We start from the raw sequence: 72,089 nt of genomic DNA, 5'->3' as shown, positions 1-72,089 counted from the left end.
ATATGTTTGACTCGATTTGAAGGGAAATATTTAAAACTGGATAGACTACTCCAGCTGAGTTCTAAACAGTAGTAAGTAAGTAATAAGGATGATTTATGTCCTCTCAAAGCTTTACATCTGTTCACCCATCCTGGTATGGGTGGTAGCCTTTGGCATATTCACCTTCTGTTCCAACTTAGACTCTAGGTCTTTTCTGCACTATAACCTAGTAAAATATCCCCTTCCAGTTGATTATTCTGTCCTAAATTGAAGATCTTGCTTTTATCCTTATTAAAGTGCCCTTCCTGGTTGGTTGTTTGCTTTTTTGTTGGAGCTTTTTGTTTGTTTTGTTTTAAAAACCCAAAACACCACAGTGCAAACTTTTCTGATTAGTTAAGACCAGATTAGAATTCAGAATTTTCTTCCATCATGTTTTCATTTTGTTGCAGCTTGCTGCCATCTGTAATATTAAGGAAACAGTTACTTAGGAGGGTCCTCTCTGAACTTTCAATGGCCTACATAACTTCTTGATTATATTTTCTGCATGACCTTGCAGCCAAGATGAAAAGTAGTGTCAGTTTAATATTAAATTGGACCTTTGCCATAAACTAAATCCTTATCACATAGGGAGGTACATTTTCTAACTCTTAATTAGGACAAGCCTGTGTACTTTCAAGGCTAGCAGGAAGCAATATTCCAAGCTTGTCTTTTGCTGTTTGATCTTTAGCAGCAGCATGTTTATTCCTTAGCTGTCCAAAGCACAGAGCACCCTGAAATAGATGTGGGGAAGCCTGTCCTTAGTAAATAGGATTTGAAAATATATTTGGGCCACACAGTAATGCCCATCTTGGCTCCTTTCTCCTTCCCTTGCATCCCCTTAGTTTAGCTTATCTGAGCCTTCAGTCCTTCACAGGGCAAGAAGATCACAGCAAGAAGCTCTACTCTGCTTTTGACACCTTGTACTACAGAGCATTTTCCTCATTCACCAGATAGAATTTTAAAAAATTTATAAGCTAAATACAAAATCCCTTGTGTAATATGCCACAGCTGTCTCTTACTTTGGACTTGACTTTTTTTCTTTGCATGTCACTGTAGTGTTTGAGCATTTTCCTGGTGTGTAAATTAGATCTGTATGACAGTATGTTAACGGAAATTCATCACTCTTTACAGTTCTTCCTCAGGAGGTTTTCTTTCCCTGCTAATGGAGGCTGCCTTGAGCTGCACAGAAACTCAGCACAGCAGAGAATCTTTTCTCCTTTTCTCAGCCTGCCTGTCTTTAGCTTCATGGTAGCACAAACTAGAAAGCATTTGGTGTCACACACTTACTCTCTCTAAACTCCCAGCTTTCGCATGATGTGACAAGAACTGGGAGGAAAAGGGGGTCTCCTAAAAGTGTTGTGTTTTCTTGCATCTTCAGAAGAAGACTGAAACTGAGTAACTGCTAAAATTCTACAGGAAAAGAGAACAGGAAAGGAAAAGTTTACTTTCTCAACTGCTTTATCTATCTTGAAGTGTTGCAGTGAGATTAAGGAACTCCTTAGTGTAGTGACAATCACATCTAAGGTGGACATCCATATGTTCCTTATTAAAGCCCACAGTTATATAGGAACATATCTGTTAGGGGTGGAACAATTCTACCTCAATGACCAGGTTTTCTTTCCATTAAGCTTAAGAAAAACCTTGATTCACCATATATTTTCAGCCTTTGTGCATGGTTCTTGAATCTCATTGTAACGTGCTTTAAATTGCAGTAGGCTTTTATTCTTTGCAATTATTTTGAATAGATTTCTGAAATTTTTTTAAAATAAGGACTAACTTTGTGTAGTGACAGGTTTTGGAGACACTGAAGAATTTAATTTTTTATTCTGCTGGTACATTGAATGAATATGCAACTTGTAATAACTTTGAGATGGACAAGACATTTCTACTAACTATAATTTGTGGTAGTTTGATGCTACAGCTCACAAGTGCTGTTACGTTCTTGCTTTAAAGTTTGCTCCCTTCATCTGTTTTCTTTTATATTGGTAATATTGTAGAGGTGTTTTTATTCTGTTGTTTGTACTATGCTTGTGGACTGGAATACTTAATCTTAGATGCTGCAATTTAGGAATGAAGTGATCAATTGAAAGTAGTCCAGAGATTATTAAAAACACCAATCTTTTTTTTTTCTTTCTTTCTTTCTTGTGGAATTAAAAGCAATACTTAGAAAACCCCAGAATTTTCGTATTTTTGAAACAAAAGGGGAGAAAGCAGACTTTGAATACCTGAAGTTGTGACAGGGAGCACTGACAGTAACTTTGTAGTAAAGAAAGGCTCAGCTGAGTGCAAGGAAAATCTTCATGAGAAGGTGACACACTGAAGCAGGAGCCCTGGTGAGGTTAAGGAACATCCTCACTGGAAGTTTTTAAGACCACTTTGGAGGCTGTCTAGATGTGGGTTGGCCTCACAGTGGAAGGCTTGGGCGAAATGTTTGGTTGGGGTAGTTTCTAGCAGTTCCTATGAATATTTTAATAACTTGTCATACAGTCAGGAGCTTGCAAATTATTTTTTTTTGTTTGTAAGTCATTGAGCTGAGACACAGTAGCTTTCCCAATTGTGTTCCATCAGTCGAAAATTCAAAGAAAATAATTTAATTGTTTTGGTTTAGACTGAAACAATAATGATGATTAATTATGATAACTACCTTGGTATTCATGATGATGTCCCAGTATATGCATGGTTAGGTATCACAACCCTGATATTCTAGCTTTATAATGAGTTAGCGAACATAACCTCTGTTTTTTTCATGTTCTAGGAGTTGTCTTTGTTATGGTTATAGTTTATGAGTAGTGTGTTGCTTTTGCTGACTGGCTCCAGCATTTGCCATTTTGAGAGAAATCAAAATTGATTATACTGCTAGATACAGTTGATAAGATGCAGAAACGTGAATAGTAAATTTAAGAATATATTGAAGCTAAGTGTTTTTCTTCTTACTAACACTGCATTCATTTAACGTATTTCTGAAGCGCAAGAAATCTTAGTTCTTCTCTTTTCTCCCATCTTCATAAATATTATATTTGGGAGTTAGAATTACTGCTGTAGGGAAGACATTTATTACAATAAGTTCTTGAAGTTTTTTTTAATGAATATAATGTAGCTGAACTGTGTATTTGGAAGAACATGCATTTATAGCACAGATGACTTAAACTTGTTTTTCTTCTGGAAAGTAATCTAGTTTTTCTGCATCATATAACTAGTGATTACTCTGTTACAAGGAAAGTATTTTAAGCTAAATTAAATCAAGAGTATGCTAATCTAGATACTTTTGGTATCTTATGTAGAAAACAAGAGGCAAACTTAGGCAATTATTTATTAATATAGGCTAAATAATACTCTCTTTCTTATTTTAGGGACCTGTGGAATTTAAGAATCTCTCTCCTAAGAAAATTTGCTGCTTCTACAGCTTTCCATCTTAGTGTGCACTCAATTTCACTTGAAATACCTATCTGAAGAAATTAAGAGTAGGCGAGGTGTAATTGCCCTTTAAAAATGTTAAAAGTTCAGCATTGTGTAACAGCTGTCAAGATACCCAAGAAAAAGCCGTATATTTGTGACATGTGCTATAAACAGTTCGAAACTCCGTCAAAATTAGCTAGGCATTATCTCATACATACTGGTCAAAAGCCATTTGAATGTCATGTATGCAATAAAACATTTAGGCAGCTAGTCCACCTGGAGAGGCATCAGTTAACCCATAATCTGCCTTTTAAGTGTATTGTTTGTTACAGAAACTTCAGAAATGTAATCACTTTCTTAAAGCATCAGCAGCTTCATAATGAAAATTATGAGAGTGATACAAAGGAAGCAGAAACCTATGTGAATTCTGAGGAAGGCAGGGCTGCTTGTGGCACATTTCATTGTTCTGTGTGCTGGAAACCTTTTACAACTGAAGAGAGATGGATGCTGCATCAGTGTCTCAAGTCAGATCACCTACATGGTGCCAGAAGGAGAAAGAAGAAAACTCACACTTGTGGATCATGTAACAAGACATTTCCATCAAGATCCAAGCTAGAAAGACACTTCCTTATTCACACTGGCCAGAAACCTTTTAAGTGTTCTTCATGTGGCAAATCTTTCAGACAGTCAACACACTTGAAAATTCATCAGCTCACACACACAGAAGAAAGGCCTTTTCAGTGCTGTTTTTGTCAAAAGGGATTTAAAATACAGAGCAAACTCATGAAGCATAAACAGCTCCATGCCAGAAATAAGACTTTCCACAATATTGTATGCAAAGCAAAGGCTCTTAAATATCCCAGACCACACAACCTGTTGGAAGGAAAGAGGGATAGTTTTGAGAATGCTGACACACACAAGTCACAGGAGAATGACCCACATGATGTGCACTCAATTTATATTGTACCCTTTCAGTGCCCAGCATGTGAGCAGTGTTTTGAAACAGAGCATGTTCTAAAGTTGCACAAATGTTGTTATTCAAGAGACAGCAGAAGTTCAAATAATGGTACAACAGCATGCAGACACACAGTCAACAGGAAAAATAAGACCCTGATGAAACTGAAGCATACTGGAGGAAAGGCAACAGATTTTTCTCTGGGTGACAGAAAAAAAATAAAATCAGGTCACGTTAGAAGTCCTGACCTGGTTGCACCTAGAGATCAGCGTTGTGATCAGCATGTGTCCACTAAACCGTCCAAGGATTGCCAGAGCAGGCATGACATGCACAAGTCAGTTTGTAATCAGATGAAAAGAACGTTTGCTGTGCCATTATCTTGGCAAGAGTACCCACAACCTCCTGACTTGGGCAGTAATTTAAAAGGTGTGCTTCCTGGTGAAAGCATGTTAAACGTCGATGATTCACTGGATAATAAAGATGATGCTTTTTATGGTTCATCAAATGATAGTTTCTTTGATAAACCAGAAGTACTTCACTGTGCTTTTACAGTTTCTGCTAAAAATATACATAACAGACACAAAGTGTGTAAATGTGACAGATGTGAAAAAATTTTTCCATCTTCATCCAAACTTCAAAGACATTATCTTATACACACAGGACAAAAGCCCTTTGGCTGTAATGTTTGTGGGAAGACATTTAGACAGTCAGCTCACTTAAAAAGACATCAGCTCACCCATACTGAAAAGAGACCCTGTAAAAGCCCCGTTTGCCAGGTAGAATTTGAAAACCTGAACAAACTTTTCAATCATCAGGGAGATAACACTGCATTTAAGTCTTCTCAGCCTGTGGGTTATTCAGGTTACTCTCAAACACCTTCACAGGCATCTGGCTTTCAAGAATTTGAGCTGATTCAGTCAAACCAAGCAGCTGAAATCAAAGTTGAAATCGAGTCAGGGGACTTTGCTCTTGACACCAGCAGTAGAAACCCACAGCCATATTTGTGCAGTAAATTGTTGGAAACGGAGCAAAGCTGTTACAGCTATTGGCATGATTTTTCTGAAGGTACTGAAAAAAGTGAAGTTGTTAACAAATTGTATCAATGCAGTATCTGCTTTAAAACTTTCAAATCTCCTTCTAAGCTTGAAAGACATCACCTAATGCATGCTGGACAGAAGCCATTTGAATGTTTAGTTTGTGGAAGAAAATTCAGACAGGCCCCACATTTGAAAAGACACCACCTTACTCACTTTAAAGAGAGCTTAAAGTTTAGTTCCACTGAGGAACAAGCAGAGAATGTATTAGTTTTATCAAAACTGGATAATGTCCTATGAAACCATATTTTTAAATTTTTTGGTTGCGTAATTATAAAAGACTTCCCTTAGGCCAAACAATTAACCGAAGGGGATCATATTTCCTGTTACAGAGATGACGTGGTGAAGTTAATTTACTGTCTTCAGAACTGTCTACTTGATACAATTTTTGAGATACTACTGTTGAGCTGTTTTTTAAAAATGCAGCAAGCCCACAAATACACTCTTTGCATTCGCTTTGGCTAAATTAGTTTATAAATATGCATTTGTATTGTATCAATAGTGTTGCAGCAATCTGCAGAGTTCCACAAATAAGATAGTTTAAAAGTTTTACCTTTTCCCATATAGTATTTTGTGTTCAGTGATAACTATCAGAAAAGTAAAGACAAAAAGGTAATTTTGAGAATAAGGAAAAAGTCCTTTTAGTTTCTTCTGGCTCCCCATATGTTGCAAGCAAAGGACACTTGCTGTATTTATCCTGTACTTTAAAAAAAAAAAAAGGTTATTTTTAGATAAAAGACACAAAAAAAGAAGAGAGCAGAAAAAGGGGAGAAAGTTTAATGAGAAGAATGTTGATGTGACATTATAGAACGTTCTATTTTCTATAGGATAGGGAAAAATAACTTCTTTGTAATGTGCTTGGAGAGCTATACATGAGGAATTAGATCATTTCCCTTTTTATATAAAATACATGGAGACAATGCTAGAATATTGGATTTATAATCAATTAATCCATGTTACCACTTCATTAACTCCACTTCCTTGTAAATCCCTTGCCTTCTCTAGCATTTTTGGCCAATTCATACTTCACTGAGCTATTTTTGTGTAAGAAAAGAAGACAAGAAATTAGCATTAACATTACAAATGGGCTTACTATCTGTTCAGTCTCCTTTCCTTCTAGCATACATAGTGAACCAGTAAAAGAAATGTTCTCTAAGATGTGATAATAACTCAGATGAGCAGTTTTGTCAGGAAGTCGTGTTCTCATTACATTAAAGAGACTGAAAATTACTTTTAGCTGAAATTAAGTAATTCTGATTTTGTATTAATAGAATCTGTAGTTACACTTCCTGGTAAGTAGACAGTTTTGCCCATTGTGCCAATGGAGCTGGCCAGAAGTGTAAGTGCAGTGCAGCTTCATACATTACGAACAAGAATGAAGTTTGTTTCTTCTTTTTTTCCTCTGAAGAAACTACCTTTTAGGATACTTCCTTTGTTATGCAACTTTTGAATAGTTGAAACCAGAAGTTCTTAATCTTATTTCTAAATTAACATATCTGTAAGATACATGACATTGTTTTCAGTATTTAAATAGATCCATATTTATTTAAGTAAAATGAGGGTTGATTTTTTTTATTTTTGAAGTGGCATGAACTTTGTAGTACTTGGTGAATTCATATTCATGAATTCATGAAGTGAAGGGCAAAATTATTTTCATACATGTTATTCTTTTCCATTTTCAGCAAGAATAAAACCAGCAAAAATACTTGGAAACAAGTCTGTAGTTACTATGCTTTTTGTATGACAGACAAATTCAGTACATTAATAATGACTTTAGTTATATATTGAGATTTTTTTCTCCCTATGTGGATTGTTTCATATTGAAAGACAAAATGCTGTATAAAATGTTTTGAAAGCATATTGTAGAGCTCTTTTAAAATACCTGTAATAAACTATTTTATTTATATTGTACTTTCATTGTGTGTTTTATGTGAAAACCAGAGTTTTGAAACTATATAACATCCATTATGTAGAAAAGACTGTGAATCAAAATAACTAACTTTAAATGTTAGAACAATAGGTTTGGTTTCAGATTTTGTTATAAAATATAAATATGTTTAAAGATAATAACATCTTTCTTCAGGAGTTAGTAATTTAAAAATGCAATGAGAAGTTTTGTTTAGAGAACAAAATTTTCATGTTTTGAAAATACCAATTTTAGTAAAATGAAGGGAATATAATACAAAAAGATATTTTTGAGGGATGAATAGACATTTGCAGGAAGTGTTACTGTCTGATTAATTTGGAAAGTAATGAAGTCTTTGGGCTTGGATTTCAGAGCCACAATGTCTATCTGGCTCTCCATCCCATCATAAAAAGTTTTGTGTCAGTATAAATTCATGATTTTAGGGGAATTATTACATAAGCTAGCTAGAAAGGGGTTAAATGGTTTCTAAGAGTCAGGAGAGAAAAAAACCTGAGGTTGAAATCCTGTGTCTTGCAGTTAACTGTAAAATTCTTCAAGTATCTTTGAGAATTTGAGTTAGAACAGTTTTTTCTGTATTCACAATAACATTTTTTGTTGTTCATTAGTATGTCAGTCATTTTCCATAATGCTTCAAGGCAAGTTCAAGCCATCAATCTTTTAAGTATCTTTGGTGGCAGAAACATTGCCTGTGGTTTTGTTAGAATGAACTGATGGCTAATACTTACAATCTGATAGTACTGAAGTAGTGGGGTTTTTTGAGACTGTGCAGAACCAAAGCATATTCTGCAGAGGAAAGCAGTGGGTCCTCTTGTGTTAACAATGAGCTCCTGCTGAGGAGAACTTCTCCAATAGCATGGGTTTAGCACTGAGGTTGTTCTATGTGGAATAGAAGAAGGGTCAAATATTTTAAAACAAGCAGAAAAAGGTAAAAGGGATTTTTTTGAGGACAAATTATGCAACTGCAGTACTAACTGATCACATCATCCATTTTCTGTCTAGAAGATGTGGCTATGGATACCTTTAAAATATTTGTGCTGCACTATCATTGCAGCGTGTCACAAATGAGTGTTTTAGGTGGCTCAAAGAATCACTGGCAAAGGTATTGTCAAAAGCAGGTTTAATGTAAAAGTGAAAGCACAACAAAGTCTGTTGGCAACGTTCACTCTACTACTTATTAGATGGTTAAAGCACACAGACAAAAATCAAACTAAAATCTAAAATACATCAATCTATAACTAAAATCAACCTAAAATGATCTCTGTGGAGGCTGGTGATGGAAAAGGGGTAAGGGTGGGAAAGGGTAAGGATAAAAGAAATGAGGGGGACCCTCCCACTGAGTCACAAGGTTCAGAGGAGAGACCCTTGCCAAGCTTAGCCCCAGATTTGACCAACAGTTTAGGCCTAAAGTAACAGCACTTAGCAGCACTTAATTTAAACAATTTACCAAAGATTCTATAGAATTTATATAGCACTACAGTAACTCACAAATTTAACATACTTAAGAATCGAAGAGTAGCATTCATAGTATATTTGCTGTAGTATATTCACACTCGCACGCACACAGAGACCTAAAGGAGTATGTTCAAGGTACATACTGGTGAAAAACTTCCTTCAAGTTCAGTGAAGTTCTCATGCCAGATGCCATTGCATCTTCTCAATGGGCAAAGAGCTGAGCCTTGAGGAGTGGGGGTATCAGCCCAGGCTCTGGCAGCAAGCAGTGTGCAGCGCAGTCCTCAGAGTATAGCAAGCCTGAGAGCTCAGCAGCTGAGAGCCGTCCCACTCCAAGGGCGAGTGCTGGTTGAAGCCCACTGTGGTTCAGGAGAGCTCCAAGGGTCTTACTTAGGACTGCTGTTTATAGGGTTGCTAGAGAGTTGACTTCAGTCATAGTTATTTTCCATCCTGGATGCAATTCAGCTCAGTAACTTTCTTTGAAAGTTTGGTAACAAAAAATTGTTCCACTTGCATTGCTATGCAGGCAAGAAAAATAAGGTTCCAAGGCTGTTCATTAAAAAAACAGGAGCTTGTTAGACAACGTAAGTTCCTGGGAAGAGACAGTGTTTCTGATAAGCTCAAGAGGAGCTCAGCCCCTGTGCTGCTCGCCAAGGCCGAGGCCCGAGGAGCATTTCTGAGATCATAGTGTGGCCTGAGGTGTGTGTGGGTGGCAGCTGTACCCCTACACAAGGTTTGCAGAAAGTCAAAACATACATATATAAATATTCCTTTATATGGCCACAGAAAAAATCAGAAGGGAAAAAAAGCAATAATAAACCACAGAAAAACTGTTTAATCACTGTAACTACTTTTCACTGTATGCTGGGTTTCTCACTCAGCTGTGGTCTGCTCTCACACACCCAGAGCCAACAAGAAAAATTAGTGAGGCAAATGGGAGAGAGAAAAAAGAAACTTAATTGGAGTTAATGACACCTTAGGCTTCAAACTGAGATGCTGGATCTAATGTTTAGTTTTCCTGGCTGCTTCCTAGTATAAATGTAAAACTCCAAAAGTCATAATCTCTCAATAGTAGCTCATTTGAGCAACACTTACCTAAGTACAGTTGGATGACTCTTAAATCAATAAAGACTATGGATTCGGTCCATCTTGTAATGATGTTGAAAATTCCCAGACCTCCTAAATAACTAAAGTGGTAATGGTTCATATTCCTAACACAAGGTTTTGTGGATCTTTAAAGTGTAAGTTTTAACTTAATAGCCTGGTTTTATGGTCTGATGGCTGTGGATGAGATGTGTCTGAGAGGCAGTTATCATAAGGAAAATTGAAATTACAGAAGTGACTTTTCTGTGCTCTCCCATAATGTTCTTTCTCCAGGTTAAGAAAATAAGTTGTATTTTTTCATATAATGACTAGTTCTGTCAAGAAGCTTTTAAACTGCATTTTTTTTAGCATCTGTTAAAAAAGTGAATCTTCAAAGTCCATGCAAGTGAAGGAGAAATCAGTCTTATGACAACAAAATCACTCATAAATTAATTGATATCTCCTTGTTCAGAAACTATTGTTTTAACATGAAAGTGTCATTATGTCTATGCTGAGTTATCGTGGGTCTCTGAATGCTGTTTTACTTCTGTTCTCTGCCATTCCAGTTCCTGACTGCTCCCATGATATCCTAATGTGTGGCTTGACTGTTACACACTTGACATGATTGGATATGTGGCTGAAATTTTTCCTCTTCACTGGAGTCCTTCCAGTGTCCCTGGTGCCAATCGGTATGGATCTGTGAAACCCCATCTGTGACTTCTAGTCCAAGAGTCATGGAGCTGGTTGTTGCTCATGTGCTGTCATGGCATGTGAAGTAGTGCCTGAGGATGTGAGTGCAGGAAGATGTGAGAAGCTGACTGGAGATGATGTAGACAGACCATGGCCTGTCATTCTCCACTCGAAGTCATTTGGGTGTGTAGGGTACTAAGAACACATGGATATGGTGACTGTCCAGCTTTGCCTGTGGCATTGGAATGTACCTTGCTGACATAGTGAAGAAGGGGAAACAGAATTATGTGGCCACTGCTATGTAAAATAGTAAAAGACTGTTCCTAAACTAAAGAAGCCAGCAATGCATGGTGTCTCCCCTTTGTACTGCTAATGCACTGCACTCAAATCCTATAGGCATGAAGAAGAACACTATCTGGATGCAAAGTGGCATTATTTTATCTGTGCATTTTTTTGAGTTTTAATCCCTAGTATGTGTTTACAGAAGTAGCTTGCTGAACTACAGAAAATCAGATGATTTCCTCAATTTCTATTATTTTGTTCTAAGATGATCCTGAAAACACAGTAGAGAGATTCCTGTTAGTGACAATACAGTCCTACTAAATGAAGTAGAAATCTGCTAAACTATCTAGACACCTCAAGTGTAGCAGCCAATTTGAGGATAATTTTTAAGATTAAAAAATGTTAAGATTTTTTCATGACACTGAGAGCAACCTTGGATTAGTATCTTGGAAACCTTGTTTGCTGTAGTGTACTAGATCTTGTATTTTATACTTTGGGTCTAAAAAATAGCAGGTACTTGGGTGGTGAGAATAGCTCCAGAGGAGTTCCCTCTGATACTGAATAATGTGTCTGATGCTAATGCAATTAGCAGAAGAAAAATGTCTGTTTGCTAATAAGCTAAAGTGATTTGCTGAGTAATATTGTCATTTATATTACAGTAGAAGGGTTTTGTCAGTAAAAGGAATTATTAAAAGTCAAAACATTATTTTTTGGTATTACACTGATGTGAAGTTGCTGGTTTTAGTAGGTGTTCTGTTTTATTGCCATTTTATACTCCTTTAAAACCCTGACATGCTAATGGAAATGTCTAGCAAAAACCTAGAAAATCTAGAGAAAAGCAAGGATGAAAGCTTTAGGAGACTGGAGCTAGCTCTCAGCATCTTAGAATTCCTTGAGTTTATTGCTGCATATCAGATACGTTACAGTTTCGTCTGCATTCTGTATTTTTTTTCTTTATTGTGAGGAAAGAGATGTGATCAAAAATGTACTTTTACAATGATGCTGCAATAGACCCAAATTTCTATAGCACTTCTCATGCCAACACTTGCAGAAAGGAAATTATTTGCCTTAAAATATCATTTCAGTGATGAAATTCCTCCATGAAACAGATTTATTTCATATTCATTTTTTCCACATAGAAACTTCATCACATAAAAGCCTCTCGTGGGATTTTTAGCAAATATTGCTAGAGCCTTTCTGACCACTGGTCTCAACTTCTTATCACTGTTCTGCCTCAGCTGGCAGAAACCTAGCTAAAAGTCTCTGAAGAGAATTAGAATAGTCCAGAGTCTGGTCTAACTTGAGCTGTTACCCAAATGTGAGCCCAGCAACAGAAAGCTAAGAATGACACAAAGTCTCCTATTTCACCATCTCCTTCACTAGAGGCACTGCTTGCTATTCTGGGATATAAAAGCAGCTGGGTTGCTGAATTAACCATATTTTCCTCTAGTCATGAGCTCAGAATATCCATTGAAGTTACTGTAACTTTTGCACAAAAATCAAGGGCAGTACATTGGCCAGAATGTGTGCTAAATAAATATTTACACACAAATCAGAATGCTACTGATGGCTTCTTTACACTTTAAAATTCTAAATATTTTAAGAAGCATCTGTTACTAAACCAAGGCATCATTTTTGAAAGTACCCATATTTACTGAGTGGAAGTACACATATTTAATGAGATGAACACAGTGACAAAAGTCTTGGACTAGAAGAATGCACATAAACAAAATAGTAAAACCAACGTGACATGATTGAATTAAAGCTGTAATGAACAGACTGAACATTTAGTTTATATGAATATTAACTGCTATGAAGGATGAGTTATAACCACAGCAATATCCCCCTGTCATTGTGCCTAAGTTTTTTACATGTTAAAGGATTGCTCTAATCTTTTTTGAGAAGCTTTTCCAAATTTTATTTACCTGAAAACGGGTTTAAATCAATATATTTCTTCTATAATTTCAAGAGGTAAGAGACACGGAGATTTCAGATCTTCTTTGCTTAATGTACATATTATTCTATTTATATGGCATTCATCCCCTCATCCCTTTCAAAAACTTATTTCATGTAACTTTGCAAGAAATATTTCAAAATATTGCATATTCATAGTCACTTTCTTCCTTTGGTTAGAAGAAAACCTGTGTGTGCAAGTTGGTATATATACATGATGACACTTGTAATTCTCATACGTGGAGATTTCGGTTTCAAAGCTTTTCAGAGGGATGCCTCTTGAAAAATCGCATGTGTATGTGCAGAAGTCAATAAACTAAGACAAAAGCTGATTTTAAAGTGATGTGTTCTCCAAAGCTTTACAGGCTTGCTTCACAGAAAGCGTACCCAACATATGGCTTAGTGTCACTCAGGCTGAGATTCATCTGCCTTACATTAAGGTGTGCAGCGTGCAGGTAGGTGTTTCCCCGAAGCTAAGGGTGCACATGTAGTATAATGTAATGATATTAGGCCAGGTAAAACATTGCCATACAGCAGTGAGATGCACCCCAGATATTTTGACCTCTATCCTGAGAAGTATAGTTCTATTAAAAACACCTGAACCACCTCAATATGTGAAGTTGCGCACAAAGAAAGCACATTTCAGCCATCAAAACTTAGCTGGCTTTGACTTTCTGCATACAGAACATGGCTGTCAGAACAATCATGGCTCGCTTTGGAAAAGGGAATGTAGATTTCCCTTGGCCTCTAAGTTATGTAATGCAAGGGCCAAGAAACACTAAGGGTATCCAGTACATGCACAAAGGAGAAAAAACTACTGTTGAAAGGGGAAGTACAGACACAGTCAATGATTTGGGAAGGAAGAAGTATCTCTTATCTCTCAGGTCCCAGTGTCTCTATCAAGAAGCAATTGAGGCCAAAGACTCAACAGCATTGGTCATGCACTGGAACTTTATGTCTAGCTTGACATTGTACAGATGGAGCAGCAGTAAAACAACCCCTGGATGGGAGAGCATGGAGCAGTACAATGCTGTCTGTCAGTGAGCTGCTTTTCTGTTTTATGAGAGTAGTGTTAGCATGCCCTCAGCTATGAGGGAACAGAGTCTCCACCCTGGAAAGCAGGTTTTGATATCTTCAATTCCATCTTATGTCAGGGGAACGTTTGTTCTGCTCCCCTGGCCACCAGGACAGGTGACAGTAGAGCCACCCTAACACCCCAGATCAAAGAGCCAGGAATAGTCACTGCAGCGACCAGGCTGAGGCACATGGGAAAACATCTGTCCCAGCACAATGCTTGCTTGGAGGAGAAAAGTCAGTTGTCCAACAGACAAGATGCCTATTCATAAGTTTGGAAGAATTTGATGACTAGCATGGGTAAGATAGTGCCATTTTGCACCCTGAGTTCAGTGCTGGTATTTTTTACCTGCTTTGGAACAAAACTTTCCCACCAGAGTTTACAAAGGTGCAAGATGATATCCATACAGAGTCTGCATCTCAGTGCAGGGGTTATTTATGTCTAAAAAGCTGAAGGCTAAATCTCTGTGTGAAAGAGAAGCAGTCAAAAATGAGCAGTCAAAATTTTTTTATTAGAAGGATGGCACTGCTGAACCTAGTTTTCACTGGTCATGTCTCACTGATGACCCTAAAATAGTGACAAACAAAATCAATCAATGTTGGAAATCTTTATCTATGAATTGTCTGGAGTTTTCATTTCTAGGAATTAGTATTTTCCGTGACTCTACACAGAAATAATCTAAAAGGTAGAAAATAGACAACATAGAATCAACCCCTGCTGATTATCACTAGGTACTTCCTGTTCTAGTGGAACTGGGCTCAGGAGAGTATAATTGAAATAAAAGCAATGGCCAGCTTACTGATGACCTTGGCTTACACAGTTTACAAAGAAAAGGAGAAAAGCATATTTTTCCTGGTTACAACAATACAGAAGGGAAAGCATCCAAAACAAGAGGAACTAATTAAGCAAGAAAGCAGCATAGAATATAAATTGACCAGGACTGTATGCAGCCTAGAAATGAATAATAGTCTTGAAAACTGCATCTACTCAAATATGTGGCTTTTAAATAATACATGTCTTCATGAATGAATTAACAGGTTTTTGAAAGGAGTATTTGATTTTCTTGACATGTTAAACCAATGAGTATAGAAAGATGGAGAACTTCAGAGAAGGCTGCCGGGATGATGGGGTACAGGGTTTTATTTCTCCTCAATTACAAAGGAGTTTGGAGTGGAAAGTGTCAGATGTGCCTCCACCCTGGGGGAAACTGAGCATATAGGCATTCAAGAGACCAGTCTTAATAGACAGTTGTGAGCTGGGGTGAGATTCACAGATGGCGACAAAGGTACAACACTGGGTGTCATTATGCTTGGTCTCACCACAATTCTTTAAAGGTTCCCCTTCTCTTGAGGATGAAAGTAATGTATTTTTCCAAAACACTAATTTATACTTTTGCTACTCATTTGTAGTCCTACTGTCCCAGCACTCTCTAAATAAACAATACCCTGTACAGAGAAAAAATTAAGATATTATTTATAGGAAGGGGATCTTTATCACTTTATTTGACATTTTCACTGAGGGATGTGATCATATTGCCTAACATTAGGCATCTAATATTAGTTTCTGGTATCAGAAACTCCTTCAGAGAATGAGAGCACTTAGATTAGTTCTGATTTGCCCTTTGGAAGGACCTCTGTTGCCACATTGACCGTAGTGAGATTTAAGACAACTGACCTCCTCACTGGGACACACAAATGCCAAAAGTTAGCTAATGGGGAGTCTTCCTTGAGGTTTCATAGCTTTGATAACATATGGAAATTTGTGGGTTTTGACACAGGCCTGTTGATGCATCATAAGCAGGTGGTTTAGGTTAGCCTTGCAAGGCTGTTCTAGAAAACTTCCAAATTTTTTTACAAAAAATTTGCATTTGCCTCTCCTAATCGTCCCATTGTAACACAAATCAAACTTCTGGCTTCCATCTGAAAGCCAGTTTCAGCAGCTTTCCTATTTTCCGCCTATATTTATAGGTAATGAACTTACATTCCTTTGTCCTTTTTTTATCACTATTTTATGGCTTCAATTTCAATCCTTTTTATTTACAAAATTTGCTACTGGTACTTTTGTAACTTTTTCATTTTACTAGTTTTCATCTTTCTGGATCTTCTAAAGTAAAGGCATGCAGTAGGCATATTTATTTGAATGCAGCCATTGTCTGATCCTATTCAAGGTACTGTCATTACTTTTCCCATTCCCATTGTACATTCTAATTCAACTTCAAAAAGAATATTTAGTTTAACCTCTGCTTGAAGAAATGAAATGGAGATCACCTTGATATCAAAACAAAGGAGGTCATCTTCAAACAGACTTCAATGGGACCTGCCTGGAAGTTTAAAGTACTCAAGTGGCAGGTGCTGGATAATGAGCCCAGAAACAAAGCACAGTAACTTCCCCAGGGAGTCTGTTAATTTCCTCCTTAATTAATCTGTTTAGCAAATAGAAAGTTAATTGCAAACCATTCTAAAGCATTACCAAACTGTTGACTTCCTTGAGCATACAATTTTTCCATTGTACCTTTGCCTTTCCTCCACACATTTCAAGAGATTCACAGAGTATTCTGAGTTGGAAGCAACCCATAAGGATCATCTAGTCTAACTCTTAAGTAAATGGCCTTAATTACGGGCCTGTGGATCGGACAGAGCACTCACCCACGCTCGGGTCTCGGTGGCAACTGTTTGATGTTACAGAGAGCGTGTTTTTTTCCACGTTAGATGGACAGAAAGCTCTACCCTAAGTGATACATAAAACAGAAGGAGTCCTCCTAAGCGGATTTACTGGGCGTTGGAAGGCTGAATGTGGCAGCAACCCCGGAGCTGACAGCCTCCGTCACTTCTTCCCTCAGCCTTTCAACACTGACTCCTGAAGTCCCGCCGGCGGCAGCGGCGCTGCGGGGAGGGAGCGAGGCAGCGGCGCTGCGGGACGGCGCTGCAGCGGCACGGAGGGAGCAGCAGATGGCGCGGCCGCCGCCCCGCGGCCGCTCCGGCCCTCCCGGCCCCGGAAGCGCTCCCGGCTCCGCTGCTCCCCGGCCCGGAGATCCCTCCCTCGGCCTGTGCTGGGCTGGGAGCGCCGGGGGACAGCGGCCTGTGCCGGGCGGCTCCAGCGGCGGCACCATGGCGGTGGCCACGGCGGCGTCCTCGGCCCCGCCGAAGAAGATCGTGGCACCCACCGTGTCGCAGATCAACGCGGAGTACGTGACACAGGTAGGGCTGGCGGGGCCCCCGGGCCGCCTCTCCCGCGGCCGCAGCCGGGGCTCGAAGGGCTATTCCGGCCGCCTCAGGGTTTAAATAGCCTTTGTAGGCCGTGGGTGATGGGGAAGGGGTCTTGTTTGATCGTAATTGAAGAGAGATGTACGCCTCTGTCATGTACGAGAGGGTGTCCCCCCCCCCCCCCCCCCCCCGCGCTTTTACAAAGCGAGATCAACAAAGCAGCGCTACAAAACGCATCAGTGCAATACACTGTGCACTGCTAGGAGGCATGTTTTAACATGTGAAAAGCTACCGAGAGTTCCATGTTGCTGAAAGTTTTAAGTGATTTTCTACAAGTCGTCTTTTTTTTTCGTTTTGGTTTTTTTTTTTTTTTTCCCCTTGGAAATCTGCTTTCCTTCCCTTTCTAGAGCATAAAGAAGCTTGAATAAAGTTGCAGAGGAAGCGCTTGTCATCATTGCTCAGGAGTTTTGGTGAAGAGATGGCTACAGCAAACTGCTATACTTTCATATATAGCCTGTAGTTACTTGTCAGATTTCTCAAAGAAGCATAATCACTTGCCTTTGGAATTTACAGTTCCTGAAAGATGGTTTATTTTTGATGGATTTGTTAGATGTAACTTAAGAATAGAAAATGTTTGTTATATGCAATCTATGCATCTGAAATTTTTCCAGATAATCACATTTCTCTTGAAAGAGGTTTAGGCATAAAAGCCTTAAATGGTTGATAAGCATAGCTGTTAGAAAACATAATTTTGTTACTTGTAGTTAGCATAAGGTGAAATTAAGCAAGATACTAGTAAAATAAAGTTTGGGGATAGAATGTGCTGTAGAGATATTGTATCATTAACATGAAAATGTATGTATTTAACCTTTCTTTTTTCTTTTTTTTTTTTCCTTGTGCAGTTAGCAAATAAATACTGGGCTCCACATGTGAAGAAAACATTGTCTTTTGATGTAAAGGTAATTGGTTCTACTGAAATTTTGTTGGGATGTAAAAGAATGAGAATCAACTGTTCCCTGATGTTCCAATTTCCAGTGTTGCTTATTTTATATGAGAGTATAGGAGACTGCTTGGAAGGTCAACAGTTGCTTGAGACACTGTAATTTATTATGTATGTGTAGTTTATAAATGTAGGCACTGTCAGGAAGGTGTGCTATAGCATGCAGTTATTTTGTGTGCTGTTTGTCCAGTTTATTTTGGCCAAGAATTTACAAGGGCAAAAGACTTTTGAGCATCTCCTTTGAGGTTAAAAGATGCTTGACAGGGTTCTACTTTTAGAAATCAAACAAGGATGAAAGTTGCAGGTATTACTGAACTGTGTTCTTTCTAAAGGCTTCTTTGGTGACTTCCATCAGACAACTTTATTGCCATTCTGGTGGATATGTGCATTTTGAATGTTTAAAATTCGGCATGGTGTGTTTGGTTTTGTGTACTGCAGGGTACTTAAGTGTTGAGTTTCTTCTCCTTGTGGATGTTTGCCTGAATCTCCCTGTTTAGCCTCCCTTTACTCAGTCTTTTTGTAGTATTTGTAATGGAATTTGTCTGTGATTGTTAGAACTAGGATGTACATAAACAGCTGAACTACATCTTTATGTCATGTGATGTCATAGAGTTCCTATTGCAACTGATAGTGAAGATTCTTTCCATTTTTTTGGAAAAACTTGTTAAAATTATTTAAATAGCAGTAAGCAGAGAGTAACTAACTCAGATAAGATGTCTTAATGCATTTTGAATCACTTTAGCGGGTATATGAAATTCTCCTAAAATTTTTTTGCTTAGGTCATTGAAGATGTATATACAAAAGAAATTGTCAGGTCAAAGTAAGTACACCAGTTCCTTTCTCTTATTTACCACCATTCCAACATTATCCATATTGGAGTTGTTTCTAATGTTTGATAGAATGCTTTAAAACTCATCTATATGTTGAAAGCAGATGAAAATTACTCAAGTGCATTTAAGTAATTTAATCATTATGGTATTTCAAAGTCTGAATGTGGTAACAAGAGAATTCCTAAACCCATAAACCTTAAACGTGATGGTTGGACTTGGTATTTTTCAGTCCCTTTACCTGGTAGTCTGTTGTCTTTTATGTTGGTTTTGTCGTGGTGGTTATAGAAGGCTGATCCTTTCTTTTGTCACTAAGGAATGCAAAGGAAAAAAAAAAACTGTTGAGGAGTGCACTGCCTCTAGCTTCCTTCTCTGTTCTGGTTGCTGTTACCAGGTTCATGAAGGGAAAGCCTAGTTTCAATGAATTGAATTGTACTGTTAGATGGGGGAGGTGAATCCAAGATGCACTGCATTCTGCACCTTTGTGCACAGAAAAGAGTTGTAACTGTAGCTGGAGCTTTTTGGGGAAGATCAAGGGCTGCAGAGAATTCTCTGTATGAAGGCAATTAAGAATTTGTCATACAGAATCAAAGCAAACTTCTTTTTTCAGTCAGTCAGAAAAAATACCATTATGAACAGATTAAGTAGTAGTTTTCCAGGAGACACACTCAGCTTCTAGCAGTTTGTATCTTCAAGGCTGTTGGAAGTGGTGTCTTCATATTTAAAAGACCTACATGAATTCCTTTAAAATGTGAATTTAATTGCTTAATGAACATCTATGAGCCTTAGCTTCCACAGTGTTAGAGCAGTTGCTTCTACATTCAATTGCTATTGCATGGAAATGTCAGGACAGAAACAATTCCTGAGTGTTTCTACAAGTTTCCTTATGTAATGAAATAGGGGAAAATATAGCTATTTTCCATGCAGCTGTGTGTGGGAGGCTTTCTTTCCTGTGTTAATTGATTACTTTTTCCTTTTTAGGTTTGCGATTAGAAAGATAATGCTTCTTGAATTCAGGTAAGCTGATGGGAGAGGAATTTGGAGTTACTTGTTCATAGGAACCTGTAAAGATGAGAAGCAAATGCAGGGCAGTAAGACAGTTTGAAGGTAGTGTACTCATTCATACTTCATGAGGCCTTGAATTGTGTACTGAGGAAAATTAAGTGAGGAGAGCTTCATTTAAAGAGGAAATAATTCCATAAATGTAAGTTACGTCTCAGAGTGTCTTGTTTTATGATTCTCAATTTCTAGTCTAAGTGGAGCACTGAGAAAGAGAGTATGAATGAAAGAAGCGATGAACTTGGGTCTGTAATTTGGAATGTGCCATTAAGCCTTAAATCAGAACTCACTGAAATCAGAGAAGTTTTTGGATTAAGTCTCTTACTATGAGTCTAAAAATGAATTGTGCTGCAGCAGCGTCGTTAACATTTTCTTGTCTTGAAAAGAAATGGAAATCTGTTTAAACAGTTTAAAACTACAGACTTTCCTGGGAGAACTTTTAGAGTATGTCTGAAATGATGTAAATAAGTATTTGCAATATGCACGTATTTAAAAACACAGTATTTTATGTTCTGTTTGGCCATTTTATCTCTCAAACCTGAAGAACAAATACAATGAGATGTTTTTTGCTTGAGGTAGATTCTTTGTTTCAAAAAGGCTCAAGTCCATAAGTTAGTACCAGTAACTACAAAAGGACAAACTTCCCTTGGTTTTCTGCTTCTCAATTAGAAAAGGTGCGGAAGAGAAAACGTAAATTATGGTTTAGGGTTTGACGCTAACAGTGGCATGCAATGGACTTCTGGAATTTGTATGTCAGCAGTAGCACAGAGTTAGAGGTTCCTGTCCTTTCTGTGAAGATTCTTAATGTCATCAGCCTCTCATGTAACTGTAGTACTTTCTGGTCTATAGCCACATCTGCTGCCATTTGTCCTGTAACTAATTTTCTCTCCTTTCTTTGCTGTTCCCTACCCTTTCCCCACTTTGTCTGTTAAGCTCTTCTGTGTTTACCTTTGTGAGATTTTCCTGTCCTTCATTCTTGCTCATGAATGTTTATCTCACTTGGGGAATAATAGTATTTTTATTAAAACATATTAAAGTCTACTAGAATTCTAGGTGAAATGTTCTGTGGAGTTCTGTGGGTTTTTGGGGGATGTTTCCTCTTCCATTGCCAAATCCAAGCACCACCATCTCTGGCACTTGCCTTTTCTGAAACTATTGAATTACCTTACTGTACACACACAAGAGTTAGCTGGAAAAAATAAATAGGTAAAACTGAGCTGTCTCATGAGGGTCTAAATGAGTGTTAGAGCAGGCATTGAGAGGAAGGAATGGATGAGCAGCTTGTTTAGGAGGAAACAAAACTTTCTGGTGGCAGTTGATAAAATAGCACAGGGTGCGAGACTGGATTTAGGGATTGCCTGCTCAGATGTCGCTGTCTTGCACAGGAAATTAAAGGAGAGAGACAGTCCAAATAGCCTCTCATCTCTTAAGATCTAGTATCAAGAGTTTCATCTGTGAGTAATGGACAATACTAAAGAAGAAGAAATGCTCATTGCAAGGAAGCTGCAATGTTCCAGTGTCCAGCAATCTTTTTCACCTTGAAAATATTTAACCACGCCCTTAATATTCAAAGCTTTATTTTAGTTGCACAGTATGCACTGTTTTTATTGCCTTTATATGATTAGAAGCATGAAAGATGATGTCTAGATGATTCCTAAATTTTCACAAGAAAGATTATTTAGTAATACAGATACAGTTTTACAGTAGTTTTCCTTTGCATCTTATGCTTGGAAATGCTGAATATGACATTCTTTAGACAACTGAAATTTTTTCTTTTTTATTCTTTTGGAAAATCAACATGAATTTGTGTTACGAAATGATACGGACCTGTGGCTGCTTCTTGCACTTGAAAACCTGCTGGTGAATTTGTCTTCCTGATAAAAAACTCATTTGCCTCTTGTAGCAGTTACTGAGTCTAACAAGTTTTGCTTCAGTGACCTAGAGGAGAGGTAACTTGAGGAACTACTCACAAACTATGAAGATGGCTTTCAGGAGAAGGAGGGGAAAAAAAAACCTTGTGGATAACTGCTCTTTTAAATGAGTGACAGATTATGTGGGTGGCTGCAACTAATGAAATACTCTTTATCTCTTCACAGTCAGTACCTTGAAAATTACCTATGGATGAATTATTCTCCAGAGGTGTCCAGTAAGGCATATTTAATGTCAATCTGCTGTATGGTGAATGAGAAGTTCAGAGAGAATGTCCCTGCGTGGGAGGTAACTGATTCAATTGCAGCTAGAATTGACTTTGATCTGCAAGTTGCAGCTTTTACAGTGTGCTCACTTACAGTGACAGGAGGTAGAAGAGCTTGTAGTGTTAGAAGGAAATGGTGCCTCCACTGGAATATCTCATATGGTGTTTTAAACTTCGTGTTCTTTTTTGGAGAAAGGAATGGACAGGTGAAAAATTTCTTGATTCCTTCTGGTGTGGAAGTCCTTGGTTGTGCTCTGAGATGCTGAACATTATCACCAGCATTTGCTTTTTTTGGCATTGGACAGAAGTTGGGTATTTACAGAGAAATCCTTGCTCTAATATTGAAAGAAAAAAAGGATTTATGTATCTGTACATATAAAAGGGCACCACTGGAAGTCTAACGTATTACCCAATAATATCTTGCTTAAAGCATGGGAACACAGTTTTCTACCTTTTTTGCTTTATACTAAAATAATGTCTTCCTCTTCTTTTGTGTATATTGTTTGGTTGATTTTTTTGTTTGGGGCTATTTTTTTTGTAGGAATAGGTTTAGAAATTACTTGATGTTTCTACAAACAATCCAGGTTTCACAGGCTGCCTCAACACCATGGCCCTAGTTGTACATTGTATGCAGGCATTATTTCAGAAGCACACTTACTTCAATACGTGTGCCATTACTTGAGTGCTGGCAAAGCACAAAGGATTAATAACTTGCTCGTATGTGCTTTTCTTCTGTCATCTGTACTAGATACAAAATGACAGGTGCACGTTATGTTCCATGCAGCTTAGTTAAATTTGGTTTTGGTACATGACTGCCCTTGTAAAGGAACTGTTTTATCTTGGTGATTATTTAGTTTATCTTTTTCCTGCTGAGGTAGCTAAATGGAAGTTCCAGGACTATAATTGATCTCTGGTGGCTTTTACCGGTTCACTTTTTGCAGATCACCTAGAGCTGCCATAGTTTTGGCCAAAACCTACCTCTTATCTTCTGCGTGGGACATTTTACAGTACTTCTGTGCAGTCACTTGTTGAACATTCTCACAAGATTTCACTCGTGCTTCTTGGTCAGTTTGTCCTGCACATCACGTGTTAGACTATGCAGAAGGTATAAGGGGAGGATCCCTTGTCAGGATGATATCATTAGTCTGTTTTGCTTGTGCTGCCTGGTCAGAATAAATGAAAATGAGAAAAAGTAATCCCTTCTTTTATAGATTTAAATGGATTTAGAGAACTTAAGCTATGTTATGTAAATGAAGATTGAAATTATTTGTATCAACCAGACTCAAAATTACCTTCCTCTTCTATTCCTAGACATTCAAAAAAAGGCCAGAACACTTTCCTTTCTTTTTCAAATGCATACTGGAGGCATCGCTGGTTGAAAATGAGAGTGAGTACTCTCTGCATGAACAGACAGTCCTGCTGCTTTTCCTTGATCACTGCTTCAATAGTTTGGTATGTTAAAAGCAGCTGTAATATTTCCAGTGTGTTTATGCTGTTCTGTGTTCATAGCAGTTTAGTTTGAGCAATTTCTTCTTACAAGGCAGATGAAGCAAAATTCCAATTTAAGGAAAAGACAGTACTGGAGGGCTTTAACTCTCTGTTTTGACTCTTGCTTTAGCTTTCTCATCACGTTTGCTGTTCTCTGACTTAAGGTCATAGATGAGACTTGAAACTGGAGGATTGGCAGTTAGACAATTTAAAGACAGGATTTAATATACATTTTTGTATTGTATTAAAATTTGTTTTATATTAAAAATGATACTTTAAAATTTATGTATTTATGTTTGAAAAGGTGCTTTACATTTAAAAGCAGATTAGTTACTACTGTGCTCTTTTTAGTCTGCCTAGGAAATAGCACAAAAATTATTTCCATTACCTATTGAGAAACATGGTGGGGCTTTTATCACTTTTGAAACCAGGTTTAAATACAATTTTTATCTGCAGTTCTCCTGAGTTAATTTTAAGAAAGCATTGGACCAATTTGTGTTCTCAATCTATAGTTAAAACAGAGTTAAAGATCCTAAATAGCAAGCAGGAAGAATAATTTACAATTACCTGTTATATGATGCAGTGCTCTCTAACCTCTCTTGCTATTGGGCTTTTTCTTACTTACATTGCACATGGGATGTATTATTGGGTCAGCACAAATAAAAAAATTATCTTTCAGACAAAACAACTTAGAAAGTGTATTACTTGATTTTGGGATTAGGAGTGATTATGGGAGCCAGTAATCATCTTGAGCTTTATGTGTATAGTTTATTGAGGTAGTGTTTTTCTGTAGTGGCCATGGTACAATGCATCTTCATTTTAAATAGTTTGATAGTGACTACAGAATCGTTCTTGTGGAGCACATTTCTAATACAACAAGGTAGGGAAGCCAGTGGAAATGTGCCTGTAAAAGCACACTTTTTAGAAGCTGTCCTTCTCTGTGAAAGGCAGATTGGAATAATCACAGTAGTGTTCTAGGGGAAGAGCACTGAAGTTTGAAGTTTCAGAATGCTGAGAATGGAGTATTTGTCCATGAAGACAAGTATACTTAAGATGTTAATTGAAATTTTTCATTAGTTCAGGAAAGAAGGAAACCTTGTGGATCCAAATCACAGGCAGAACTGGGGAGAGCACATTTGAACTGACATGGAGAAAATTATTTGTTTCAGAGAATGGGAAGAGTGTAGAAAAAGTGAGAGAAACTTGATAAATTCAGGGCTATGAGAGAGAAAGAATAGATTAAAAACAAGAAGAGAAAGCATGGTAGGAAAGCTGAGTTCAAGAATAAGAAATGACTGAAGAAGGAACATCAGTTCTCAGCAGCTTTTGTGCTAAAAATACTTGAATGGATAGGACCCCTGGTGAAGTATTAAGAACTGACAGACTCTATGAAAAGAACCTAAAACACAAAGGTGTTAGTCTGTAGTGCAGTTTCCTGTTAGGAAATTGTGAAATCTAATAGAACCATATAAATATTTTTGTCAGATGGTGATGTAAATTGATGTATTTTGTAAGACAGGCATATCAGAAAACATAAGAATGTTTTAAAAATTTTTTTCATCTGTAACTTTCTAACAGGAAGTGGATTTGATCAGAGGTCAGGTGCAGCAGCTCATTTCCTTACCAATGTGGATGGCTCTACAACCTGTAAGCATAACACTGTTAACTGGCAGAGCAGTTTTCTAGGCATTATCCAAGTCGCGTAAAGTAAATTCTTATGGAATACTGTTAAGGAACTCTTACAGCATTGCTCTAATATTTATTGCATTGAAAAATTATATTTTGGTGTGCTTTGTTAAATTCTTTCTTGTTTGTTGCAAATTTCCATATGTTTTGTGTAATTTTTCATAAAAATGAGCTTTGTTGTTTATAATTTCTTCAAGCTGTAATTTGTAGACAAGGCCAGGAGGTCACAGAGAGGCAGTGGAGTTGACATCTAGTCATGGCTGGACTCTCTAGCATTATTACATTTTTGTTTTACAGTGATACTTACTGAGAATAGCCAGACTGCTCTTTATTTCAGTTTGTTATATATTTTTTCTTTTTAATAAAAAGACTGGACTGTATTTTTATCTCATGGAAACAAGGCTTCTTGGTGACTGAATAACATTTTAACATTTCAGAATCGACTGGAACAAGAGTTGAAAAAGACACCAAAACTAAGAAAATTCTGGAATCTAATTAAGAAAAATGATGCAAAAATGGATGAAGAGTCAAGAATGCAGTATGTTACAGAAACCTTTTTTCCTTAATGCATTCATTGTGTTTCAGCTAAAATAAATTGTTTCAATTAAAAAAGTGGTTTTTAGCAATCCTGTGGCAAGTAAGGATTAATCATATATGGGCCTCCTGGAAGCTGTTTAGTTTTTCAGTAGTCTTTATGAAAAGTACTATTTAGAACTTTATATTTTATTTGATCAGTGAATTTGTGGTATCAAATCTTAGAGCTACAATATTCATGTAGCTGCTCACTTTTTTTCATGACCATTAACAAATGTATAGGTATACAGCTTATGCAAGTATTTCAAGAAATCTGTGTCTATCTCACCAAATTAAATGTTCCAATGCCTTTGTGTTGCATTGTGGTAAGGTGTAGGAGGAGACATACTTCTCTTTGACACAGTAGGAAGCATGGGTTGTTAATCAGTTTCTGTGCCTAATAATTTTAATCTGTCTGCCTGAGTGCAGAGAGAAAAGTTATAATCTAAACAATTTAGGTGTGTTTCAAAGCAACCTACTACCATTATGTAAATTTTGAAGCAGCTAACTTTGTATTAGTGAAAGCTACAATATACTTCTAGTCTGCATTTAGGGTGTATTAATTCTATTGTCATATGTCCAATTTTAGAGCATATCGAGAAAGAAGATTTCTTTCACAGCTCATTCAGAAATTCATTTCTGTTCTAAAGTCAATACCTGTCTCAGGTAACTGTGATTCTTACGTTACTTTGTTATCTGGTAATCTGTTGCTGAAGCAGCTAGTCCTCGGGATATCAGCCTGAGGCTGAGGACCTTACTCAGTTGGGGCTTGTAGTGAAATCTGTGCTTGTCTGCATGGATCTCACATCAAAATTAATATTCAAATCTGTATATACTTTGAAGATGAAACAGCAAAAAACTACTTTAAACTTCCTTCTGTTCAGTATGTACTTAGTAAAAACATTATTTCTGAGAACTGATATCTTTATTGTGTGCTTAGAGCCTTAAAGCATTAAAGCATTTCATACATACTTAGATGCCATGTTAAATAGGTGGTATAAATGCATATCATAAGGCTCTGTCTGTTCATACCGTTGATTTACAGTAAGAACAAAAGCCTAAGTGAAGTAAAATTCTGTAAAATTTGATTGTTCTTGACTCATTGTGACAAGCAAAATTGTCTGCTTGCCTGATTTAGAAAGGAAAAAAGTGCTTGTAGAGGAAGGTGTTAGCCTTTTAACAGAAAAGGGTTATTATGCTCTAAGCACAGCACAGTTTGGGTGAAATCAGTTCCCGGAGTTTTGTTTTTGCTGTTAAACTCTTAGCAAACTTCAGCTCTTACCTGAGCCGTAAGGGTAAATTTTGTGTAATGTGGCTTCCTCAGAAAGAATACCTATCCTATGTTTTCTAATTATGCTAGACCTGTTTTTGGGAATGTGTGAATTACTTGGGCCACATTTACTTCAACAGTTCTTTGGGGGCTGTAAGAATTAGATAGTTGTTAAAGGAGACTTAGTGTGTGTTTTGACATGCTTGTAAAGGCCCCTTAGTAGTCACCACTTTGACCTTTGAATATGGTCAAAGCCTTTTGCACACATCTTGTTTACAGCTTTTAAAAATATATTTTTCAGTACATGGCATTAGAAGTTCTTAATAAGCATAGTGGGCCAATGATACTTCATGGAAGTGAGCATTTTTGCCTGTTACATTCAAGGTTTTTCAACGTTGATAAAGTCACTCCTGAGATTCTGATTCTATTAATACTTCTATTTCTATTTTGAATATAAGAAAGGATTGTTTTAGAAAGAGAAGAATGTTTTGATTAGCTTTTAACAAGATTAAAATTAATACCATTATATTTGTAGCATTTAATTTTTAAAGAATTTTGCTAGTGTAAATGTATTGTGATGAGAATCAATTTTAGATTTTTAATTTTTTTTATCTAGGTCCTATTTCTATGGACAAAGTTCATTATTGTGAGAGGTTTATTGAACTCATGCTAGACCTTGAGGTAAGTTATTAAATTGATTCAGCCAGTTTCCAGGTGTACTTTTCTAGGGTTTAAGTGCATAAAGTAATTATTACAGTCTTATTCCAAATAGGAGGTGGTTATGTCACAGCTGTGCACATGGTTGTTTAATAGTGATTTTCCATCTGTAAATAGGAGGTTGTAGCATTGCATCCATATTGGGAACTGGCCAGCAATGTTGATAAGCCACATGAATTCTTAGACAAAGCTAGGATCCTAAAGTGTTCAGTGAAGGGGATTTAATTGGAATAGTGGTAATAATACTGGGAATTTCTGAAAATGTGTGATGATTTAATCTGGTAGGAATAATTCAGAATTATTCTTCCCAGTGCATAACAGATCACTTAAAGTGTCTTTTGTGTTACTGGGTTAAATCCCAGAAAGCAGCACTAGTTCTGAAATGCAAGCTATTGCCTTTTGACTAGAGTTCATTGTTTTGAAGTACCAGGTCTGGTGAGCTGCAGTTTGTTACAGAGTAATGAGGAGTGGAGCAAGGTTTTGTGAAATTTTTCAGCAGATACCAGGGAAGTGAGACAATTTTAAGCACCCCAGTATCAGTATTAAATGTAAAAGACATTCATTTACAATTTCTTTTGTGAGTAATTATTTATTTAGAGTAACTTCAGATTCAGAAGGCATTCTGAAATAAGACAGAGTTTTCTGAAAGAGTATCACAGGGAACTTTAAAATGGCTTTATGGTGAATTTCTGCAGGCTAACTCTGTTAAATTGCTTAAGTAGTCTGTGCTTGTAGTTGAAATAGAATGAATAAATTAGAGCTTGCTGTCTTATGCATGTAATATACTCTGATAAGAGAAAATAGGTTGGAAGGTGAACTAAAGTCTGTCTGACTTAGTCAGAATGTTCAGAAGCAGCACGTTTAATATTGGTTCTCTCTAGGTACTACAGAAGGGTTAGAATTCAGACAGGTTATAAGTCTGTTTAAGTGACTGGAACAAGCAAATGAGAAATTAGCTGTAAATCCAAGTATTTTTGCCTATGTAGCATGTACTGTGTTAATGGGCCCTTCTTGTGTTGAACCCTTTTTCAGAATATTACTGTTTCATATTAAAGTGCTTACACTGCCATCAGAACTGGTAATTTGGTAATTTGAAAGTAATGATTGAATGGAGAGTTCTTACGGTTTTATGAGTTTGTTTTTGTAATTATTGTGCAGAACAATCAACATTTTCTACTTTTATTTTCTCATCTTAGTTCTGAGCATCGTGCTGATGCATTTTGGCTTTCTAAATTCCGTCTGTAGAGAACAACTAATTTTTCTCTTAAATTGTTGTGGTCTATTACTGTACGCTGTTCAACAGTTGCTACATACAGCAGTTTAAGCTATTTACATTCAGAAGAAAAGATCTCTGTTTTGTTGTTATTGAAGATTTGAAAAATACTTGAGTATTTTATTTCTATTTAGAAGAAACAGTTGGCAATTGTGAGGAAGACAAGCTTAAAATTCATTAAAGTAGTGTAGAAAACAGACATTTAAAACAATGCAGAAGGAGTTTGACATATCATTTGTAGCACACAATCATTATGTAGACACTTAGTAGTAGAATAACTAGTTTATTTAATTTCCTTTTTTCCTGGCAGGGTAAATTCTCACTAATGGCAAGTTCATGCCATGTTCCCAGTTACGTAAAGGACTGTGTTCATAGCAGCTTACCTGCATAAACCCAGTGTCTTGGCATACCTAAATGCTGCTTTAATACCTCTGTTAGGGTATTAGATATGCAAATAACTGCTGCAATCTATTTTAATATGCCTTCTTGAAATGGAAAATTCTGAGAAGCCAGGATTTCTTGCCTTTTTGAAGAGTTGCTTGTATTAACGTGAGGTTATTTACCACAGGCTTTGCTTCCCACACGGCGCTGGTTTAATACAGTGTTGGATGACTCCCATCTTGTTGTTCACTGTTACCTGTCTAGTCTCGCTAAAAGAGAGAAAGAGGGTCATCTCTTCTGCCAGGTGAGATACAAAGTTTTTGAAAAGAACTTTCTTGTTCCCTTTGTTTCTGAATGCTGCAGTTGTTCTGCTTTTTATTTGTTTGTTAAAGATAGGCTTTTTCTTTGGATGCAAACTACATGTTTATTTAATATTTCACACAGTAGTTCTTTCTTACGTGTACCTGTGTGACTGCTCTTACATTTCATGGAATCATAGGATGGCTTAGGTTGGAATGGACCTTAAAGATCATCCATTTCCAAGCCCCCTGCCATGGACAGGGACACCTTCTACTAGACCAGCTTACTCAGAGTTCTGTCCAGCCTGGTCATGTACACCTCCAGGGATGGGCCATCCACAGTCTCTGTGGGCAACCAGTTCCACTGCCTCACCACCCTCACAGTAAAAAATTTCATCCTGCTATCTAATCTAAACCTGCCCTCCTTCAGTTTAAGCCCATTTCCTCTGGTCCTATCACTACATGTCCTGTGAATAGTCCTTATCCATCCTTCTTGTAGCTCCCTTTAGGTACTGTAAAGGCTGTTGTAAGGTCTCCCTGGAGCCTTCTCTTCTCCAGGCTGAACAGTCTTAACTCTCAGCCAGTTGTTACAGAAGAGGTGCTCTAGTCTTATAGTAAGCTCCTCTGGAGATTTTCCAACAAGTCCACGGGGTTTTTTTGTGTTGGAAACCCCAGGGCTGGACATGGTACTCCAGATGGGGTCTCACAAAAGCAGAGTAATATTTCTGCTTCTGTTTTTGAGAAGTTCTTAAAAGTACAAGCTAGAAAGCAGTGCGGCTTCTGGCATGCTTTACCACACACATAGCAGAAGTTGTCACCACTGCATTCTTCTCTTGTTCATTTTGACTTCACACTGTTCTGCAGTGCAGCTGTTTCTCACTCCTGTCCTTCAGGTTACTCACTCATAGCTAGTATATTGTTTTCTTACAGCAGGATCTGAAGATCTGTCCCCTTTCCTGCATGTCAGCTGCTTTTCCTGCTGCTTGCTGTCCCCCATTTCTGGCATTTGTTCATTTTCTCTGAGGGTCAGTATTGATGGAACACAAAGCCAGCAGCACATCTGAATAATTTTCTTCCTCCAAGTTAAATAATCCCATTGAAAGGTAGGATGAATTTCAGAGCTGCCATCAGAGAGGGCAGAAGGCTGCAGGACCTCTCCCTTTTGGTAGCAGCAAGCCATAAGTTGGGTTCAGTGACAGCCTCTGGCTAAGATCACCTTACTGTGATTCATTTCAGTTTCAAGTACTGGTATATCAAGAAACCATATTGCTTGTGGACTATACTGCAATTTTGCTGGCTTGCAGATGAAATACCTGACAAATTCTTTTGTGCATCAGCCATGTATAAAATGTAGATACCACTACTTAGTCCATTTCTTCTAGGACTTTGAGGAGTTTTTGTTTGTGCATTTGTCCTCTTAAATTGTGTTTTTGTTTGTGTTTGGGTGTCTCTTATTGTTAATCTACTAATTTAGATTGATGATGTCTCAGCTTTTAGATATGCTCAAATTCTACACTGGCTTTGAAATCAATGATCAGACTGGAAATGCTTTGACAGAGAATGAGATGACCACAATTCACTATGACAGAATTACTTCTCTACAGGTAAGTAGAGGATAAAGTGCTTAGGAGAGACAGAGGGATTGGTTTTGCTGTTCTAGTCTAATTTGCATCTGGAATAGGCATGAGGTTGTTTCCTAAATGAAACCCCTTATTTTCCCTGTTGAGTTACAGAAAAAGCTTTAGCTTGACTGCCTGTACCATACTGAAGACATGTAGCACCTCAGTGTGGCAGATGTGACTATGAGGAAATAATATGCTCTACCAAAACATCAGCATTTTGGACCTTGTGTTACCAAAAATAATGGTTCCTGTTAAGTCTGTTAAGAAGGGAAAGCAGGATGCTGTAGGACCCTGTGGTGATGCAGTAGGTGGCAGCATTTCCTCAAGATCACTGTGCACGTGTGCCAGCAGTGGTCCCTTGTACGAAAGAGACAAAGTAAATTCACACATGCTTGTTAGAATTGTTCCCATCAGTTTTAACAGAACAGTTCAAGGAAGCATGGTTAAGTTAAACTTGTTCCTTGCCTTTCTTAGTTGCTGCAAAGCTACATATCTGCTCCCTTATGTTTTATTTTAATGACAACAAATGCTGGTAGAAGGGTGTATAAGAAAGATACTGTGTCAGAAGTCCAGGATAACAAATAGATGGTGTTAAGAAAAATGGAGATTTAATCTGGCTTGTATTTCTATTCTGGTAGGGTTCATGGAATAGTGCATGTTATAAATCAGAAGAAGCTATGCTTTTTTCTAAATATTTAAACTGTTATTAAATTGTTTCATTAATGTGCTTACATCCAGTTTTCATGCATGGGTCTTTTGTAGAGAGCAGCATTTGCACATTTCCCAGAGTTATATGACTTTGCACTCTCAAATGTAGCTGCAGTAGATACCCGTGATGCACTGGTGAAGTTATTTGGACCTCTTAGGTAAGTTACCAAATTGAAACTGAAATTCTTGGTTCTCAGTATGATTAAATTTAACAAATTTCCAGCCCTTTTACTTCCTGACTTCTCATGTGCGTTCTCACGTGGCTTACCAGTTCCTTCTGACTTGTCACAGTGCCTTTACATATGCTAAAATAGGGAGACAGGGAGAGTTTGGGTTCACTAGAAGTGACAGATAACTTTATTTTTCTTTTATTCTTATGAATGTAAGAAAGTATTAATTTTCTGTAAAATAAGTTAGCTGCTTACAGCAGTTGTAGCAGTAATTAACTTGTAGTAGTTAACCTCTAATTTATTTATTTTTTTTTACTCTGTTCTGTAGAAGAACTACAACAGAAATCATGAAAGCATGCCACTGTACTAACTGTACTATATTGTAGATGCTGTGAGTAAAGGATAGCAGTATGGTATTTTGACAGTGTGTGCTTTGTTGTTTGGTTCTGTGTCAGGTCTTGAAACAATAAAAAATATTCATCCCTTGCCATGTTTGTTGTAGGTGTGAGGTTCAGCTTACACCTTATGCACAAACTTCACTTAAAAGACCGACCCGTAATTGTTTGTCTCTGGTCAAAAGAGACAGCTGGAATTTTCTTTAGGGAAAAAGAAGCTGCCGTGCGTGCTGTCTCTTTCTGGTTTCAGTGTGACAGGGGCTTTTCTTTGTCCTTTCGCTGTGCAGCTCCAACGTTCTCCACCAGGTGGCGTCGTACCTGTGCCTGCTGCCGCCCCTGGCCGAGGGCGAGGACACGAGCCACGACAAGGAGTTCCTGCTGGAATTGCTGGTAAAGACAGGCTTCGTGCTGCTGGTGCTTCTTCTGTTGGAAGCTCAAGGCATAGCTACATCCAGCGACTACAGTGCAGTAAAGTAGCCATTTAGGATGTTTTGCTGAACTACCTATGAACCACATCCGTGTTATAGCAGTAATTGGCATATACTAAGATGGGGTTTAAAACCATATAAATTGTTTGAAAATGCCTATTCGTAATTGTAGTTTCCTTGAGAAACTAATGTGTGGGTTTTTTGGTGTAATTGTAAAGGTCAATAAGGAGAGTCTTGGCAATGGTTTTGAGTTCTTCTGAAAAAGTTTTTGTTCTTAATTCAGGAACCTTTTTTGTCTCATTTAAAAACAAAAAAATTGCTAAAGTAGATCTAGATATTCAGTACCTACTTGGGCCTCAAACCAATTTGAAATATTGTTTGATGCATGCCGTGTTTTTTTGGATATTCAAGGTATACCAATATTACTGTAGCCTTTTAATCTGATGTCAGTATTAGAATAGCATAGCTGTTTTTTAAAATCTCTTTCATAAGCATGTTTTGTGGTTGTTGATTTCTTGAAAAGCTGTTCATGTAGTTTTCTAAGGTTAAGAGGCCTATGGATGCCATGGAAAGATACTTGTTCAGATAACATATCATAGTATTGGATAGATTTCTTTTGTGTCCCGAAGAGGAAACTAAAGACTGTTACTGAATGAGCACTGTTAGTTAGATACTGACCATATGTTTAATGGAAAGTAAAATAAGTTTTATTTGAAGTTGATTGTCTGCTGAGCCTTGACTGAAAATTTTCAGTTCTGTTGTGCCATTTTTGGTCTGCTGAATAGCCAGATGATTGTTTGATTCTAGTACTCTGACCAGTGGTTGGATTATGTGTTTGTTCATCTTCTGATGTCACTGTGTGCGTTTAGTTATATTAAAATTTTTAATTAAAAAATATTGATGGAGAAAGTGCAAGTGACCACCAGTAGTCTTATGAATTAATGTCTATGTTTCAAAAACATCTCTGTTGTTCCTTTTTGACTTAGAGAAGTTTGGAATGCTTCCTTTCTTTAGGTTTCCCGTCATGAGCGACGAATATCTCAAATTCAGCAACTCAACCAGATGCCTCTGTATCCCACGGAGAAGATTATTTGGGATGAAAATATTGTACCAACTGAATATTACTCTGGAGAAGGTATGATTAGTAGTTCAGCAAATGTTGAACAGAACAGTAAATGCTGCGATAAAAAAAGGAGTTCTGTTGTATTATGTTTATTCTGTCCAAGAAACTTACACACGGTACTTTGGCATCTTTCAGTATCTTAGAGTGAGATCAAGGGGGCTTTTTCAGTTATGAATCAGGAACTCTTGAGATTAAATTGTTGGCAAATACATAGTGGATTTAAAGAAAAATCCAAAAATCTATTTTTACACAAAGGTGTTTATTTGCTTCTGGATAGCAGATGTGCTGTACTACCAGGTGAGGCACAGGTAAGGTGAAAAAGGTTGGAAACAGCAGAAGAAAAGCTGTTGTCCATGCTTTGCGCTGAATTATGTTCAAGAAAGCCTTTCTAAATAGGAGAGGGGGGAAGGGTGGTAGTGGGAGGAAATTAACACTACTTTTCTAACTTCAGTTTCAGGGTAAAAGTACATGCAGTCACTGAAAGGTGGCTACTTTGAGAACCTAATGTGCTCATGATCAAGGAAGCAAACTGCTGGTATTGTAAACAGGAAACGTGTAATTTTAAGGTTTGCAATAAACAGCATGTGTATTTTTGTCTAGCTACTGTTAAAAACTGTTGTTTTAATATAGATCATGAGAAATTTTATTAGAAATGTGAAAAATTTAATTTGGAATGTGGAAATTTCAAATAGCAACGCTTATCTACAAAGATTAGTATAAAGTTTGTTTTGGGTTTCAGCAGTGAGTATTCCATACCCTTCTCCATGTAGTTTTGATTTAGAGGGGTTTTTTTGTGTAGGTATAAGCTGTAAGTTCAGCTGCTTAGCGTAAATCAGTCATTTTGGATAAATTCTCTGTGAAACAAGTATTAATGAAAGAGATGACCACTTTAGATAGGCAGGGTTAGAGGCAACAAAGGATCTTTTTCTGAACAAGATATGATACAAAGGTCATCTAGAGATCTGCCCAAGAAGAGGAAAAGGTATTTTTCTTTAGTGTGATGCAATTAGTTAAAAGCTGATTCAAATTCTTGTAAAGGCCTGCTGATGATGTTTAATCCTTAAAAAAAAGGCAACAAAGAAGAGACTGCACTTCCCCAAAAAAACCCCAAACCAAAATAAAGTAAAAAAACCCTAAACCAGGGAGATTGCTGTAATTTCTAGGAAATTAATATATAAACCAAGTCTTTTTTTTTAATTTTCTTTTTTGTTTCAGTGAACAGCACATAGGTTATTCTAATGCTCTGAAACATTCAGGTTCTTAAATGCAGGTCAAGGCAGCTTTACTGTCGTTCATCCTGGATTGGGAGGCTGAGTTCTGTGTGCTGTGTGGTTATGTTTGATTAGCCAAATATATTAATGGCAATATATGGGTTACAGTGGGGGAGGGAAGGGGGGGCAGGAGGAGAAAGTAGCTCATCATACCTGTTTTGTGACTTTTTAATAATGCATTAAAGAAATTCTGTTCTTGATGAAATGTAATTTTGTTAAGTAACGCTGGTTGCTAGTGGAAACATTTCCGCCTGTGTTGAATGCTTTTGCAGTTAGGATATTGATGGTGCTGTTGTGAAGTATTTCTTTTGCTGTCAGACTGTTACAAGTATTTTTTTCTATTTTGCTTCTCTTAGTTTAGTTTACACCTTTTCTTTTTAATCTCCATGTATTCTCCTGCCGTGGTTTCAAACAAGACAGTGTTGGTTTTGTGGTCTTTAAGGGGTTTTTTTGTGTTCTTAAAAGTAGCTAAATTAGCTTGGTCTAAAACTTATGTAAGAGTAATTTAACCCAAGAAGGATAGGAGTATTGTTTCTATTTTCTTTTAGAAAATGAGGGAAGAAGAACATCTCTCTGATAAATACTGTGCAGCCTTAAAGAGGTGTTGCTTCACACCCTGCCCTTTGTGCATATGTGCATATGACTAGCTTTACAGGACAAGGGTTTCTTATTTGGTGTTGGGAAATGTGTTAAAGTATTTTATCACCATCAGGCTTTCCAGAATAGAAATTACTGTGTTCTGCTGCCTTTCTTCACTGCTGGTGTATTAGTGCATGTGAAAGTCAGTGTGTAGTACCTATACCAGAGAAAGGTTTCAACAATAATATTGCAAGTTTCAAAAGCAAGATGATTTCACAGATCTTAAACATAGGTGTCAAACCGGAATAGTAGTCCAGTAATGTTATAATTTACAGGAATTTTAATTATGGAAAATTTGCATCTAAGACTATCCTAAAATAGTGGAAGAGGCTTTAGGACCTGTCTAGGAGTTCTAATACTTCTTATGTAGTAAGATCTAATCTTCCTATGTTTTTCATTCTCATTTAAAAAACAAACCAGTAACAGAAACTTTAGAGTTGTGTATTAAAATTTGATTTCTTGACTTAAACCTTTTTTCTACATTAATGGTTTTCATGGCATCTAATAAACATAAAGCATGGGAATTGGGAAATTGTTGGATGCTGCATGTTTTTTATTAGTTCATGAGCCTTTTTCATCATTATGTAATGCTAACTTAATTGTTGCATTTCCAAAGACCATTACTTTGCTCTGCATTTGATTTTAATAAACTCAGTTTTGTTGTAGTCTGAATACACTCATGGATTTAATATTTAAGAAGTTCACCATATTACTGCTAGAAGGATGAAAATCCCTTCAATCTTGTGCAGGTTCCTTTAGATAGAACCTGAAAAATACATGCTTTTTAGAGGTACATATTGATAAAAGGGGTAGTTTTTAGAATCTCCAAGGACAACAGCCGTGGCAGTTGTACAGTAAAGTGTGTACGTATGTATGAATTCCTAGAAACAGTATATTAATTCTTTTTTGTTGTTGTTTATCCCTCAAATACCTCTTCCTTTCTACCCTTAAATGCTTAGGCTGTCTGGCACTCCCCAAGCTGAATCTGCAGTTTCTGACTCTCCATGACTACCTGCTGAGGAACTTCAATCTTTTCCGCTTGGAGTCTACCTATGAGATCAGACAGGACATCGAAGATAGTGTCAGTCGGATGAAACCATGGTAATGCTTACTAACTGGTGCAAACCAGTCAGTTCACTTCTAATCAAAGTGTATTTGAGAACCAAAAACTGATACTGTGTGTATACTAAGTACATAGTACCAAATGTGTTTAAAATTGTTATGTAGATACCCTGCTTCATACTTACTCCTTCCTTCCGTAAGGTGTTGCCATCCCAAGGGGTGATATTTTAAGGGTTTGTGGATATGTATCCCTGTAGGTATGTTAAAGGCAGTATTTTGGGTGCTAACAAACAGCCTTTGTTGTGTTAAGATGGATGAGTTAGCTCTCCATGCGTACTAAGCCTTGGCTGACGTTACAAAGTATGTAAACGTCACCAGCTTTGGTTTGTGAGAGATGTTGCTGAGTACTCTTGAATTTGCCATCTGCCACATTTTAATCCTCTTTAGATTTAAAGGGTTTATTTGGTGTGATATCTTTTATACTCAGTAGTTGCTTTTTGTTATCTTTCCTTTTTCTTCTGTCTCTGTGAGGTTTTTTTTATAATGCTAGCATAAGTTGCCTTTGTTTTTTGAAATATAAGTCAGTTCATGTTATGCTTTGATTCTAAAATGCAGGATTACGTGAATCTAATTCACTAGCACATATAGTTAAGAATTCTACTTTTGTCTTAAAAATTACTGTGTGATAAATTTTTTCACAGTTTAAAAAATAATTGAATCTGTTATCAGATAATGACTAACAAAACTTTGGGGTTTATTTCTTAGGTTATCAGAATATGGAGGTGTGGTCTTTGGTGGATGGGCTAGGATGGCACAACCCATTGTCTCTTTCACAGTGGTGGAGGTGGCCAAGCCCAACATTGGTGAAAACTGGCCCATGCGAGTAAGAGCAGATGTTACAATTAATTTGAATGTCCGAGATAACATCAAAGATGAATGGGAAGGTACTTAACATTCTTTGAAATAAAGTGCTCAAAATAGGTGCTCATAAAATACATCTGGGTGTAATCTTATTTGTAAGAAAAGGGGTTTTTAATCCAAGATACAGATTTGTCAATCCTAATACACTGCTCAGAAGTCAGTTCCTCAAATTCCAGGTTTAATACGTTTATATTTTCCTAAAGTGAAGATTGAAATTACTAAAGTACTTAGATGTTCATTGGGAACAGAATGTTTATTCCTTCAGACTGATGTCATTCGGTGACCAAGTGTAAAATTCTGTCCTTTACAGGGTCTGTGGAAAGTTAACTTAGCATTTTAAATAATGTGTATGCTAAAAATGTCATATTGAAAAGTATGGGGAATGTGATATCTGTCTCATACACAAGTGGAGAGGAGAGGTTTTTATTTAATTTAAACCAGTGCACTTTAGTAGTTTTCAGTATGTTTGAATGTTACGAAGTGCTGACTGTACCAAATGCTGTTTCTTATAAGTATCCACAGGCAACACTTCTCTTGCTTGGGGATTTGAACTTTAGTTGACCGTGTTGGCAAGTGACATAGAAGCATGCACTTGTATTATCAGGAAATGTCACTCCTTTCTCTTTTGTTAGAGAAACCTGATAAATGTGCTGGAGCTGCGTAGTGTGATTACAGGTCACGTAGCACAGATGCTAAAGCTGGACTGTGTGATAAATGAGCAGATACAAGTTTGGGACTGTAGATTTCTGTTAAAGTAGAAAATCTAGAAGGATAGCAGAGAATTCACTATACTGAAGGTATCTATATAGTGGTGCACCTAGCTGTTTAAATACTAAAGCAGTCTGCGATTTTTAAAAAAAATGTTTTAAGTCAACACTGAGATGAAGAACTCATGAGTGATCGCCTGACATAACGGGATCTTGGTGAAACTGCCTTCTGTTGGATAATATCTGGTGCATAATGAGAAAGTAATTGTCTCATGAAAAATACAGCATATTTTCTGGATTTTGAAGGTGTCTTAGATCTCTGAGAATCTGGAGGTATAGTGGGGAAAAGGTTTATTGTTCAGAATTATGTTAGTGAACTGGAGAAGCAGCATTTTAAAAGTAGGATGTAGTTCAACAGGGATCATTATTAAGCAAGAACAAGTCACTGTACACATGCATTTTGGGGGAATAACTTACCAGGCAGTACCTCTGCAGAGTGGAAAGATCAGAGGTCATCATTGCTCACAAGTGAATGTGACTCCCCAACATTGTGTTAGTGCTGAGGGAAAAAGGAAAAACCTCAAGTTACATTGGAATTTATAAACTGGAATGTAACGCAGTAAACAAGTAACTTGGTTAAGTGACCTTTTACCCTATTAAACAGATAACTTGGTTTAAGGTTTTGTGCCCAGTTCTAGGCACTGCACTTAACTTGTTGTAAAAAAAAGAAAAAAAATTAGTTGGAGGTTTGTCCGGAAGAAGTCAATGAGAATGAGAGATTAATGCCAGACTTCTTTAGAGATGAGTGAAAATAACTAGGTTGTGTAACTGGAGTAGGATTAGTGGGAGAATAATAACCTTGAAATAAATATGTTTGTTCTTAAGAAAAAAGTATTCAGTTTCTACTTTTTAAATTTGGTATTATATCACAATGGCCTATGGTTTTGTATTCTCTTAAGTTCAAGGCATATTTTGAAACAAAACAAATCATACTCTATCCAAGTGGGTTTTATTTAAAAGAAATTTTAGTGCATTCTGTTGTATATATGTTATGGAATTGATAAGGAAAATGCCTTTCAGTCAAATCACTGACTGTTCCTTTTGGGGCTCAGGTCTGCGGAAGCATGATGTCTGCTTTTTGATCACGGTGCGTCCCATGCAACCCTATGGCACCAAGTTTGACCGACGACAGCCTTTTGTTGAGCAGACTGGGCTGGTGTATGTCAGAGGCTGTGAAATTCAGGGCATGCTGGATGAGAAAGGGCGTGTTATTGAAGAAGGTATGATATACCAAAACTTGTTCAAAAGATTTATCTTTTCTTTCCCTCTCTATTTTTTATTTTTAACAGCCTAACTGATAATTTTCCTCTCTTTTAAGGAATGCTCATTGAATTAGATACATACTTGGAGAATACCAAACCAGTTCCATAACCAGCCTGAGAATGGTTAACTAGTTTCCTCTGGTAAAATCTCATGTAGCTGTATTAATTAAATAAATCCAGTACGTTGTGTTAAGGAATAAAATAGATTATATTCAAAAACTATTAGAATAGTGCAATGAAGATGTTTCTCTTGCTACGCAAAAATTAGTTTCATTGTATAAACTAATTTCATTTGAGGAACAATTATGGATCACTTATTTGAATGATAATTTGCTTTTGGCACTGAGTCAAATTCTAATCCTGCCGTTTCATTACGGACAGGTCCTGAACCCAAACCAAGACTTAAAGGTGATTGCAGAACATACAGAGTATTTCTGGACCCAAACCAGTATCAGCAGGACATGACCAATACAATACAAAATGGAGCAGAAGATGTTTATGAGACATTTAATATAATAATGAGAAGAAAACCGAAAGAAAACAATTTCAAGGTAAGATACTTGCTCCTTGACTCTTAGGTAAGAGTAAGTCTGAATATGCTGTCACTACTGAGACTTTTTTATTTTAGATGCATTTAGTTAGGCTTTTTAGGTGGCAGAGTTTAGGCTTTCCCTTCAGGAACCTAGAGCTTGTCATCTGGTGATAACTTTCCCCTGCAGATAACTCTTAAACTGAAAACCAGAACACTGCTACTTTGTTTGAGTACACAATAAAACATTAGTTTATAATTTCAGTCTTCTAACAGGAAGCCTACAGATTTGGACTTTTGGGATAAGAGAGTATGTGGAGCATTTTTGTTACCTTATGTAATAGCGAACTGTAAGAAAAGGAATAAACCAGTTAAAATGTGAAAATCAGAGGAATCTATTAGCTTTTGGGAGGGTCACTGGATCAATTTCTTGTTGGGCATGGGAGTGTGTCAGATTGAGAGCAGCCCAGCTGGGAAGCTCTTGGAGGTTCTGGTGGATGACAAGCTTGATGTGAGCCAACAGTCTGCACTCACAGCCCAGAAATCAGCTGCATCCTGGTCTGCATCAAAAGCGGGGTGCCCAAGAGGTCACAGGAAATGCTTCTTCCCCTCTCACTCTGCTCTGGTAAGACCTCACGTGGAGTTCTGCATCCAGCTCTGTGCTCCCCTACACAAGAAAGACCTGTTGGAGCAAGTCCAGAAGAGGGACATAAAGATGATCAGAGGGATGGAGCACCTCTCTTATGAGGAAAGCCTGAGAGAGTTAGAGTTGTTTAGCCTGGAGAAGAGAAGGCTCTAGGGAGATCTGACTGCACCCTTTCAATAAGGGGCCTTATAAGAAGGATGAGGACAAACTTTCTACTGGTAATAGTACAAGGGGTAATGTTTATAAGCTAAAAGATGGTAGATGCAGACTCAATATAAGAAAGAAATATTTTATGATGAGGATGGTGAAATGCTGAAACAGGTTGCCCAGAGAGGTGGTAGATGCCCCACCCCTGGAAATTTTCAAGGTCAGGTTGGACAGGGCTCTGAGAAACCTGGTCTGGTTGAAGATGGCCCTGCTCATTGCAGGGTGGGTGGACTGTATGGGCTTTAAAGGTTCCATTCAGCCAAAACCATTATATGATTCAGCTTTAGCAGTGCTGAGCAGAAAAGAAGGAGCCACTTCTCTTGACCTGCTGGGGAATTCCTGCTGTAGCACAAGCACTACTGTTGGCTCTTTTCACTGTGAGGGTGCATAATTTTGTACACCTAAAAATATTTCTTATTCAGTTTCTTTGCTCTTTAGACCTCTGAATCTTTAATTTTCCTTGAGTTTTCCATTATGAAAATGCAACATGAATGAAAAACTAGATTTCTTTTGCTGCCTTAAAATCATGCACTGCATAATTGAAGTGATTTTCATTTTAAAGGATTCTGTAGCAAGTTCTGTGTAAATGGATAAAAAGGTAGGCAGGAAGACTTGGATGTTTTTTCTTTCTGTATCTAGGAAGATGCCCCTTGTGTGTGGAGCAGTAGCTTACAGCCTGCATAGACCATTGTGGTGCCATCCACCTGTGGGTTGGTATACTCAAAGTACTTCATAGAGAGTCCTTTATAAATACATTAAAAAGAACCGCCACAGATTGTTTATGTTGTGTGTCTGTGGCAGGTTCCTTTCACAGTGTAAATACAAATGCCCTCTGCCAAAGCCTCCTGATGAACAAGCATGTAGACGTGTTTTCTCATTCACTGCACTTCTGTGTAGCAAGAAGGAAAGTCCTGCAGTCAGTGCTTAAGTTTGCTCGGCATTGCTGTTAAATGTTAGTGTAGCTTTCAAATTTGTACTGTGTTCTTGCAGTTAATTTACAGGTAAATCCCAATGCAAACCATTCTATGTTGGCATTTAGTAAAGTCTCATTCATTCATTTTCCAAGACAATCTGAGGTATTTCCATATTTATCACATTGCTACCAGTTTAGGTGCATGCATTCCATGTCACTTTCAAACCTTTCTACTTCAGCTGAATGAAAGAAAACAAGATGATGCTGTGATTAGTGCAGACAGTGTATGGAGCAGATAGAAGGCAGCTTGAAGTTTAAAGCTGAGCTTGTAGGAGAGAAGACAAGAGAACTCTTATGCAGTCCTTGTAAATTAAGAAGATGAGACAGCAGAGAAAGTGCAAATGCAATGTGTTTGCTGGAGGTGTCACCATCGCGTCACTACAATTGGTCAGCAGTGTTAGCTCTTACAAGAGCGAATCTTACTATTTTTATGTGCATAGAAATTACTTTTTGAAAAGCTGAAGCAAAGTTTTTGTGATGTAGAAGCAGCACATTAGCTGTTAGGAACATATTTTTTTGCTTCCTCTTAGAAACTGATCACTAGATTTAGAAATACTATCTGAAAAAGTGACGTTGTCTGATTTCTTTGTGCTTTTCTTAGCACAAACATATTATGCTGTGCTTAATACACGTTTAAGCCAGAAGTACTTGTTCTAGATTTGCAACAAAAATACAAAAAATTCATAGTTAATGTGGGACTCGTCCATCCATGCATCTCTGAAGTAATTGCAGGACCTTCAGGCTTCAGAAGTGCTAAGATGCCTTCAACTTCATAGCTTTACATGGCTGTCACAGAATCCACAGCATGATTGCGATTGGAAGGAACAGATTCAGAGAATGGTTGAGGTTAGAGGGACCTTTGGAGATGATTCAGTTCAAGGTCTGTTTAAAGCAGAGTCAGCTAGAGCAAGTTGCTCAAGATCTTGTCACTTTGTACAGTTGGAATTGGATATGTCCAGTGACGGACACTACATAACCAGTCTAGACAATCTGTTACTGTGTTGTATTGCTGCTGCAGTAAAAACATTTTGATGTATTTAGGTGGAAGTATCTCAATTTGTGTCCATTGCCCCTTGTCCTTTCACAGGGCACTACTGAGTCTCATTCTGCTGACCTTACTTCCTCCCATTATTTTTTTTTTATACAAATGGATACAATTCTCCACTGCCCCTTGAGATTTGTATTCCTGAGGCTAAGCAATCCCAGCTCTCTCAGCCTCTCATACAACAGATTCTCCAATCCCTTAATCATTTTAGTGGTTCTTTGCTGGACTCATTCCAGTATGTCTGCCTCTTGTCCTGAGGAGCCCAGCACTGGACACAGCACTCCAGATGTTGTCTCACCCATGTGAGTAGTGGGGAAGAACCAGGACCTTAATAGAGGTTGACAAAGCATGGATGATGATCACATTAACTGCTTCCTTGAATGATACCACACAAGCTAGAAAAGGACAGAGAATCCTACCCTTTGGAGATGGATATGTAAATATAGATTATCAGAATAAAATTCTGTACTTTGATTTGACTGACTTTCTTTTACAAGATTGGTGTTTGGAAGTTCTATTGTATTCTAGTGTGGACTGCTGATGTACTGTGCCATCCATTCGTATCCATGTTTGGTGGCATGGTAGGTCAGAGGATCTGGAAATCAGTGCAGGTCTGGTATCCTGTGTGTTCCTGCTGCTGCTGAAGAGCAGATACATGCTGTCCAAATGCCAAGTTTCAAGTGAGATGGTTGTTGAAAACTTGCCACTAAAGTAGCCCTTTAACAGGAAGGCTAAAGTTCATCTACGTCTTGGTTAAAAAGCACACCCTCTGTGCAAGTCTAGGGTCTGGAGCATTGATGTTTTCACAAGAGGGGAAAGGAGAGAAGACTGACATAACTACAGATTATTAGATAAATTAATTTGTGGGTGAAGAGCAAATGCTTGACAGGAAGCTTAAGCTGACTGCAGGGATGAAATTTATAGGCATGTAAGAGGAAACCTTAAACCGCATTAGGGTCTTTGTATTTTTCCCCTGCTGTGAGTGTTCTGGAATGAAAACTTTACTGATGATTATATGGTCATCTTTACTAGCTCTTAGTTTAAGAATTCTGTGCTTTGGTACTGGTGTTTTGTTGCATATGTGCACTGTCTATATATTGACTCAATCTAATCAAACACTGTCAATTAAAGAGTTATATTCTATCATCTTAAAACAGATTTGATTGATCTTCAGTATGATTTTTACTTGGTAACTAGTCAGTCTCTTCAATCCTATTTTTCTGGTTTTTCTTACTTACAGGCCCTTCTGGAGACTATAAGGAATTTGATGAACACAGATTGTGTGGTTCCTGATTGGCTGCATGACATCATTCTTGGATATGGAGACCCAAGTAGTGCACACTATTCAAAAATGCCAAATCAGATTGCAACTCTGGATTTTAATGACACTTTCCTGTCCATTGATCACTTAAAAGCTAGCTTTCCTGGATACAATGTTAAAGTCACTGTTGACAATCCAGATCTGCATGTACCCCCCTTCAGGTGATGTCAATATTTCCAGTACTTCTGGTTTGGTATTCTTGCTGAAATGTGTTTTCAGGTGGACTTATGTTCAGGGGTTGAAGGGAGATGCTCTTTCTTTAAAGAAAAGATGGAGATATGTTAAGATTTAGATAGTTAACTGCACTACAGCTTTTGTTCTATTCTGTACAAAAAATGCTTGTTTGTGGATCAGCCTATGGAATATATGGAAAAAACAAAAGTATGAGATAAATCAAGATGCATGGTATTCACTTCTGCATTATGGTATGCAGCCTCCTCAACATCAGCCTAGAGAATTTTAATTACATAGTTTCCTTACATGTCTCATTAAAACAAGCTAAGAACAGCAATTTCAACATCAGTTAAAATTTGAGCTATTGGAAATACCATTCAATCAACACAAAGGATTAGGTCTGAAATCCCCTACTGCTTATTTTTAGAAATGATTTCTGAAATAGGATGCCTACCTATGTGGCAGCTAAATGAGATTTGTTTTGTTTCAGTGGTGCTGTTGTCCAGCATTTTTAAACTTGACAATTCTGTCCCTCCTGGTGCACTTCCTTGAACTTTGGCAGCTGAGATTCACAGTAGTATTGGAGAACAATACAATTCAGCTGGAGGAACTACATCTTTTCGTTGTGAAGGAATAAATCAGTGGAGGGAAAATATGGCTTTCCCCTGCACCAGTCAGCTTTTATCATGGCTAAATGGAATCTTGAAAAGCAGGGAGGTAATCTCCCAATCTTTTTTTTGGAAACACTGCATGGAGAATTTGTGTAGAGGAGGCACTAACACTATATAATGATATAAAAATAGGCTGAAGTTATCAGGAAAAGATCTCACACACAATTTTCCTCGATGAACTATTGTTCAGTTTTAGTTCATATATTAAGAGAGATACTGCTCTTTATGAAGAGCTATTGCTCTTCCTACTGCTACATTTGTCCTGTAAGGGATTATTACTGTTACAGGTATCTGCATTTTTGTCTTGAGATATTCGGATAGGCATTGGAATTCCTTCACCTGTGATTTGTTTCTGAATTAGGAAAGTTTGTTAATATATACAGAAGGCTATAAAAAATTGAAATGGGAGGATAAAAACTTCATCTGTTGGAACAGTTTAGAACACTGACATAGCTTATGTTCTATGATAACTTTTCTCCTGTCACTTACACTCCTTCCATTCTCACTTAAGAACTTCTTGTTTTCAGCATTTTCCAGCTGGCTCTCAGCACTGCTCCTGGCTTTTCCAGCTATGAAAAGAGGGCTTCTTACATACTTTTTGTTTAATCACCTTCATCAATTTATTTGTAATTTCTTTTCTTTATTCTCATTACAACTTTGTCATTTGCAGCACTTGTTTTCCTATTGTGTGATGGTTTGTCTTAATGGTTAGAAAAAATCTTTCTCTATTACCTTCTAAGACAGTCTTATGTTGTAGTGAACATGTTGAACTGTAACCTTAAATTATGTGTTACAGGATAACTTTCCCAATGAAGGGAGGTAAAGGAACGAAAAGAAAAGAGGATGGAAATGAAGAAGACCCCGAAGAAGCTAAAACGCTGATTGTAGAGCCTCATGTTATTCCAAACAGGGGCCCATATCCATATAATCAACCAAAACGGTAAAAAATGGATGGGAACTTTCTTTAAAATGATAACACGTGCATAGCAGTTCATTTTCAGAAATGAGGCTGGTTTGTTCTATATTTGAATCAAAATATTCTATTATCCTCTATCTGTTAAGAAAGCCCTTTGAGGAAAAGTGAGAAATACTGTCTTTTAGGGTTTTTTGTCTCAGGAATTTGAACATTAGGAAAGTCATACCTAAATAATTTTACAGCATTCTCTGCAAATAATAACTAAAGGCAAACAGTTTTTTTGATGGGATGAATTTGTTGTCACATGGACAACATGATTTACTATCTCGCTTAGAAATTACAAGACTGTTGTATCTATAAAAAAGATCGTTGTAATGCTGATTTAATTTATGTGAAAGTTTGCAAGTATGTAGTTTAGGAAAAATACAAACAGTTAATTGAAATAAAACTTGTTAAAACAATTGCTTTTATCAAAACTGTTGACAAAATCTATCAATTATTTGATGTTTTGCTTTGTTACAGCAATACTATTCAATTTACCCATACTCAGATTGAAGCCATCCGTGCGGGAATGCAGCCTGGACTAACTATGGTAAGAATGTTTTTAAGGATTCTATACTCTTATATATTAATTCTGGCTTTAGGTACATTCAGTGACATACTAGTAATGCCCCTTTCTGTACCTTGCTGAGGTAATTTCTATTAATAGTTTAAAGATATGAAAAATTAACATTCAAAGGTTCAACATCCTCCCATCCTCACAAAATCATATGGCAACACATATCTCTGCATCCTGTGTTTCAGTGGCTGAAGGCTTTCCACAGCAACTGAATTTGCTTTTGCAGTGATTGGAGAGTCTTTAAATAAAGCAAGAATGATTTCATAGCAGTTTGTAATTTTATGTGTAAGTGCTTATGAAAGCTGCTATTCTCTGCTTCTTAATCCTGAACAATTTATTTTGAGATGCTTTATAATACTTGGATACCTTTAAAATGTCTGAGGTGTCAGTTTTGGAGTGTTTGTGGAATTGAGCCCATGAAAATGTTAACTGTTATTATATGACTTTATCATCAGTTGTAGATTTCTGAGTAAATAGAAGTAATGAACTCTCTTCTTTTTTTCCTGTCCTTTTTGTCTGTCTCACCTTATTCTTTTTCAGCTGTGTGTCTTGATTCTCTTTTCACTGTGTCCCCCATGCTTAGCCTATTCTGAGGCTAAACTACCTTTTTTTCTCTGAGGAGGTCTATTTTCATATTAGTACGTCATGTGCTGGATTACCATATTCCTTTTAGTCAGGAATCTGCCTAAACAGTCTAAAGGAGTCTTTTATGATATGTTTTATTTGGTTTGAAAGTTCACCAAAGCCAGGAAGCAATGTTAAATGTTAGTGTCTTGTGAGATTGTTCTAGGCTTTTTCTTCCCCAGCAGACTCTATTTTTTTTAATTGTGCAGTATTCTGATAAATTGTGTATTGATTTTTATTTGGTTTTAATTTTTTTGTGTGTGTGTTTGATTTTAGGTAGTGGGTCCACCTGGTACTGGAAAAACTGATGTAGCTGTCCAGATAATATCCAATCTTTATCATAATTTCCCAGAACAACGAACTCTTATAGTTACCCACTCTAATCAGGTAAAGTGTCAATCATGTGTGAATTTTCTTGTAATTACAATCTAGACGAACAGTAAGTATTGAGATCAGTAGTTTGGGAATTGCATTTGTCTCTTAACAATGGAAACTTGAGTTGGATTGTGTGCAGTTTTGCCAGTTTCTTAATACAAAATTAAATTTTTGAATTTCAGGTATGTAGTTCTAAACTATTTTTCAGAAGTTTTCAATGTGTTTAATTGGTTGGAGGTAGAAATTACGAAGTATTTTGAAAAAGTCTCTGCTCAGTTCTTACAGTTGCACATTCACTGCATGCATGCCAGATTTTTGCTAATTGGCTTTCTCAGACACTGGTTGCTCTGTGCTTCATGCTCCTAAGGGAAGGCCTCTTCAGCTGAGTATTTCCTTCCCATTCGTAAGAGATGGAGATGTTACTTCTCAAGCACGTATAAAATAATAATAATAATAATAATAATAATAATAATAATAATAGTGTTAAAAGTCTTTAAGAGTCTTACTCGTTATTTTCCCACTCTACTCTGCACTGGTGCAGCCTCACCTTGAGTCCTGTGTGCAGTTTTGAGAGCCACAATATACGAAAGACATAAAGCTATTTGAGAGTGTCAAAAGGAAGGCAATAAAGATGGTGCAGGGCCTTGAGAGGAAGCCATATGAGGAGTAGCTGAGGTCACTTGGTCTGTTCAGCCTGGAGAAGAGAAGACTGAAGTGAAGACCTTATTGCAGTTACAGCTTCCTTGTGAGGCGAAGAGGAGGGGCAGGCACTGATCTCTGTGGTGACCAGTGACAGGACCCGAGGGAATGGCCTGAAGTTGTGTCAGGGGAGGTTTAGGTTGGATATTAGGGAAAGGTTCTTCCCCCAGAGGGTGGTTGGGCACTGGAACAGGCTCCCCAGGGCAGTGGTCACAGCACCAGCCTGACAGAGCTCAAGAAGCACTTGGACAATGCTTTCAGGCACAGGGTGTGACCCTTAGGTTGTCCTGTGCAGGGCCAGGAGTTGGACTTGATGATGCTTGTGGGTCCCTTCGAACTCGGCATATTCTGTGATTTTGTGAAATCTGCATCTGGTTTGGAATGATTTGTTTGGAAACCAGGGTCAGCTGTTACCTGGTCTCCCTGATTAACCTGTCCTGTCTCAGTTATGAGTTACTTTAACTGAACATACCACTGGAAAACATTTCATCTTTTTTCATCAAAGCAAGGTCAAAGAATGGTGGAGGGGTATTGCTTTGGTGAAGAATTACAGCCTGGAACAATATAGGCCAGTCTGCAATTGGTTGCAGGAGAGTGACAGAGTAAAGTTGGTAGAAAGGGTTGAGAACATGTCCATTGATGAGAAAAAGAAGGAAATCCTTTGAGGCTGATAGAAGACTCTTCTTACCAGACAATAGTTTCGTGAGGACGTTAACTTGAAATTGTACTCTGGGAAATAAAATGTATCTCAGCAGGGTACATTACCCATGCCTTGATACTGCACTTTAAGATGTTTACATGACTTGCAGCTGGAAGTGAGGCTTGCTTTTATTCTTAGTCTCAGAACTTGATGATTCAATGCTTGTTCCTTTGAAATACACTGAATTAGGCAGTTGATAGTAAACCATTAGAGAGCTGAAGAGTTTAAGGCAGAAGATGTAGCACACCTAGGAGTTTAGTTATGCAAAATTTAGTTACCCAAATGGAATAGTCACAGCACCTGACAGTCAGTACTTGATCATGCTTTTCTAATGTACAGTAAAAGTTAAATTGTTTAATGTCATCATACAAAAATCAGTGTTTGTGAGACAATTTTGTAAACTGATAGCTTTATCAAGTAAGTTAACTCTGTGATAGAATTAAATTTTAAAATTGTAAAATCAAATGTAATTGTTACATAAAGTATGCGAATAAAAGGGTGTTAGTAGGCTAATTTCCCTGTTGTCAAGATGAGGAGTTTCAGTATTAACTTTGTTTTGTTAAAACAAAATTGACTTTTTTTTTTTGTTTTGATTTCCATTTATACTAAAATAGGCGTAATGTCCTGCCTTATGTACAAGTAATTTCTCAGTTTTCCCCTGCAAGAGCCTCTGAACTTCTAAAAACTACCTTTTCTCCTGTTCTTGTCAATCTTTAGGCTTTGAACCAGCTGTTCGAAAAAATCATGGCTCTAGACATTGATGAGCGTCACCTTCTGCGACTGGGTCATGGAGAAGAGGAATTAGAGACAGAGAAAGATTTCAGCAGGTGAGAAAGGAGATGCTAATGATAAACTCACTTGTATAAACATGGCAGCAAGATGTCTCTGTTGAATCCGCTCTACATCCCATGCAAATGAGCTGTGTTGGACAAGTTTTCCCTTCTCATGTTATCGAGTCCCAGTAACACACAGTGCTCTAGTTTCCAGTACATGGTTTAGTAATTTTGGTTCTTGTTCTGTACAAAAACTGTGCTCCCTTCAGCATCTAAAGGCAGAATCAGGCAGTTGCTTGTTCACAAACTCAGCTGCTTGAATAAAAGAGAATTATATTTTTTAGACCCTTTTACCTTTCATAGAATTAATCTGTGAGAGAAGTTAGAATAATAAGACAGATTTTTGTAGTCACAGGTTTTTTGTACAAATGTGGTATCACTTCTACTGTCATGGTGATTTTTGTATTAATAAACATGAAAATAAACTTTCTGCTTTGAATTCTTCAGATACTGCTTAACCTCAAAGTTGCTTATTTCATTGATAACACATTTTGAAGCATACATACATAAGGAAAGCTATCAACTCTGTATCAGTACAAAGACTTAAGAACCTGTTCTTCTAAATATTTGTATGTTTGTCACGTGTTAGTCCAATTGACGTCAGTAGGATTACCCACATTCATAAATATAAGAGGGGTATAATGGTCGTGCACTGGAAATATCTGAACTGTCCAGTACTGGATTATCATAGCAATTCTTTGACTTCAAAAGCTGTAGTAAAAATTATATATAGTCACTAGAAGCTACACACATATACATAGTTCAGTATTTAGCAGAACGAATACCTTGTGATTTTTTTCTTTAAAATTGAATGCTTTGAAGTAGTCACGCTATTCCAGAAATTTGATAGCCAAAAACTTAGGGAAAGGATGCCATAGGAGATACTTATTTTGTAGTATCCATAGTTTAGTATATTCATTGAACTGTGGTGTTCATCATTAAAAGGAGTTTTCTTTAAGACACTCTGTGTTGTCTATTTTCATACTTTCTCGAAGTAACTTCAGACCTGTGGGGTGTTTCTGCAAGCACTGTGCATTATGGCAGTTTGGGAGGGAGGGGTGAGGAATATATTTGAAGATGGGCTGTACTACTGTGAGAACTTTATTTCTCATAAGCTTGGCTTTGTGAATTGCTAGGGCTCAGCTGATAGAAATAGTGGGCATGTAGCAAATTCTTAGGTTTTGGAGCAGGGTTGTAGTTGTGGGGTTCTTTTGGGGGCTGCTGGGGTTGTTTGTGATTTCTCATTGTGATACTTAAATACTGTTTCGGGTTAAATAAAAATTATGTTATATTTAATCCATTTTGTAGGTATGGAAGAGTTAATTATGTGCTGGCTCGAAGACTTGAACTTCTACGAGAAGTTGGGCGATTACAAGAGAGTCTTGGAGTCCCAGGAGATGTTTCTTACACTTGTGAAACAGCTGGCCACTTTTTCTTATACCAAGTAAGGACTGAAATACTTTTGCAGAGACTGTATGACCTAAATACATTACAAAACACTTTGTAAAACTTGCAGTGAATTTTTTGGAGTTGGGTGTAAAACCAAAAAGCATTTACCTTGGTGATTTACAATACAGTAACAGCTAAAGTTAATATTGCAGCATGACTTGCTTGTGTTGCTGTTGTTTTAAATCCTGCTTGCTGACTCGCCAAGTCATTGCTGCCCTTCATGAATGCTGGCAAAGATTCTAACCTGAAGCTTCTCCTTCAGATAGGAAAATCTGTGGGCTGCTTTATATTTTGGACAAGCATTAGAGCAGCTACTTGATGGTCCTGATAGAAGGCTTTTATAGTGTTAAATGCCAATGTGAAATCAAATGTACATTGTACAAAATGGTGATTTTTTTGTATGTTGTATACCCCTCATTTCCTCTCCATGTATTTTTCAGTGATGTGGTCTACATTTGCAATTAGTGTTGCATAAGGAGACTTGTAGAGTGGTACTTAGGATTGAATGCACACACTGTATGTTTTTACAGAAGTTATTCTGGGCTAGCTTTAGTGCAGACCTTAACGTTAAATGGAGTTTAGGTGTGGAAGAATGCTAGGAACACTGCTAGAGCTTGTCTTCTGGTTCAGTTACCTCCTAAATGAATCCCACTTGATATTTAAATCAAAGTAGTATAAGTGGAGATAGTAAAGAAATTTACTTCTGTATTGGGTTTATGTGGCACTGTTTTTGTAGCAGGTGGCTGTAGGAATGACCTCTGAGAAGAGGCCAGGGACTGTGCTGGACACAACCAGCTCCAGCAGACCCACTGCTGACCAAGGCTGAATCCACCAGTGACACTGGTGGTGCTTCTGTCTTTGAGAAGAGGTCAAAAACCGCTCTGCAGCAGCTGAGGGCAGAGAGGGGACTGTGGGAAACAAGCACAAACACCCAGGTCAGAAGGAAATGAAGGGACAGGATGTGCTCCAGGCACCAGAGCACAGGTTCCCCGTAGCTTACGGAGACAGCCGTGGTAAAGCAGGTTTTCCACCTGCAGCCCATGGAGAGGCTGTGTCAGAGCAGATGCCAGCACTGCAGCCCGTGGAGTACACCACATTGAGCAGGTGGATATATCCTGAAGGAAGATGCAGCCTGTCGAAATCCCATGCTGGAGCAGGGAATAAGTGTGAGGAGGAAGGGGTGGCAGAGATGTGGTGTTGTGAACTTGAATGACAGCACCATTATTTTTGTACTGCTGAGGGTGGGGAGGAGGTAAAAAAATTGACAATGAAATTAAGCCTGCGAAGAAAGAGGGAGCGGAAAGGAAAAGTGGTTTTTCTTTTGTCTTTGTTGCTCATCATCCTAATCTGTTTTTAATTAGCAAAAATTAAATTAATTTTCCCCAAGTCTGTTTTGCCTGTGATGCTATTTGCTAAGCAATCCCCTTATCTTTATCTCAACACATAAGCTCTTCCATCTTACTTTCTCCCACTGTCCTGTTGAAGAGGGAGAGTGAGATAAACTGGGTGGGAGTCTGGCAGCCAGCCAAGCTCAACCCACCACAACTTCAAAACTGTCACCCTGACACAAGGTCAAATGCTACCTAAGACATACCTTTTGTGATTTTTTTTTTCTTAATGCTGTGTATACAAACCTACACATTGCCAAAAACCTCATGATATAAAACCACTTTGCTTTGTCGTAGGTAATGTCCCGTTGGGAGGAGTATATCAGCAAAGTGAAAGTTAAAGGTGGAAAATTGCCAGATGTTGCAGATGTCTCCAGTTTCTTTCCTTTTCACCAGTATTTTGCAAATGCTCCTCAACCAGTTTTCAAAGGCAAATCATATGAAGAAGATATGGAAATTGCTGAAGGGTGTTTTAGACATATTAAGAAAATATTCACTCAGCTTGAGGTAAGACATGTAACTGTTAAAAGCAAGTGAATCTGGCTAATCCTGTAGAAAAACTTCACACAGGTCCAAAGTTCTCATTTTCCCTACATCCTAGAAGAAATACATATGTCTAGGCCCCCTTCATTAAGTTGCAAGGTGAGAATTTCCACCTTTGAGTAATATAGGTGTGTTTCACAACAGGGACTAGTCTCTTCTAGTTGGATCTTGGGAAGCAGCCAGCCTGCATGTTCCCTTTTCACTGATGTGGTTATGAGAATTGTTACACCTACCACTGCTCCTCTGATCCTCACAGGGTCTTTGTATTTACAGTGAATTGCCTTTAGTCAGATAACCTAGAAGTAACTTTAACAGATTATTTTCTGGTTTTGCCAGAATTGCTCAAGAGGCTTTTAAAAGTTAGGTGATTTGTGTATTGCTTGATTTTATTAACTGTAATGGTCTTTCTACTACTGAATTTGATGTCATGTTAAGATGTAGTAAAAGAAAATTTTGGGGGATTCTGAGAGGGTTCTCAGAATTAATTGAATAATTGTCTGCAAATTTATATGTGCATACAGATTGGAAGAATTCTTTGATAGGTTTTTACAAGATTGTTTTTCAGAATTTGCTAAACCTGGAAACCACAACAAATTATTCAGGTGGGATTGTTAACAGTACATACCCTCAGAACTTTCTTGTTTAATTATATTAAGAAGGTGGCCACATAGTTTGAGTGGATACATTTTTAAAGCAGTATCATTTTGTATTCTGACTTTCAAGGCTTTTGTTTTGTCCTCCATAGGAATTCAGAGCATTTGAACTTCTTCGCAGTGGCCTGGATAGATCCAAATACCTGTTGGTGAAAGAAGCAAAAATCATTGCCATGACTTGTACTCATGCTGCTCTGAAACGACGTGACCTGGTTGAATTAGGTTTCAAAGTAATGATTATACTAGTGTTACTGTACTACTTGATTTTGGTGCTTGTTCTCCCCTGTCCCCCACCCCATATGAACCTTTTTTATCTGCCCCAAATTTAGGTAGCTAGATTATTTTGAGTCGCATTTTTTACCCATATGTTTAATTTTTTAAATTTTACTGAAGAAAAATATAACTTCTGCAAGTAAAAGATTATATCACCTTTATGCCATTGAATATACAAAAAATGCTTAATAGTGCATTTTAAAAAAGTCACGTTTACATGATAAACAGCAGTGATAAGATTAATAAAATAGAGGCAGAACTGGGTAGAAAAACATGGCCTTTAGAACTTCGTGTACCTAAAAGATTAACAATATGAGGAAAAAGATCTATGATGCAATGCTTTTTTCAATGCTTTTTTCACTCTGCAGTGATAACTATAACTATTAATTTAGTCTTTTTTTCTGACAAAAGCCAGCCACCAGTAATTCTTTCAGTGTTATTTTTCACCAATCATGTACTGTATTGGATCACAAAATGGCTTCTCTTCAGCTTCAGTGCAAAGATACCAAATTTGTTTGCTCCACTGCGCGAAGCTTTTCTCTTGTGGTTATGGCATATAGGAAGCATGTGGTGTAGTTCAGTCATGGATTCCTTCTAGAGGTAAGCCCTGACTGGTACAGAGATGTCTGTCATTGATGTAGTAGGACTTCACCCTTTTGGTGATACTGATACTTTGCCTATAAGGTGAAATCCTGCTGTAACTGTTCCACCCAGCAGAAACTGAATGAGTAATAGGTGCTTTCTTTCAGTAGGCTGAAAAAATACATTCGTTTGTGTTACTGTGTTTATGGACATCTCTTTACTTTTTTTTTCTCAGTATGACAACATCTTAATGGAAGAGTCTGCTCAGATTCTGGAGATAGAAACCTTTATACCTCTCCTGTTGCAGGTTAGACTTGAAACATAAAAGATATTTCAAAAAAAGATAAATAAGGCTCTGTGTTCTTGAGCAATATTGACTATTAAAATGAAAAATACCGTGTGCAGAAAGTAACCTAGAACTGATACTGGTATTTTAGTGGACAGTAAGAACTTTCTCATTGATTATGAGATTGTTTTATTTAATGAAGTAAGCGTCTTACAGTTTTTTTCAAACTTTTGAATGAGCATTGAATAATCAGATGCATCTGGCAGGTGAAGGAAAATAGAGATATGTGAGAAATGCAGAAACTGAAGAATTTGTGTAATTAGAGTAGACCATTTCAGCATAGAGACATACTCTGGGGGATAGTCCATGACTTTATTTGGTTGAGCCATCCAAATAATCCTTGAAAACTGAGTGGGTTTTTATTTTAACAAAACCTAAGGATCTAGGCTTCCAGAGTAGCAGTACTTGATTTCTTCACTTGCAATGCAGTGAGAAAATCTTAAAAACTGCATTTTTGGGGTCTCTTTGTCCAAGATTAAAATGCCTGATAAGAGCAGAACAACTATATAGAAAGCTTGGTCTTCTCCAAAGCAGAAGCTTTTGGGAGCAGGTTAAAAAAAAAAAAAAAAAAAAAAAATCTTGACAGTAAAAATTATTTCCATCCTCCTACTTTGTTGCTAAAGCATTTTTAGGCTTGATGAGTTGGATAGTCCAGAGTTCAGTTTTCTTTCCTTGCTGTCTGATTAGAGACAGCTTCAGAGCTCTTTCACTTCAAGTGGCAGGAAAAGGAGCTTTATGTTCTGTCTCAGTGTTCCCATGGGGAAAGGGAATTATCATAGGAGTGTGTAATGAGGATCTGACAGCTGGAAGTCTCCAGGATGCTAATTGTGAAGAGCATTCAGTCCAAGAGCCAAGATGGGAATTAGTTAGGGGCACATCCTGGTCATGGAAGAGGCTGTTTGAGAATTACAAAAGTAAACAGGTGAAGCACATGGACTACAGAGACACTTGAAAGGCAGGTTCAGTTTTGCCTCGGACATCTGAGCACTAAAAACTGTTTCAGATGCTTCATATTCACTACCTCAGAATCCAAAAAATAAAGTTCAAAGGACACTACCTAGACATTACTATTTAGTAATCAGGTGTTTTTAATACTGTAGCATGTATAATTGTGGTTCTTCCTTTGTTCTCTGACAGTGTATTACTTTTGGCTTTTAAAGTAATATAGTATGATATTTATTCTGATAGTTCTCTACTAATTTTAGTGGATAAAAGTACTTGTTTTATAAAAAAAGAGACTTTATCTACAATTCTGTGCTCTGATTGGATGGAAGCTAGTAGTCTTTAAAAAGACTGAGGTTCAGTGTAGCTTTAAAAACAAATGTTGAAGGGCTCAGACAAAGGCAGACAATCTGATTCATAACGTGTTTTGAGCGCCTTTATTATATTGTAATAGTTGCAATAGTGTCATTGTTCCATTCTAGAACCCCCAGGATGGATTCAGTCGTTTGAAGCGGTGGATTATGATTGGTGACCATCATCAGTTGCCACCAGTCATTAAGAACATGGCTTTTCAAAAATACTCCAACATGGAACAATCTCTTTTTACACGGTTTGTTCGTGTTGGAGTGCCAACCGTTGATTTGGATGCACAAGGAAGAGCAAGGGCAAGGTAAGACAGAAAATCCTTTTTCTAGCTTGTGAGATAGTAACAGGTTAGAAATGGGAGAAGGGCACATACAGTTTTGGAAACTGTTTTTTATTGTTAGGACAGGAGTTTGCAAAGCTGGAATTTAGTTGTTTTTTTCCATTTATTTCAGCTTAGTCTAGGAAGACAGGTTTTACTTTGCTGAAATGTAATCAGAATAATTTCTTTATTGTTATTTATTTTTATATAGTAGTACTCTGTTGTTGCATGCGTACTTTAATGAAAATTTATTTAAAGGAATTTAATAATCTTGAGGTTTTTTTACAACTGAGACTTTGCAGAAGCTTTCTTTTCTAAACTAACATTTAATGTATTCAAAGTTAAATAAAGATGTGCTTTATTTAGCATTGAATATATAATAATTCCCTTAAAGTCTGTAAAAGGGTGCTTTTCTGTAGTATTTCAGGAGAGATGCATCCAGAGATTGGACACATTCAGGCTGTCCACACAGGAACATAAAGCCTTTTTTATTTTAAAGGAGATACTGTGTCTCTGTAGTATAATAGCTTTTCTTTTTATCTATATATTTGTCATTTCACTGTGGTAATTTAAATACTGGATTTATTTATTGTGTAAATTGCATATTTGTGGTGTCATGTTAAGAAGGAAAAGTAAAACCAAATAAGAGAAAATTACTCCGTATAAAATCTTGCTACTCTGGGTTTAGTTTTAAGTCTTTATTTTAGGCAAAAAATGTAGTGAACAGTATGGAGGATAACTTCAATATTCTTTATGTAGGAAATGTTGGGAATCTAGAATATTATTTTCTAGTCTTGCGAATGACAGTTCAGTATGATTTTTAAAACGAAAATTTTATCTGAATGTGATGGCAAATAAAGTTAATTTTGCAACATTTTAGTGAACTTCTTAAAGATAAGAGAGTAGAAGTCCTTCACTTTGCAAGTAGTTTCTTGTTCAAGGATGTTTTGTCCGTACCTTCCTGTGCTTTTTCTTTTTTGATCACAGATAGCTTCCCTATGAATTATCTTCTACTTAATCTGGCCTGGATATTGTTGTGCATTTTGTTAGTATTACTGTCCCAGTAAATATCAGAAATCATATCAGGAACCTTCAGAATTAGGTAGATTTTGTTTGTTTCCATTCATGTCTTGTGTTAGTGCTTGACAATATGCAAAATAAATAAGGAAATAATTTCTTTTACTGTAAGAAGCTTTACCACAGTTAATGGAGAAAATTTTTTCCTTATTCCTTCTGTTTTGTAAAGAAGCATTAATATTCCTTAAGTTTTGTTACCCATGAAAATCTTCGCTAGGATTATTGCAAAATTTGTACCTTGATCAAGCGGAACAGACTTAAAGCCGAGTGTGCCACGCTGACGTGACATCCGAAGTTTTCTGTGAGAGAGAACAAAACAAGCTCGCAATTTAAGAATAATACTGCTGGATCGATTGTTGGAGTATGTTCATTTATGTATATACAGGCTGCCTAGCAAAATTACTCTTTTCATTGAAAAACTACAGAAGCACTAATCTCATGTGCATCTGAACTATTTTGAATGAGTTCAAGAGCCGGCTGTAACTCACTCTTTGTGATTTGTGTCTGTGTGGTTTTGAACAGTTTGTGTAACCTCTACAACTGGCGTTACAAGAACCTGGGTAACCTGCCTCATGTGCAGCTTCTGCCAGAGTTCAGAACAGCCAATGCTGGCTTTTTGTACGACTTCCAGCTTATAAATGTAGAAGACTTCAATGGTGTAGGAGAGTCTGAACCCAATCCTTATTTCTATCAGGTAAGGGAAATACTATGTGTAATTTATTGACCTCAGTAGGGCTTGTTAGATCTGCAGTGAAGACAGTCAAAAACAGTAAACTGATATTCAGTTCATGTTCTCAGATAATCAAGTCATGATTTTTTCCTCCTTTTAATGAGTTTTTTGAATATTGAAAATGAAAACTTATAATGTTGGAGTTTTTGCTCAGTGGATGACTTTGATACCTGTTTTCTTATTGTTACGGGAGGGATGAGACTTGGTGGAATTCATTACAAAATGTCATTTTTGTATGACCTAAGGCAAATTAAAGTCCATTGTAATTCATCTGTACTGCCATGATAGTGAAATAAACAGTAACACTTCCCCTGAACACGAAGAATTGAAGTTTGCTCAGTAGCACATACCCGAGTTTGAAGAGTCTGAGTAGCACATACATGAGTTTGTGTTGATTTGATCTGTATGTAGGAATGCTAAAATGCCCATTCATAAAACAATAAAACAGCACTGCTAGTAATATACATAAGAGGCATAGAGACATTGAGGATGAAGTAACTTCTCAAAAAACCTTAATCTTGGAGTTTCTCAACTAAGTTTTCAAACTGTCAACTAAATTTTGAAATTAAGCCATCAATGACAGTCTCCATCTATTTCTCTTAAATTAGGAAATATTTCACACTTGTAATGAGATGCTTTTATTTTTCTTCTTTTAAAAACTGGTAAAACAAACTGGTGTCTAAAATAGCAAACTTGGGCTTTGGAAAAGTTAGAGCTGGAACAATGTGCAAGTTAAGCAGTTTAATTCAAACATGGAATGAACACCTTATATTTTGCTTAATATTATGGAAAGCAAACAATATACTTTTATGATGATAATATTCATGTTAATTTTTCCCTCTGAAGATCACTGAGACTTACGTTAACCTATGTTTTTAAAAAGGTATGAAATATATTCATAGGTTTTGCTTGGGTTCCTCTCAATACTTTTTCAATACAAATTAGCGTGCTGCTAGACAAAGAAGCAATGGTAAATCATAATCCACTTTATCCCATTGCTAGATTGAGAATGGAGTCGTTTGGAGAGTTTCTTTTGGTATTTGAAACTCTAACATGCAAGTAGTAAAGAGGTGTCCAGTGGAACACAAACAGCTGAAAGGAGTGCCTGATAATTGAGCGTGCGAGCACTGTTTTAGACCACTCTTTGGCTAAAGAAGATTAAGAGCACTGACATGAGGACACAGAACACACTTCTCATTATACCAGTACTTTCATGTGCAAACTCCTCTAATACTTCCTGCTGTTATGGGGTTTTTTGTGATCTTGATAATTGAATGCTACTTAGCACATGTCGGTGGCATTGCATGGTTTTTCATGAGCTAACATGCTGCCATGTATTATTTCTCTTTGTGAATTTGGGCTTTTCTTTCCAGAGTTAGAGGGGATTAAAATTTGTAGAATAGCTTTACACCCACAGGTGTTTGATACGCCTGGCAACTGCATTTTCCAAGTAATGCAGAGCCCACTTAGTAAGAAAAAATAAATGAGGTTGGTATGTCCAGCCTATTCAGACATACGCCAAGAGGGGATAAAATTCCTTGTATAAATAGAGCAGGAGTAAATGTCAGCATTTGAGAACAACTTTTTTACCTGAAAGATAATTTTTGTTGACAGAAAATGGATTTAAACAGGCTATGAATAACTTCAGTCTGGAAATAGAACAAAGCTTCCCATAGCCAGAAGAGTGGTACTTTGGGACAGACTCAAAAAGTAATGACAGAGAGAGAAAGTTACAATATATGAAATAACAGCTGGTAATTTGTAATTGAATAGTATGGCCTACAGTGGAAATAACTGGATTTGATAATCCAGGTATCTGTCTCCTAATTAATATTTGAAAGGACGTTATTTATTCTAGTTCAACTCATTCTTACTTTCAGTTTACTGAGGAGTGAGTCATTGCAGCTTTCTGGGGTAACTGGAACTTTTGAGTATATATTGGAAAGTTTCAATCAGTGCTTTACAATAATATCGATGTAGATACTTTTAGCAGTTCTCTGAAAAGGAATCAGAGTGAAGGTATTAAACCTACTTGTAATTCTTTTATTCTTTCAAAATTGCTTGTATGAAGTGAGCAAAGAATCATCAGATGTAGGGACATTTCTCTCAGCACTAAAATATTTGTCTAAATACATTACAGTGTCACAGGTGTTATTCTTTCTAACCTTACAAGTTGAGTAACCCTTTTTTTGTCTTTTTTTTCTTGTCTTTTTCCCTCATATTAAACTTTAGAATCTTGGTGAGGCAGAGTATGTTGTGGCAGTCTTCATGTATATGTGCCTGCTTGGTTATCCTGCAGACAGGATAAGTATCCTGACAACATATAATGGGCAGAAACACCTGATCCGTGATGTCATTAATCAGCGATGTGGGAATAATCCTCTGATTGGACGGCCAAACAAGGTGACTTTGACAATATATTAGTCATTGGAGTAGTTCTGGTTTCTGTGTTTTTAAATTGTCATATTGCAAATCAGGCTAATTTAAGCTATACTCAAACAGCTATCCTGTTTAACCACTTACTTAATGAACCTACATTCTATGGAATTTCATAGATAGTGCCCTTGTTTTTGCCTGTTGATAATTTGACAGTGAGGTCGGTGAAGGTGAAAAGACTACAAGCTACATGGGACAGAATAACTCTTTTTTCCTAATTTATTTTGTCCTCAATAAAAACATCAATCCCCAAAATCACATCTTGAGAAAGATCAACCCAGAGTGGAAATTATTTGATAGAACATGTGATCACGAACCTGAAGAAACAAATAAAGAATGCAGTTATAAATGTCTGGTGCTAATTCTGCAGCTTAAAACTGTGTTACAAAGCTAATGGCTTTCCATAATTTTTTGGTATTAGGACCCCACTTCTATGGAGTTTTTTTCTTATTTTTTAATTCTTTAGGTAACAACCGTGGACAGATTTCAAGGTCAACAGAACGATTATATTCTCCTTTCACTAGTGCGTACCAAAGCTGTCGGCCACCTTAGGTATGTAAGAACATCTTCTTGTAGTGCTGTAGAAGTACTTGTACTCTGTGTCAGATACAGAAATGTTTATAGTACATTATACAAAAGTGTTCTATTGTATGAGTATGTAGTAGAAATGAAGTTCAGTGCTATGTATATCATGAAGTTCAGACACACTTCCTTTTACAACTCTGGTACCCTCTTCTCGACCACTTTATCCTTTTGTGATGGCTCTTACCCTCGAATTAGTTTATATTACTGCAGATAGGCTGAACTTGGCTTCACCCTAGTAGACTGATAGGAGTGTAGTATTTGTTGAGCAGATGTAGGCTTAAATTTTCTCATAGAGCCTTTCCTGTGAGATTTTTTTTTTTATTTTGCATCAGAAGTGTTTGATCATTGCATAAGTTGCATTATTATGTGTAGTTTTAAATGTTTGCACTTTTGATTTGGGATGTGATGGAGGAAGACTTGTCTAATCTTAGGTAGATAGATGAGTTATCAAATTCATCTTTACTCATTCAGATACAGAAATGTTATTGTGATTTTTTTTCTCAACGTTTACTCTCAACTTTACTCCTGAGGTGTAGGAAAATAGTAGAGAGTGGTTTTTCCTAGTGATATTGGTACAGTGAACCAAAATATTTATATAATGGTACTAGGATTTCCTAGTTATTGAAACAATATGTAGGGAAAAAACTAAAGACAAGATAGTATTTTCATAGATGATTTTATATTTCTTTTAATTAAGACTCCCATGTACTTCTAGTTATTTTTATTGCAAGTGTGTCATCAGTGATAAAGAACATGATCGATTTTGTTTTCTGAAGGGATGTCCGACGATTAGTCGTTGCCATGTCAAGAGCCAGACTTGGACTTTATATCTTTGCAAGGGTATCACTATTTCAGAACTGTTTTGAACTAACTCCAGCTTTTAGCCAGCTCACAGCTCGACCACTTCACCTCCATATTGTTCCCACAGAATGTTTTCCAACAGCAAGACAGGTAGGAACACCTGCACTGGATTTTGGTATCTGTAATGGATGTTTGTGTTTGCTCGCTTTTCTTTGAATGGGCTGTAAGAGGTGGAACTGTTTCCTCTGCTAAACTGGTGGATCTGCTTCTTGGCATTGGACCAGGCTGCCCAGAGAAATGATGGAATCACCATCCCTAGAAGTGTTTAAAAAAGTGTGGATGTGGCACTTGAGGGTATGGTTTAAGTGGTGAACTCAACAGTGCCACTTGATGATTGGATTTTGTTGATCTTAGAGGTCTTTTCCAACCTTAACGATTCTATGATTCTACGAATAACTCCTTACAGTTACCTTTTGTCATGATACACACCAGCTGGTTTTAATTGATGTTTCCATAAAAGTGAATTATCAGTATAACTTAAGTATCAGTAACTATTGTGCCTGCTTTTTCCTGAGTTCTACCTGTGTAAATGATTCAGTATTTTTCTTTGGTGATCAAAATAATTTTTTAGTTTTTACATGTTTTTGGTCATGTTACGAAACAAAATAATGTTATTTCTCAAGCAGAGCTACATAAATCTACTAATTTCTCATCTAGAGAGGTAAAATTACATTTAACCGAGTAATTCAGGATTACAAATTAATTTTTTTTCTCTTAAAATTGGTTCCAGTATCACAAGAATTTTGCTGCTGAGCTGGGTTCATAAGTACAAAAACCTAATTTGTAATACTGCACTAGATCTTTAGGCAAAGGTTCATGTTGAGGATCTAAGCACAGGGCACACAGAGCAGGATGCTAAATGAGGAAACGAAGGAGCATATCTGCTCTGCTTCATGAAGCTTTGAGAAGGGATGCCTGCATGCACCCAAAATTCAGTTACAGATCTTTCCCTGGTCTTAAGTGCTGTTGACAAGTTTGGGAGGGAGTTCTTTCAGTTGAAACTTTCAGATCAACTGTACAGCAAGAATGCAACAAGCATGGTCAGTGAGTGTGAGCAAGGAATTGAGCTGCGGTGGGCAAGAGGCTAAATCCTAATCTGATCATAAACTATTTGTGCCTTTAAAATGTTAAATTACTCAAGTTCAAAATGTCTTTCATGGAGTAAGAATCAGAACCCAGCCTCTCCTTTTGAATTTTCTTCAGGCTGCAGTATCATGATTAATCCAATTCCCCAAAATGTAAGACCTGCACTTCCTAACTTTCCAAAGATTTCACCAATTTTTTTTTCTTTGAAAAGCATTATTTAATTTCTCGGGGCTTATGACTTCTAATATAGTTAAGTAACCTTTGAATAATGGTTGTTTTGCTTTGTTTGCTGAATGTCAACTTTTTTCCCCTTCCTTAGAATGGAGAAAGACCAGCTCACCAAATACATGTTATTAAGAACATGCCTCAAATGGCTAACTTTGTGTACAATATGTATATGCACATGATACAGAGTACACGCCACCATCAACAGGTAAGGACCTTCTAACTTTTGGAATGCATTTAAAATAAAATCGTTTTTCAGTAAATGGCATGAGAAGCTGTTGAGATTTGAGTCTGTTTCTGTTATATTTAAAATTCAAGAAGTGTTTGTGACTAGGAGTGAGAATATTGAGGTCTTGTAAAATGTTGCAGTAGCAAAAGCCACAATTTAAGGCCCCGAACCTATCAGTAATTGATGCCAAGTGCCAGACATGGCTCTGTCTGGGCCGAAAATACTATTCATTAAGACTAAAGAACTAGCTTATCCAGTATTAATTTGAAGGAAACTTGTCTGTTATGTTTTAGGTAAGTGGGGGTCTTCAGCTAGTGGGATTGTAACACCACGGCATGATGTAGTACTGTTTTGTAAGAGAAAGACCAGATTATGTCTTGAAACCATTGTAACCCTGTTAAATCACCCTGTTATCCAGGTTGGTTTGCAGCTATAGTGGTTTTTGTTCTGGAGCAATTTTTTCAGCACTAGTTCAGCACCAAGCAAAATTGCATGGGGTGGGAAGCAGTTGTTGACATGTCTGTACCTAGTTTTGTCAGTATTTAATCCCTGAAGCAGAATTCAGAACCCACAAGAAACCATTTTGTAGTTTCATGTGAGTGAGTGGAGCATTAAGGTAGTGTAGATAGTATACTGAGCAGAAAGCTGCCTTTACTCAGCATACTTGTATCTGTAAAGCCTAGAGGCAGTTAGACCAAAAGGGAATGGTCTTAAATGCTACCCATCAACTGCATCAGCTTTCCCTCAGTGTCTGGGATCTGTCATGTTTATATTACCTATATATTATTACCTATATATTATTCTTCATATATTATATAATACCTATATATATATTACCTATAATTTATTCTTTCATGGTACTCTGAAGATCCCTTATTGGTTTTTTCTTTTCTGAAAGATTTCCAGAAGTGGACAAAATTGATGTAGAAGGACAATACTCATTCTGTATTAGCTGGCTGTGGGAGGAGAGTGTGAACATGACTCTGTCCTTGAACAGATGGTCTAAGAGATCTAGGTTCTGATCTTTAATGCAAGGATGTCTCTGCCACATCCTCTTCCTTTTTTCTTCCGCCTCCATGTTTCATCTAATATGGAACAGTGTAATCAGAAGAGATCAGAACCCAAAATTTTTTCTTTAACCAAATATCAGACTTTCAGATAGAAAATTTATTTTTCTCTGCAGTTTTTACCCAGTGACTTTGGATTTTATTTTTATTTCTGAGAGGAAGCTTCGGCCAAATTCGAAGCATTTTGTTACCCAGCAAAAGCAGTCCCAGGCTGTCTGGACAGACAGGATACTTTCTCACTGTTTTGGAGAAATGCTGTAATTATCTGTGCTATAAAGAAAAGGGGATGTACAAAGAGGACACCACTAGAATTTCTTCTTACTGTAATATTTTTTCAGTAGTAGTGAAGGAACCTCACACTGTTTTTTTAGAAACCCAGTCCTATAAGCACATGACAAAACTTTATTTGAAGCCAGTTTGTCTGATATAGTTGGAGATCTTTCAACCATGCAAAATGTTACGTGATGAAGACTTAGTAGCATTTAAATTTTACCAAAAAGTGTTTGCTGGACACCTTAATCAAATATGGACCCTATTCTTCTGCTAATACCTGTTATTCTTTTTGGCATCCTAATCTTACCCATTGCTAGCTAAAATTAGTTACAAAACTGCTGTTTTCCTACTGTGACAATGAATCACATTCTCCTTGCAGGAGGAGCCAAGAAGTGAACTACTGAAAAAAGCAAAGCTGGCATTAAATTTCTTTTATTCTATTTAGTACAACATTATATTTTTCCTCTTTTTTACACTAGTCTTTACAGTAGTCATCACAAAGCACAACATGCATCTAAGTAAGTCACAGAAGTCTAAGCTTGTCTCATGCATCAAGAATGTATTTTTGTAATGAAAAGATCTCTGGTTTGGAAATACACTTTCCTGTGCACAGATGGATTATAGACACCAGTGTGATAACTTCAAAGTCTGTAGAAAATGCTTTTAATATCTCTTCTGCTAATCATAATTGATTTGTAGATTTGCCTATGCAAATTTGTAATACTAGTGTCATCTAATTGAAGGTAAAACTTGACTGTTATTAAACACCTCATTTGTCATGTGAAACAAAGTTGCTTTTTGAGCAAAACAAAACTAAACAATCATCAAGTTTTTCAAGATTGCATTTCATTAAAATGATCCAAAATATTCTAAAGAAATATCCATCATTATCCATCATGTCATTAAATAATGTCAGGCTGCAAGAAGTGAGTGTTTCTGTTCAGCCTGGAGTTGTATAGCATTCATCCATACTCTTCAGATCAATGTATTCCTGGTATTTTTTTTTCCAGTTTTATTATTTGCCTACCATTCCAGCTTATAATGTTTTCCAAACTACTTTTTTGGTTGCAAGCAGAACACTTTTAATACACTAAATTACTTTTTCAGAAGTATTATGTGAAAATAAGCATTGTTTAATTGTTAGTGAAACTTGCATTGTTCTACATTCACAGCTGCGCGTGAAACTTGCGTAAGTAGAGATAACATTCACATAGTATTCTATAAGATGTTGCAGGAAGAAATTATGGGTATGAGACTGGCCTGTTGAAGGCATCAAAAACCAAGTTAAACATATCTAGGAGTTTGAAATGGCAACAGATGAGATTAGGATAGAAATACACATATTGCTCCAAGTAGGGATTTACTGTATTACTAGTCTGACTGTTTGGGATAATGAAGTAGTTTTCTATCCTTGAATTGGAAGTCCTGAGTTTTTAACACCCTCTTTTCAGGAAAAAATGTATCTAAGATGACTATTGTGTGACCATTATTCTAATTTTTGTTTATATATAGGAGCGAAGTGCTTACAAATCATTAAGGCTTCTAAATTTTAAGTCTTTGTTGTTAACTTGATATCTAATGGAAAATCCTAAATATAAGGTTCAACCTAAATATAACAGTTCAAGCTAAAATGTAAAAATTCAAAATCTTTTTCAATCATCCAGCATTTACTGCCCCCACCTGCCATGATTGAAGAACCAGAACCGACTCAAACTGAAGAGACTGAAGTCGAAGGTGAAGGTCAGGGCATGCAGGAAGATGCAGAAGAAGGAAATGAAGTAGTGGAAGAAATTATGAAGGAAGGAGAATTGAATGTGGATGAAATGGATGAACATCGAAAAATGCCAGAACACCCTGGAAGAGACAGTGATAGTGGAGACAGTGAACCTGAGAATGAGACTGAAAAGTGATTGATGGAATCATTGTCCTTAATGCCTTTTGGAAGATTGACAGGGAAGAGAGCAGTTGGAAAAATAATTGCTATTTTTACATTGACTTTCATTAAATGGTTGCCTGTGTAGTGGGACCTGTTCAGTATATTTTTCACTGAGTACTTTGTGGACAAGCAAGATGGTTGGCAAATATTCTGCTGAGTTCTTGTCACTACTGGTAATGCAATTTTTTTTATGGCCTCAAATTATATGCATTTTCCTTTTTATAAGTTGTTCAGTAAAGATGCTTTTTATACCAGTTTTGAGTATTTGACTCTTAATTCAGTCACCCATTAAACCTCACTAAGTGTTTTCAATATTGGTCAGACATGCTTTATAGTTTCCTTAGTATTTTGCCATGGAGAATTCCTTATGCAGAGCTGTGCTTGTATATGCTGAGATGGTATTTTAGGCATAGGCTCAAATTCATTAAGATACTTGATTGTATGTCTGAGAAATGTGAATTGTCATGGGACTCTGAAGTATTCAGAAGCTTTATTGAATTTTGACCTTAGTGGGTTCTGAGAATTTCAAAGGCCCAGGTACTTGTAGCAATTTCTCATTGTTGACTTCTGATGCTGTTTTTAATTTATTATTCTTTACAGCAGAAGGAAGGATGCAACTTCTCAACAGCATTGAGTTCTAAATTAGTGTTTAGAAATAAATTTCTTTTGCTTGAAGAAGACTCAATAATTGCCTAGGCTAAAGCCACATAAGGAAGAAAACTCAAAGCAGTTCCCTGAATGCAGGATATGCAAAACATACAGTATTGATATTAATTACATAATGGTTGAGTGGGGTTTTTTTAGGGTAACTTCTGAGTGTATGCATTTCATAAAGTGATCAGAGAAAGGATTTTTCCCTGATTCGTTGTGAATACTTGCCATCATGGCAAATTAGTCAGTGGTTTAACGAGACTTAGGAATTTCCAAGTAGATTTTCAAGCACAGTAATAGCCATAGGAACACCTTCTTTGCTGGCAAAGGGAAAACTCTTGGATTTCAAGTGTTACAGTTGTGAAGCTGCCAGATGGACTTGCTAGAATGATTAGATAATAAACTTCCAAACTTTTTTAACAGCATTGAAGTTTGTTATTTTTATTAATATTTTTTAAGTATAATGTAGGAAAAAAGAGTATCAAGTTAAATGTATGCCAAGCTCCATGGAATGCATCTATTGCATAAGGCTATGAATCCTGAAGAAAAGTATTCTCACGAGGAGTAGAAGTTTTTTTTAACAGAATGGCTTTGCTGACAGGACAAGAGAGACCAGTTTTCTGAAATCACTGAATTCTTTTAAAAGAAGACCTAGAGGTGGTGATGGTCACATGCTGGATAAACATGGTGACGTACAATTCTATTGAAACAAGAAGTAGGTAACACTTGAAATCTTGTATCAACCAAACAAAAGTGAATGTCCTGGTTGACAAATGAATCACAGCCCACAGCAGTCAAGATGCTGTGAGTGCTGTAAAGATACATGACAGCATAGTTTCCTTTGCCAAACATGGTAATCCTCTCAGGAGAGACAATCAGTCAAAAATGAATGTTTTTGTGGGAGTTTTGGAAGCTTTTTATGGCCCCTAGTGCTTCCTTTGCTATGTGGTTTCTCGAGTGTATTTCTTTTACAATCCTTTTTCTCAAAGTATTGGTTGCTTAGGTACCTGTCAGAAAAGCCCAGTAACAGTGTAATGTTCATATGCTATAATACTTTCAAAGAATGCTGTTAACCTTTGCAAATTGCAAAAGAACGCTCTTGAAAGGCTTTCAGCTAAGTGTCCTCTGTAAGTCTGTGTATTTTCCTAAGTTTTTGGGAGACACCTGAAAAAGTACAGTACTCAAACTTCCAAAGCTTGCAAACATGAGCATCTACAAAATTGCTACACTGAAGAGAATAGAGAGAGAAACTATAATAGCAGTTACTCCCTCTCAATTTCTAAATAGTAGTATTTCAGACTAAACACTGCTACAGTAATGAGAAAGTGATTTTTTTCCCCACTCTTACAGTAGGTAACAAGGGCAGATCATCTCTCTGGGCCTTGCTCTGGCAGGGCTTTAGCTTAATCTAACCAATATAAGTGATACTGTAATATGTTGCTATTAAGAGAGTGTGTTCCATTTAGCTTCCATTATGATTTTCACTCACCTTGAAAAAGGATCAAGGGCAAGGATATTTGAATCAAGTAATAGCACTAATTAAGTGTAATACAGAGTAGTCTGTTGCTGTACCACTATATCTGGAAAACAAGATTCAAAAAGAAGCTGAAGAGGAGTCGTTTCAGCTAAGAACAACAGCTAAGTTGTTTCAGGTAAGAAACCTTCCAGAGTTCAGGCATTATCTTTCTGCTTTAGAAGCACTATCAGAATAGAGTGTGTTTCTGTACGAGTATGTTTTAAGAAAATGTGGATGCAAACAAAAAGTTGAGCCAGCTGCTGACAATTACAAAGTTCATCTGTAGATGTCAGTGAAAAAGTTACATACAGGAACAGTGCATGTTTGCTTAATCAAACATTAGAATTTCATGATTCTAGAGAACAGCATAAAAGAAGCAAGCTGGATTGCCAAATAAGGATCAGGCATACATCAGTCCTGGCACCATTTGCAGGAGATAAAAAGAAGCCGCCCTTACTGCATTTATCAAGTGTGAATTCCTAAATTGCTGCAACCCACTGTAAGAGAAGCCCTGCTACACATCTAGAGACGCTTCAGCATCCTGCTGTGCTAGTCTGACATCTCTTGTGTGTCAAGAGCACTTATTTTTAGATGGGACAGTCATTAGGGACAGAACGTATCTCTACTACTGTAAAGGAAGAAAGGAAGTAGTTCAGGGGCAGCAGAAGTGGATAGGGAGAAGCTCAGTATATAGGCACAAAGACTGTGTTTCTGACCACAAGCCACAGCAGTCTGGGCTTGCCCTATTTTTTCAGAGTGATTTTTGGCAGGAGCAGTCATGTCCTATTGGGCAATACCCTGTTTTCTAAAATGAGACCGTGTTTTGCGAGCTGAGTCAGAGGGGGGAGAAATCGACTCACCAATAATCCTCTGCTGAGGACACATACAGGAACATTGAAACAGGACTAACTGGGATGAAGAAAAGTCCAGCTGTGGAAAGGTTGTGTTGCTCTCGGTCACTGACAACCCCTGTGATCAGAGTTACATAAAAAACTGCTGTATTGTAATATATGCAATGTAATGTATGATCTAAGTTTGAAGAGAACTCATGCAAATCCAAATATTGCCTCTGTATAGCTCTGAATTAAACCTAATAATGACTAAATTTAAGATGAGAAGAGAGAATGGTTTTGTATATGAGAAAGATATACTGAAAATTACTAGTCTTTGATTGATTAAAATATTTACTGAAACTAAGTCTCTATTAGGAGTTTGTGGTTTTATACAGATTCTAGAGGAGAATGCTACATATTCACCTTCAAGAAAATTTTGAGTTCTTATTTTGCAGACTGTTTTTTTACTGATAGCCTACTGTGTACTGATCTGGATTTTCTCACCTCTGTTAATGTGTAGTAGTGAAAAATCTGCAGAGCAAGGCCAGAACCCATGACATCCAGTTCAATTCTGTATTATAACTTTGTATCTAAACTGTTGCAACAGATGCAATTTACATAAGCTTTAAGTTATGAACTATGGGTTTTCAAACAGAAAATAAATTACATTATTTGAAACTTCTGTGCAATATTGTTTTAGAAAATAATGTGATTGTAGACGTGATGACAATTTTCCCAAAGCAATGCTTTTCCCAAAATGTTACACTAATGTTGCAATTTGTTGGTTGCTTATTTAAAAACAAGCAACAAATAAAAACTGTTCAAGCACTTGCCTTTAGTAATGTACTTTTCCCTTACATGAATTATACATTTTTAGGAAGTCAAGGGATGAAATAGAAAGTAAAAGGTGAAGTATTAAACACCAAAACCAAACAAAAAAGAATCAAACAAAAAACCCCACCCACACCAAAAAAACACCCCAACATATTTGATTGTTTAAAATTTCTATTGTTTTGTTTTGTTTGTTGAACCAATTGGCACTGAAAGGAATTTAAAATTTGGAGTTTCACAGAAAACGAAAACATGAAACTGTGACCAGCTCTGATCAAATATTTGGATGTTGAACCATTC

General features: G+C 37.0%; 2 protein-coding genes across 2 annotated transcripts; both read left to right on the top strand.

Moving 5' to 3' along the window:
• Positions 1 to 3,485: 3,485 nt before the first annotated feature.
• On the top strand, positions 3,486 to 7,374 carry ZNF770 (zinc finger protein 770). The gene has a single exon (XM_010391696.3). The coding sequence runs from the start codon at positions 3,508 to 3,510 to the stop codon at positions 5,701 to 5,703; it is 2,196 nt and encodes a 731-aa protein (XP_010389998.1). The 5' UTR covers positions 3,486 to 3,507; the 3' UTR covers positions 5,704 to 7,374.
• A 9,323-nt stretch (positions 7,375 to 16,697) lies between these two features.
• Positions 16,698 to 69,034, top strand: AQR (aquarius intron-binding spliceosomal factor). The gene is made up of 35 exons (XM_039552115.1): positions 16,698 to 17,119; positions 18,028 to 18,084; positions 18,905 to 18,945; positions 19,934 to 19,969; positions 22,108 to 22,228; positions 23,517 to 23,657; positions 25,272 to 25,340; positions 25,817 to 25,917; positions 26,542 to 26,618; positions 27,839 to 27,903; positions 29,781 to 29,897; positions 31,383 to 31,496; positions 32,277 to 32,380; positions 33,075 to 33,177; positions 34,230 to 34,350; positions 37,208 to 37,349; positions 38,076 to 38,254; positions 40,051 to 40,218; positions 40,642 to 40,811; positions 44,901 to 45,142; positions 46,623 to 46,766; positions 47,265 to 47,334; positions 48,262 to 48,372; positions 50,477 to 50,586; positions 51,901 to 52,036; positions 53,727 to 53,936; positions 54,718 to 54,855; positions 55,716 to 55,787; positions 57,251 to 57,438; positions 59,053 to 59,224; positions 61,493 to 61,663; positions 62,163 to 62,248; positions 63,058 to 63,232; positions 64,548 to 64,661; positions 67,687 to 69,034. The coding sequence occupies exons 1-35, from the start codon at positions 16,871 to 16,873 to the stop codon at positions 67,930 to 67,932; spliced, it is 4,560 nt and encodes a 1,519-aa protein (XP_039408049.1). The 5' UTR covers positions 16,698 to 16,870; the 3' UTR covers positions 67,933 to 69,034.
• Positions 69,035 to 72,089: the final 3,055 nt, after the last annotated feature.

This window comes from Corvus cornix, chromosome 5 (assembly GCF_000738735.6).
Source record: "Corvus cornix cornix isolate S_Up_H32 chromosome 5, ASM73873v5, whole genome shotgun sequence".
Classification (NCBI taxonomy): domain Eukaryota; kingdom Metazoa; phylum Chordata; class Aves; order Passeriformes; family Corvidae; genus Corvus; species Corvus cornix.
This window is presented reverse-complemented; position numbering and strand designations above follow the sequence as displayed.

Bases quoted from the DNA above. Each gene is read 5' to 3' on its own strand.
- ZNF770 (XM_010391696.3), top strand. From the start codon at position 3,508: ATGTTAAAAGTTCAGCATTGTGTAACAGCTGTCAAGATACCCAAGAAA.
- AQR (XM_039552115.1), top strand. From the start codon at position 16,871: ATGGCGCGGCCGCCGCCCCGCGGCCGCTCCGGCCCTCCCGGCCCCGGA. The intron at 40,219-40,641 runs GTATGATATACC...CATTACGGACAG, and splicing joins AGGGCGTGTTATTGAAGAAG to GTCCTGAACCCAAACCAAGA. The intron at 47,335-48,261 runs GTAAGAATGTTT...GTTTGATTTTAG, and splicing joins TGCAGCCTGGACTAACTATG to GTAGTGGGTCCACCTGGTAC.